The sequence below is a fragment of the Rhinolophus ferrumequinum genome, chromosome 18 (genome assembly GCF_004115265.2).
Source record: "Rhinolophus ferrumequinum isolate MPI-CBG mRhiFer1 chromosome 18, mRhiFer1_v1.p, whole genome shotgun sequence".
NCBI classification, from domain to species: domain Eukaryota; kingdom Metazoa; phylum Chordata; class Mammalia; order Chiroptera; family Rhinolophidae; genus Rhinolophus; species Rhinolophus ferrumequinum.
The window spans coordinates 23,984,182-24,056,270 of NC_046301.1; the positions used below are offsets into that span (position 1 = coordinate 23,984,182).

The 72,089-nt window shown below is 41.7% G+C and overlaps 1 protein-coding gene across 1 annotated transcript; it reads right to left on the reverse strand.

Moving 5' to 3' along the window:
• Positions 1–3,361: 3,361 nt before the first annotated feature.
• On the reverse strand, positions 3,362–43,016 carry TMEM154 (transmembrane protein 154). Its single transcript, XM_033135183.1, has 7 exons — positions 42,808–43,016; positions 25,689–25,946; positions 25,559–25,597; positions 20,217–20,244; positions 18,946–19,031; positions 17,094–17,151; positions 3,362–7,439 (listed from the first exon to the last, which is right to left on the reverse strand). The coding sequence occupies exons 1-7, from the start codon at positions 42,875–42,877 to the stop codon at positions 7,424–7,426; spliced, it is 555 nt and encodes a 184-aa protein (XP_032991074.1). The 5' UTR covers positions 42,878–43,016; the 3' UTR covers positions 3,362–7,423.
• Positions 43,017–72,089: the final 29,073 nt, after the last annotated feature.

Sequence of the window (72,089 nt, forward strand, 5' to 3'; positions counted from 1 at the left end):
GATGGAAAATGAACAATTCTCTTGGGTTCTGCTCTCACTGATGATAAAGACTGATTAGGTACTTGAATAAGGGTGGTGCAGTGACTCTTAGCTCCACAGGTGATTGGTTTTTTCCTGATTACTGGGCATCTACTTGTGCCAAACCCGGCTCAGGATACAGAAGTGCTAAGACTTTTTAATCCCTATCCTCAAGGTGCTCACACTCTGTCTGGTCCATTATAACCTTATGGAATGAGTAGCCATAAATTTCTATGTGTCTGACCCACCCACAACCTGCTCTGTGCCACGGCTCATGCCTCACGTAGTGAGTGACACCAATTCTACCACCTACCAAAAATGGCTGGACCAGGGATGTATGTCCAAGCCAAGAAAGCCACACAGGCACTGGACTCAAGGGATGGCAAATGTGTCTAAGGACACTTGATGTGAGATTGCCTAATGTAACTCCTCCATATTGCATGGGGCTACTCCAATTTTGGCAGGTCGTATTTTCCAAAGATGCTTACAACATATCTCCTATCCCACTTGCTCTTCTTACCATGGGAACTTGCACCCCTCTCATTGAATGGTGTTCATGTCTTCTCCCCCATGAACTTTGTGAGTGTCTCAAACAACAGAGTATGCAGAAGGGATGGCATGTGACTTCTGAGTCTCCCTTATAAAAGTGCCACTTCTACTTTGTTCTCTTGGGATGCTTGTTCTTGGAACCCAGCTACCATGCTGTGTGGGAGCCCAAGAAGTCCATAGAGAGGTCCGTGTAACAGGAACCAAGGCCCCTGGTGCACAGACCTGCTGGGCTCCAAACCAACAGCCAACACCAACTTGTCAGCCGTGTGAGCGTGCCATCTGGAAGTGGATTACCCCAGCCCCGTCTGAGGGACCCAGCTAATAGCTTGTGAAACAGAGAGGCGCCATTTCCAACTAAACCCTACCCACCTTGCAGAGTCTTGAGCAAAATCAATGTTTGTTCCTGTATTAAGCTACTAAGTTTTGAGGAGGTTGGTTGGGCAGCAGAAGATGACCAGACACCAATCCACTCAGATTTTCTTTCTTAGGAGTATGAATGCATCCAGAGGTGTGCCTCTTGACCTCAGCCTGAACCCCAAACCACCTTTTTTCCTCTCCTACACAAGGCCAATTTCATTCTAGGCTTGGCTATTATGAAAGGCAGAATGACTATGGCTGTGAAAGAGGGGATATTTCAGACTCCTTTAAATTCTTTCCAAGGCTAGCCGTAAACGCTTGTCCCTTTGAATATCTGGGCATACTTCTCCATTGCAACCTCAGAGTACAAGTACTATCCTGTTAACTTCAGCTCCAGTAAATGGGAATTTTATATTTTCACTTGGTGACCAAACCCTTACCAGCACGTAGGTCCAGAGACTAGGTTTTCTTTATGCCCTGGCTTTTGTTTCAGCATGATATGCCATTTCTGCTGGCCCTGGGGTCCTGCCTTTACTGCCATCCTGCACCTTCTGTTACGTCTTATCTCAGGCTGTGCCCACCCTCAGGCCTCCTTGACGGTGATGGACACCTTCTTAAACATTTTCCTATTGCCTATTCCTAGGGAGGCAGTATAGCATAGTGATTTAAAATACGTGCTTTGGAGTTGAGGAGACAGGGGACAGGTTGGTAAGTTCCCTAAACCTACCTTCAAAGTATGTTCTGAGGATTAAAATGAAATGATCTGTGTTAAGTGCTTAGCACCTTCTGGCCAGGATTGCTACCTCTTTCCGTACCCAGTATTCTTTCACCACTTTGAGAAACAGAGTCCTTATTGTTGGGTGTCATGATGTACCAACTGCAGAAACCACAGTTCCCTGCTACCTTGCAAATAGGTTGGCCAAAGAGATGCAGGCTGAGTTGTCTCATTGGGTGGGTGGGCAATCTCTTTCAACTGGCTGACCTAGTTGGGAGGCTCACCCTCACCCCACGCTGATCCCTTTCTACTTCTAGTGAATATCATACTGGAGCGAGAGTAAGCATCTTGGATCATGGATCATAAGGATGGAAGCCCTGCACTCGTGGAAGAGGGGGACAGGTAGGAGTCCAGGTCCCAGACGACCATGGAGTGACCGTACAGCTTACCTCTGTACTCTCATATGTGAGAAAAAACCAGTCTTGTGGAAAACAATGTTATTTGGTGTCTCTAGTGTTAGAGGCTGAAATTAATTCCTAACTGATACAGATAACAAATGCTCATCTAGATTATTGTTCTCTCTTTACATCATTTCCCTAACTCTGCCTGCTCTTTGGGTGCAAGCGATCTCCAGGCTGACCTATCCCATCACGTTAGTCACTTAGTTTTTCCAGTTAAATTGGAAGGGAAAACACACACTGCAGCAGACTCGAGGGGTATATTGATGCCATTTTGACCAAGTTTTATTTTAGTTGGGACCACGAGGAGGAATCTTTCTGTTTGTCAACGTGCTGATTAGTTTTTGTGACCGGTAAGAACGTATCTTAGTCAAGAAAGTCTTCATATTATCTACATGTTGGGAACCTGCCAGTCAGCCTGGCTCTAACTGTTATGATATCAAGGTGTGAAAAATGAGATTAGACTTAAAGGCATGAAGAAAAATGAGTAATCAGAAAAAAAAAAAAGAGAAGGTTTTTATCTCAAAGATTTTTCTATTTTTACTAAAAATATTTTCTAAAATTACATTCCCATCGACAATTTCATTCCTCAATTTAAAAACATTTTATAAGGAAGAAAAAAGACAACAATGTGCAATGCATATTATCTTTTAGATATGCAGAAAATCCAATTAATTTTTAGTCTGGACAATTTTGTATAAAGCAGGTCCAGTTCTATAAGAACGTTTTGAATTGGTATCACTTCATTTATTTAAAGAGGTATATGGATCAAAAGAATGCAATTATGAAGGTATCAATCCTTTTTTTCATAGTCGTAGAAGTTAAAAGAATTTTCCTTTAGAAAGATGCATAATTCGGCCCTGTCTTAGTCATCAGCATTTTTTAGTAAACAAATATCTTACCTTCAAATAAACATTTATTCTAATATTGATATACATTAATTACATAGAAACTAATGTAGAAGACAGTCTTTCCTCTTACCTTATAGTGCTTTATTTTTTAATGAAATTTAGAAATGCTTTTCAGTCTATCAATGCTGAATGAGTAATTTAGCATATAAACAAGTAGATACTTATTTTTATTTAAAAAACTCCATGCAGCTGACAATAGAATAATTTACACATATATAGACTTGTATACCTGACATTTATAAAGCCCTTAGTGGTAAAGGAAAAATATTATTTTACATATATATATATGTATATGTATGTGTGTATATATATATATATGTGTGTGTGTGTGTGTGTGTGTATATATATTCTCAGCATGCAAGTTGGAAGAAAAAACCTAAAGCCTTCAATCAGTGTTAAAACTCTGATACTTTTTCAAATCAGTTCTAATCAGCAGCAATGGGACTGTTTCTTATATGAAGTTACAAAGTAGAATTTATATGTTGCCGGGACAAAAGCCTAGTGATAAATACGACATCTGATAATCTTACTGATCTCCTGAGGAAAACGTTTACTTTGCTTGTAAAAGGAGAGTCTAATACAGTGGGGATTTTTGTTGTTGTTGTTGTTTTTTTACATTATTCTCACAACTTTAAATGCAAGATACACACATATTAAATTATTATTGATCTACCAGATTATTTTTTTAACTTATTGAATAACTTCAATCCTTGCCCTTTCTGAAAGCTGGAATTTATTAAACAGGCAGAGTTTTCACATGTTCCTGGTGTGATTTATAATTTTAGGGGTTTCACCTAAGTCAGAGTCATACGGTGATTACTCTGATCTCTACATGTTGCTTACTATTTGTAGTATCCACATATCATTCATTCAGTCCTTTCCATGCTGACCAAAGAAGTGAAAAATGTGAAGAGTATGCTTTTTTGTAAAAAGTCCAATTACTTATTGATAAAGTACCAAACACCAATGAAGATAATGTGGTGTGAATTTAGGAGTATGGTAACAGAGACCTCTGCACCTGAAGTCTAATTGTAAAACAAACAAACAAACAAAAAACCTAGCTATCTTTGGTTGTTTTAAACAGTTCAACATTATATTTCTAATCTTTTATGGAACTGAAATTAAAGTCTTTATGTTATTGTAAGCACTTTAGTAATTTAATTTCTTAAAATATCATTTCAAAAAGAGCTTAAAGCATCTATAGAGTTTATAAAAAAGTTTTATTTTTTATAATTGTATGGATTGTTGTCTCATAAACATGACATATTATTTAGAAAAGGTAATAGGGCAAAAAACAAAACAAACCCCACCAGGTATCTACAAATAACCAACCCCAAGAGGACTAAAAGGAAAAAATTGGGGGACCAGACAAGACAGTATCAAGGCAAGGTCAAAGACCTGCTCAAATAATAGTAATAATAATAATAACAATAATAATAATAATAATAATTCAGGCTATTGGTTGTTTGGGTTATGCAATTATTAATAACCAATTCTATAATTTCACTCCACACTAATATACAGTGACTCTTCTGGTTATTGTTAAGATTGAAGAAATATAGTCTGTGAGTGAAGGTACTCTGTCTGTTGTAGATAGTAAATAAAAACCCCAGCATTCATCCTGAGTGTCTTCTGAGTGTGAAAAAGTACCATGTGTAAATTTGTTCAGTAGAAAATTTCAATGTTTTCCCCACAATGAGAATTTCAGCAGGGTCCCCCCAGTGTGAAACCATGTCTTATCACTCCACTACATTCAGAATCTGTACTCATTAAGACAGAAGTTGAAACTAAAGTCTGCATTTTATGTTTACTCAACATAAGGGCCTTCTTCCAGAGCTGGTGCAAACTGAGGGTTTCAACAACCAAAATAAAAGAATAGACAAAAGTTTTGTTTTTTTTAAGAACCCATTTGCATTGCTAGAGCTAAAAGGGTGATCAGCAGAAGCCTCTGTCACCCCATGGATATCAAGGTTTATTTATGTTGTGTGCTTGTATTTGGATGACAATGACCGTCTGATCATTGAGTTAAGATAGATATTTTTACATATTTATTAAAAAAAATTTCCTGAGAAGTTCAACTAGGCAATACACTTAAAATATACAAAAATGTCATAAAACATATATCTTTAAAATATTCTAAAGTCAGATTTTACTCTGACTGGCAATCCAATTAGGACTAATTAATGAGATTTTTACTAATGATCATCTGAAATATAAAACTAAGTTTTGACTTAAAAAAGTTTTGAAATTATCATAAATCTATGTTGTCTATTGACTGGATGATAATTGAAAAACATACACAGTGCTAGAATCGACCCTTGACTGTTTGGATCCATACTAATTTCATATATCTTTTTAAAAAGTGCCTTGTACTCTGTTCAATGATAGAGGTTAGTATATTTCTCAGATATAAACTCCATGTTAGGTTACTGAAGTTTGCTTCTTCTGGAATTTGAAGTTATTTTAAATATTGAATGAGAGTACTTTTATCATATAAAATATTGCTTTATCAAAGTGAGATTCCAAGACCTCTTATACCACTCAGAACTCCTCAAGTCCATTGTTTGATAAAGTTGGGTGAAGTTTACAGGCTTAAGTGTTTAGCAAAAATCTTAGCTATCTAGAGAGAGGAAAAAAAGCTGAGACTCTTCTGAGAGTCAAATGTTGATGGAAAATAAACTTAAAGTAACCAAATAGGCAGAAATGATGATTCAGAAAGTGGCAATTTTGGCATACATATCTGAGAGTCACTGTGGACCACAAGATGCATATGAACATGCAAACAGCAGTGAAAACAAAAATTCCGTATTAGGACATCCTAATGAGGCTATGACAGATAAATCTGTTGAAGTTTGATAGCATAAAGGCTGTCTTTTGCTAAAGCTTTGTGCAGTGCCAGGATAGCGTAATAGCAGTGGTTCAACACAACCAGACAGTTTTATCTTTCACTGTGTGGAAAGACCTCCCTGATTTGAAACTCTGCCTTTAAAATTACAGGCATAGTTCAGAAAGCGAGTACTGGTTAAAGGGATTCTGAAAGGAAGGTGGGGGCAGCTTTTGCTATGCATTAAGGCAGCCTTTCAAACACAACACCTAAAATCGACCAGCAAATGTCTGGTGAACCTCATCTCCCCTCAGTTTATACGTGAAGGAGTAAAATAAATGAAGTTTTCATTCTCTGTTTCTATACTGGAATAAAATATCAGGTATCGTAGAAGACCTGAGGACTCCCCATATCCTAGATTGCTTTAAAGATCAGAATTAGAACATTAAGGATAAAAGGGAGACCGAGCGTACGTGAGTGGGAGTGATAAACAGGAACTTCTGCCTTTTGCGCCATTGCTTCTAGCACGAGGATGTCAAAAAATATCATGTAGAAATCAAGCATAATATCATCTCTGATGGGCCAGTAGTGACCCAAAGAGCTGTGTTGAGGAGAGCATGAGGCTTGTCCCAGCTTGGCAGGAAAGAGTACTGAGTTCTTTAAGTGACATCTGCGACAGGCACAGATATTTCCTATTCCTATGGTTTGTTTCAAATGACCTTAAAGGTCTCAGAGACATACAAGGGTGACAGATAACCCCCCACTTGTGCCCTACCCACATACCACATGCAAGGGAGCTATGGTGAGAACAAGAAGGAGCTTTGGGGAAATGTGAACAAGTAGGTGATTTTAGATGAGAAGGAAAATGTTTGCTCTTTCTCTGAAGATTCCTATTCCTCTGAGAAGTGCCCACGGCGGGGGGACTGGATCTGGCCAATCCGAGTCCACGAGGCACCAAACATCTCCTCAGGACTGTGGACTCTCACTGTGGCTTCTTGGCACCCTGGTAGAAACGAGCTTATCCACCTCCTGGAATGGTGTACATAGTCAAACACTTGCTTTGTTTGCTGTCTTTTCCATGACATACTGGCCTTGAGAAAATTTCCTGCTGAAGGCAGCTGACCTATCAAAGGACCTGACTAATCAGAGGAAATTGTCCACAGCTAATTAGGTAACAAGGTGACCTAGAAGCAAACCATAGATAAAACGGCTTCCTGATGGAAACCCCGAGGAACGGAGCGGAAAGGGAATAAGGATGTAGAGAGCATGGCTGGAGTGAGAGTGGTCAGCTAGAGGCTGGCTGAGAGGAAGAAACACCCACTGACGAAAGGTGAATGGATCCTACGGCTCCTCCACCCTCAGCGATGCACGGCGGCCAGGCTTTGTCCTCCTGCTTCTCAATCGCACATTCTTCCAAGAACAGGTGACGACATCGGTAGGAACAGTGGGTGTTGGAAGCAGCCGCCAAAGGTTCTTGTGTCTACATTGATTTGAAATTAATTAAATTTGTATCCTCTTCATCCTCTGTTGGCACGCCCAGTGGTCTCCCTCCTGGGCGGCTTCTCTTGGAAAACATTAGCACCATTCATTTTTAGGATTCATTGTCACTGTAAAAAACAGAACAATAGTGTATTTCCAAGAAGCTACCAAGAGCTGGTCACTCCACTACGGAGGTGACTCAAGAGAGCGTAACAGTCAGGAAGCCAAGAGTGTCTAGTTCACAATTGCTGAAACAAAAGGTCAGTTTGGGTTTTATATTTGATCCCTAAGAAGAAAATCCATGAAAGCCAAGAAATAACCCCTAACTCTTGCTCTAATATCCTTCCTCACTGCCAGTGTGGAAAGAACCAGATGGAGTCGGGGGTTCTCCCCTTTAATTAAATCTAATCCCATTCTCTACAAGTAGATGCCAAATTGCTTTTTTTTTTCCCTTTTTTAAAAAAATTTGCTTGTGTTGTTTTCCCTCAGGGGTCTGCGGTCCTGGCATGTTTTCAAAATCCCATTTTGTTCATATCCATGGGATCTGGAGGTGCATTCTCAGTGTCATTTAGAATCCAATCATCAGGCATCTTGGGGTGTGAGTAGACAGAAATTATGGACATGGTATTCGGACGTGACCATGCTGGCTGGCTAATTTGTGCTTTTGTTTCCAACTTGGCTAGCTTCGCCACATATCTGGCTCTACGGCTTTTTCCCAGTAAAGACCATGCTGCCACCCAAGTCTCCTAGAAAGCAGGCCACTCTGCCTCTCTTCCGAATCTCTTTTTAGTTTGGTGTCCCTCCACCCAAATCCTACCGTATCGCTCCTTGAAGTGAACTCTGTCTCCAAGGAAGTGCCTGAATGATAATTATCAACACGACCTGATATCTCCTTAGCTCATAGGCGTGTACAGTCTAGAATAGACTCTGCTCTTTGGACTCCTACTCCAGTGCTCTCCTGCTCAGTGAAACACCATGAAGCAGCTGGATAGACATAGATAGATAGATCCATGGAAAAGGTGGGGAAACATTTTGTGCATGTTTGTGTGTTTGTGTTTGTGTTGTGAAGATGGGGAAGAAGCTGTGATAAGCAAGGACCATCAGTGGGAAAGGATGGGCAAGGCAGACATGGTCAAAAGGACAACTTCTGTAGCAAAACTTATTTGAAAGGGCAACCTAATTGAAAACAAAGACATTTTTTTATCTGAAGAGTAGATGTAACAGCCCCCTTAACTTAAATGACCCTAAACAACTCAAACTGGGCAAGGAGGCGTCATTTCTTGGAAATTGGGTGGTAGCAAGACAATATTTCTAAGATCCAGGGTTCATCTCTACAGAGCATAATAAATCTCTGAATTGCATGTTTTCCTTTTGTGGTCTTACCTTAAAATTTCCGCTACTCTACGCAGTCTAATAATACAAAGCTGAATAACAATGGGTACAATCTCTCTTTTGTCCACAATACTGATCTATGTCCAACAGTTATAATAGAAGTGATTTTTTCAATTATTATAAAACCAATCCATACTCATTGTTGAAAAAAATGGAAAATACAAATAAGCAAAATAAAAATACTAACAATTTCACTATAGTTAACATTTTGGTATTTATTTTCGCAAACTTTTTCTGTGATAATGATATGTATTCTTTTTGGTACAAAAATGGGATCCTACTATGCATAATGAGTGGTAATCTGCTGTTCTCACTCTATAGACATCTTTCCTTGCTAATAAATATACAATATCTTTTTAGTGACTACAAAGCATACCATTGTCTCGCTAGAAAAAAAAAACAAAACAACTTTTTTTTAGCCATATCCTTATTATTAAACATTTAGGCTATTTCCAATTTTTAGTTTTTCTTTATTATAACATTGTGCACACTTCCAATTATTAACCTTTGCATAAATATCTAGAAGAGGAATTGCTCAGTTAAAATGTATACAGTTTTAACACTTGACTAGCCCATTGTCAAATTACCACCCTCCCCAGAAATTCTGTACAATTTATCTTCTCCCAACTCCTTCCTTTAGGAAAATATTTCACATCCTCTCCAATACGGGGTATAATTATTTTCATTCTTTTGTAAATCACATAGGTAAAAATAATATTTACCTTTACCTTTTTCTTGATTTTTTTTTATTACTGGAAAGAATAAACATTATCTTCAAAGCTCTATTGGTGATTTTAATTTTTTCTTTTGCTGAATTGCTTATTGATATTCTTTGCTCAGATTTAAAATGGAACGATTATCTTTTTTATTGGTTTGTGTATTAATAATAATTTTTTGTTCATCATATGTATATTGCAAACACTTTTCTCCAGTATGTCATTTTCCTTCTAACTTTATTTATTGTGGTTTTTGAAGTACAGAAAATTAACGTTTTTACTGTAATTAAGTCTATTGTTTTTTGATACGGTTTCTGTGTGTCATGCTTTCAAATTAGTCCCTACCTTAAAGCTATAATAATATTTACCTATATTTTTATGGATGTTTAATGTTTAAGTTTATCTGGGGTCTATTTTAATCTAAAGTGTGAGGTAGAGTTCTGAATTTCTCCCCCAAATGTTAGTCAGTTGTCCCAAGACTACTTATTTAATAATGCACTTGCTATGAAATGCTACTTTTATAATATGTTAAAGGTTTACATATACTTGAGGCTGTTTTTGAATATCCAATTCTTTTCCATGAATAATTCTTGTTTGGTTCTGGGTGTACAGAGTTTTAATTATTAGAGCATGTCCCCTGCAAATCTTGGCCCCTGTTCTCTATCTTTTTCCTTCTTTTAGAATTGTCCTGGCTATTGAGGCACAGTGATTCTTCCAGATGAAATGTTCACTGGGATCTTTAAGAGATTGGGTTGAATTTAAAATGATAATTTTTACATTGTTGAGCCTTTCATTCAGGAACACAATACGTCTCTCTCCATTTGTTTACATCTTTTTATGTCCCTCTATTTAAATTTGAACAATTTCTTTTCATATTACCCCATGCATTTTTTGGTTAACTTTATGCCTGGGTATCTCACATCTTGTGCTGTTTTTATGATAGCAGTAATGCTAGTATGTGTTAACAGTGGCTTTTTTAGCACAGTAGATAAGAGCACAGAGTCAGATGGCCAGAGCTGGAATCAGGGCTCAGCCACTTCCTTGCTGTGTCACCTTGGGCAAGTTAACCTTTGTTAGCGTCAGTTTTCTGTTCTCATCTCATCTGCAAAACATTCATAATAATACCTTGTACCTTATAGGGCTGTAAACAATAAGTGAGAAAATGTGGGTAAAGCACTGTGCTATAGGCCTGACATACAGAAACATGAATGCATGTTCTTATTTTGAAGATTCCACACTAGCAACTATTTGTTAGTTAAACAGGGGCTAGAACACTGCTTCAAATACCCAAAGCCTTTAAGAAACCATCTTCCAAAACAAACTTTCAGTTTCTGAAGAGAATGTACTTAAATGTGGTTTGTTTAGAACATTCTAGAAGCATTTTGAAGGCTTAACGTGTAACATTGTCCACCTACCAGAACTCATTTACTTAAAGCACCAAAGAGCACAGGAGCTCACGTATGGCGCATACTGCTACAGCTCTGTAGACAATAAGCAACCTGACAGGCCGTGCCACATAAGGGACAGTCCCAACGTGGGTACAAGTTGCTATAGCTGTGAGACATCAGGTCATTCCTAGTGTTGTAACTCTGACATGCACATTTTCACCAGGGGTTCACTGGCCATCAGGCCTGTAAATAAGTCAGCAACCTGGCCTACCACCTAAGCCTCGAGGCATTCTCTCTCTCATGCTCATTCCTTTATTTAGTTAGAAGTGTTTCCTGCTGTCTTTGTGGCTATTTATCATTTCTGTGAAATAATCAAATAAGCCCAGACATTTTAACTCTGGCAAATTCTACAGTTCCCTGTGAAAAATATCTTGGCAAACCGCCACAGAACTGCAACAGATAAAATAAGTGATCTTGCTTCAAACTTCTATTGCTTGCCTTGATGTTAATTCATACAGTCTTAGTAATTTATCTGTGAGAGCAGCATTAGTGAGTAATGTTTCTCGGAGTCTTATATAGATATTTTAAGAATGTGGGGCAGCTTTCCCAAAAGCCTGTATAGTAACAGGCCTACAAACTGGAAAAACAAATTGATTAAAAAGCATAATTCTATTATTTTTAAGAAAGCATTTCATTGGAACGCTACCAGTTAAACGAGGACAGATGCAACTCTAACACCTTGTTTCATAACTGCCCCTTTGTTGCCGTCAGGATCAGATAAAACATCTTTGTTCTTCTGACCAGTTTATCTTGTAACAATCCCTCTTTATGACCACAGCTAATGTTCCCTCTCTCTAAAGATGGCAATAAATCTACCCTCAACCTTTCTTGTGTTATGATGCTCTCTAACTTGGTGTTTGGGGAGTGCAGAGTTCAGTTTAGCACAAAGTCACGTAACAATTAGATCATGCTCCCTTTCTCTGCATCGATATAACATCCCTTCTTCTTGAAAGAGGCCTGGCTCGAGTGAAATGATAGAAGTCACACATCTGGCTAACATCAGAGTCAGGCCTAGAATTAGTCCAAGACACATAGATCATGCCCATCGTGTAGACATAGTCCGGGCCACTATTCAACAAATGCTGTTTATTACATTTAGTATATCTTCCTACCCGCCCCCCACAACACACACACACACACACACACACACACACACACACACACACACACACACACACACCCCTGCATTTTAACAATGTTCCTGGAGGTTATCCCTGCAGGATTATAAACTGGTACTTTGTATCCCTTATGATACTTAACTCAGATTTGAGGGAAACCAGTTGGCACTTAATACACTTAATGTTTGATACTTTTCGACTTATAAATGACTTTTGAGGGACTAGAGAGGAAAAGAGGAAAGAAACTTATAAATTAAAATGCACAGTTCACACAAAACTACTGTCTTCCTGCAATTAATGGTTCAGTCTTGTCAGTGATTGCACTGGATGATGAATGTATTAGCCTCATGGTGGCTGGCTTTCTTGCTGCCAACTGTTCTTTTTTTTCAAAATTTCTAATTTGTCTGTTAATTTAGAGAATATCTCTTTTATTTTAACTAATTAATAAAAGAAAATTTTAAAATGCAGTTTTAAAAGAAACTCTTCTCTAGATTGACCTTTATCATAAACTTGTTGTGTGAACTTGGACAAATCACTTAACCTTTCTGAATTCCAGGCTCACTCCGACGGATTATTTCATTTTTAACTGGTTGTCTTGACATGATGTAGACAGTGCCAGGCACATATTAGGTGCTCAATAAATACATTCTGAAAAACTACATCAATAATTGTACTTTCTCCAAAATAAGACAAAGAGAAGGGAGCAAATAAGAAGAAATTCACAAAATGCTCTATGAAACAAACCTGGATTTTCCTGAAAAAATATTGAGGTGATTCATTTTTATCATGTCACTGAGCTCAGAGATGAGTCAATAGAATAAACAATACAATTATTATAAAACCAGAACGGGTATACTGTTATTCTCTCTGCCTTAATTTCCTAGGTAATAGTGCCTAGGCATTGGACATATAGAAAATGCTATATAAATGTCTTGTATTGTGATTATTGCACTTTTAAAATTATAAATCCACATGGATGGAACACAATCTAATTTTTTCCCTAATCTTTCCCAATGCTGCTATTCAACATAAAATCATCACTGTGGCCAACAGGCATAAAGGGAAAGAAGATTAGTACTCAGCTAATATTTGCAATTACATTTCTGTGGTTGTTCACCCAAGCTTCCAGAGACATAAACACCATGCTTTCAGAAAATTGTCCAACTATAAAGACCTCAGGAAGAAGGAAGACCCTGGCTAGCCTCTACGTGCCATGATAAAAAGGACTCTATCTTTCTTGTTTTTGCCACAATCTAGTGGCATTTGGTAAGGTGTTGTAAGGGATAGACAATAAGGGAGTGCATTCTTTACAGAGAATTTAAACAAAAACAAAACCAACTCAGTGGGTTCCTTTTTTGCTATCACTATACACTGGCAATGCTTAGCAATGTCAGTGATGACATTCTCTTCAGCTCTAGGGCAGACCTCTCCCACTGCCCTGCCCCACCACTTGGACACTTACTATTCCACTGACACTGTTCCCAGTACCTGGTACAATGCCTGACACATACCAGGTAAGAATCACAGGGGCAAATGCTAATGTGAGAAATAAGAGTCTAGAACTCCCCTTTCCCCACAATTCCTTTGTCTTTCCCCATTGTTTTCCTAAAAACAGGAAAACCATAACATAAACTTCCCATAGTACTTTGTACATCTCTGGCCCTTATTTAAATCCGATGCAAAATTTTAGATTCCATAGCTCAAGAAAAATGTCCCTCCAATGAGGACAGGGCAAAGTAACAAACAGCAGCTGGCCAATGGGACATGTGGGGACATGTGGAGATTATGGACCCTAACAAGAGAAAGTTGACGTTTTTGCACACTATGTGGTACATTAAATGCAGGATGAGGACCAGATCCGCTCCTTTTTCCCAGAAGCACAGCAGACTTTCTGTATAACAGAGCTTCTATGTCAGGGTAACTTTTTAGCATTAAGAAGGGCTGCACCCTGTAAATGTATTCCAGAAGTCTTAATTTAGAAGGAGGATGGGGAAATGTGTTTGCCACTAAATTCAATCCTCAGTGACTGTTCCATACTTTCTGAAGCATTAGCGTCAACTGCATACTGCTTAAATGGCAGAGGACGTAAAAGCCAATGGGGAACTTTGGGGTAACGCCGTATCAACGTAGATTAAATGATTGAAACAAATGTACCGCTCCGGTGGAGGATGTCACCAGTGGGGTGGGCTGTGCACATGTGGGGGCCACGGGTATGTGGGAAATCTCTGTACTTTCCGCTTCATTTTGCTCTGAACCTAAAAGTGCTCTAAAATACAGTCTTTAAAAAAACAAAAAAGCCAACTAGAGAAGTGGGGAGAACTGTTGCCAGAGCATAAAAGAATGAGTTTCCTTTGCGTGGTGCTTTACACTGACAAAGTGTTTTTTCTCTCTCTGATGAACCTGTGAAACTAGAAGAACAAGTGTCATTATTTCCATTTTTCATGATGAGGACTTGAAGCTCAGAGAGTTCAAGGGACTTGTCTTAGTGTAAGGAACAAAGGACAACTCAAGGCAGGTCTTAAAACTAGTCTTCTGACTCCGAGTCCAAGGACGAATGCACTTTCCACTTGTATCTCTAACGATTCACAAACTTTTGGAGAAAAAAACAAATCTTATTGCTGTCTTGGATTAGATACTCAAAATTCAGAGAAACCTGAGATTATGGACTTTCATGAGAGAAGGTTGAACTCTTTGCACACAATGTGGTACATTAAGTGTAGGACGGTGACTAGATCGAGAAAAGTAATAGTTTCACCAATACTCAATGCAATTCAAACAGCAGGAGGAGGAAATATAAATGAAATCATGACAGAAAAGAACACGTATCCAAACTGCAAAAGAATGCAAACTATACATATATCCTTTTAAAAACTCCAGACTGCTAAGAGGACTGCTCTGAAATCACCAACCGTCATGGCCCTATGCTGGTAACAGAGAGGAATCGAACGTCTCCACGTCATTCCTAGAAGATCAAACAAATTCCTGACTTCTCAGGATTGGCGAGGTCCATAAAGAAGTCACCAGGGAAACCATGGGCAAAATTAATGCCACACCCAGAAATATACATATGTCTGGGCCTTAGGACATAGCTGTATTACATCAAAAGGCAGTGAGTTTATGTACATCAATATTAGCTTTTTAAATAATAATAATACCCAATACTTATTGAGAGTTTTTTTCTGCCAGGTACTTTGTATGTTTCTGAGCTTTTATGAATAAGCATTAAATTTGCTTTGCAATAGCGTAATACCCTTTAAAGGAACCAGAAAGTACACCATGGCATCCGTCCTGGGACTTGCCTCTCTTGGATCTATAACGCTGGTGCTGGTTTCATAAGGAAGGAATGAGGTAAAGGTCTGACAGTTGTCCTGTGAATTAAAGCCGGACAGTTCAAGACCAACGGAGGAATGTGGACATTCTCTTTAAAAAAACAATAACTTAGCATAAAGCAGCTCTCTGAATAGGTTAAGCCTTTTTGCCTTATAGGCAGAAATGAGCTAGAACTTATTTTTAAGACAAACCTCTCAATATTGAAAAAATATGATTTCTAAGAAGCTTTCACCATTATACAATTCTCTAACGTTAAGCTTCTTCTATGTTGCCAATAATGTCAAAGAACAAGAGGCAGGTATTTAAAAACCACTGATGTTTCACCTCATTTGCCAGTGTCCATCAGAGATACAGTGAGAAGATATTTATAGGGTTTTGATGGTGACCTGAGACCTATACTAGACATACTTAGTGGCTCATTTTTAGGTAAGGTGAAAACGTGGGGAAAATATTCCTTTGTAATGTCCTTTGTGATACTACCTCTAGTATTTGTTGTCTTTCCTCTGTTTTTTAATATCTGGTATTTCATTTAAATAAGATAGAATGTTTTCTGAACGAGCAATAAGTGTCCACATGCAAATACCTGGAGAGGCACCAAGGACTGAAACCTGCAGTAAGATGTAGACTAGCGCATCAGAGCTGAGGTTTGCCTCTGTAAGACGGTGGTGGTGTGATGTGGCGACACGTAGGCTGGTGACTTTTTAGGTGAGGTTTAGGGGAAGATGCAGAGCAAGGATCCAGAAGACGAACATCTGACTGCCCCAATCACTGTCTAATAATCAGTCAGTCTTTTACTGTAATCCTCTGGCTTTAAGAATGCCCAGTGACAAGTGACTGCACTTGGGAAGCGTTTAAGACGGTTAGCACAGGACCCCTGGTTACCATGGACGGAGAGAAGGTGGGTGGTGTTTATCCTGCTCTGAAAGTTTATTCTATTTTTCCAACAGAAGTGTAATATCTGAGTCATGGGCTCAGTCAAGCTCTCTGCTCACCGGTTATCTCAAGGTGCCCCTGTCAACAATTTGGGGCCCCCCCACATCACAGTGGTGCTCTGGGAAGCAAGACCCCGACTTGTTGAATGGTCGATCCTATTTCCTGCGAGCACTTCCCACGTCCTGACCAAACAATTTTCTGATGAAAAACACCCCAAACATGCTAATTTCTATCCTCACAAAAGATAATATAATTTAAATGAGATTGTGGGATGGTAAAACACTCAAGCTCCGCGCACGAAAATTTTCTATCAAGCAGAGCCACCTAGTGGTAGAATGAAACATGTTTTTTTTTTTGTTTTTTTTAATTCTCATTTAATTTCTCTCACATAACAATCCCATCCAGATAGAGGTCTCTGTCTTTTCTTTTCTTTTTCAGATGTTCATCTTACCTACTCTTGTTTACAGCTACCCCTTTGAGATGGTTGAGACTGTTACCTCCATCTATTTTCCTTAACTCACTCAAGATAAACAAACCTACGGTTTGTTATAATTAGAAAGTTTTATAACTAAAACAGAAACCAACTTAACAGTGTCTCTTTAAAAGGGCAAGAAAATGTCAACACTAATTTATTTCTAAAAATAAATAGTCACTACGCTATTTACTTTGTAGCTTTCCACTTTCCATAACTCACACTTCCTTTTCTCCACGCTACACATGGATACACCCATGTAAATTGCCGTGTAAAGTTTACAGGCACAGGGAAGATGAGCAAAAGTGCTCTACTGTGGTCTCCAAGTCCCTCCCCTCATATACATATAATTTACGGTAGAAATTAGAAGTACCTTGGGTTGTGGTTTGATTCTTTTTCTTCTTTTAAAGTAGGTAAACATTCACTGTCGGCTAGGACAGAATACAAGCAAACTCATTGTTAGTCACGGAAATCCTATTTTCTGTCCACAAAAGTCACACAGTTGAGCATCACATTTCCCTGGTCTGTACAGTCATTTGTGCAGACATGGCCTCGCCAGGGCGTTCCAGAGGTTAAAAGATTAATGGTGGCCAGGCTCTTAAAATGGAAAAGGCACTAATAGCACCCATACAAGGCTTCAATGTGCTTCTGGCCCTGTGGGAAAGGGCGCGATTCATCACTGCTTGGTTCTTCAGTCCCCGAAGAACCCTCCTGAGGCTCCAAAAGCTAGAATCTGCATGTTTCAGGCTAGACACTGGAATAAAATGGCTTCACCAGAGGTCCTGATGACTGCAGAGTGACTTCAGTCAGGATGCATGATCAAAAGGAAGCAGGTAAAGGGGGGGAGCCACTAACCTTCTTAAGGTCATCAGGGTGGTCTCCTATGACACCACGACTATTTTTAAGGGGGAAAAAAACTATTGGGTCTGTCACCTGTGTATCAAAATAACTTTCTGCTTTCGTTGTCAAACAGAAATGCCTTTTTCCAGTTTTATGGTTTGAGGGAGTGTAATAGGATCATGATTTTGTATTAAAATGGTCTTAGGAATGAAAGGAATTACACCAAAATATTGGGAGGTTGTCTTTGGGTGGTGGAATTGCTTTTCTTTCCACTTTATTTTGAAATTTCCAAATTCTACTGTGTATGTATATTACTTTTACAAACTAAAAACAACAAAATGAACCTACTTTAAGGATTGTCTTAATGACCCACTCCTACCCTCAAATGCTTCCCAGAGCCATTCTTCTTCCCTCAATATTGGACTATGAAAAAATGTTCGAAATGGTACAGGCTAGATGCATGGCTCTACTCTTTTCGAAAACTCATCTTATAAGCCTCTGGTACAATAATTCTAATAACAAAAATTTTTGTATTTGAGAACTCCATCATAGATTGTTGCATCTGACAGACCCCAGGGTATTTTTTTAAAGATAAATGTTAAAAATACAAAGGATATGATAATATAAATAGTGAATTTTATTAGCTTAATCTGAGCATTAAAATAATGTATTGATTTTTAAAGGAATTTTAAAAAGAAAAAACAGTTGTCCTCATTTTTAAGTACAAATATTGATTTAATGAAAATTTAAGAGCATATACTACAATTACTGCCAGTTATCAATTGGAAATTAAGTTCTATGGGGATATTTATATTACTATCTGTATTAGTGCTGTCCAATAGATAGTTCTACAGCAATGGAAATGTGCTACATAATTTAGCCACAGTGGCTGCTGAACACTCAAAATATAGCTAGAGTAACTGAGGAACAAAATTTTCAACTTTTTATTTCTTTAAGTTTTAATTTAAATAGCCACATATGGCTAGTATCTATTGTACTAGAGAGCACCAATCTGTGTCAACTATATTTGGTAAAGTTTTATAAACACATACAGATTAAAATCATAGATCTCTAAATATAAGGTAATGCCAGATGATTTTTCCAGATAATTTGGACTCAGAGATTTCCTTACTTGAAAAAAAGACCATTTTCTTCTTGACAAAGACCATTGGAAAAACTTGCACAAAAATAAAAACAAATGGCAACAACGCAATAATTAAACCGAATATTTAAGGATGCTCAGACCCAACTGTATTATTCCGCATGTACCAGATTTAATGTGGATTGGGCTCACACTGTCACACTCCAAGAATTATGGGATATTTATAAAGCTGGTGCATCCGTCTCTTACTAGAGAGGACAGAAAAAACAAGGTTACCACATACCATTTCTATTCATGTTGTTCATCCATTTATCAAGCTCTTCCATTTCTATTTCCATGACAGAGGGTGTGTCTTCCTCAAAAATAGGGCTAGAAAGAGAGCAAAAATCTTGTTGAAAGAAAAAGGAAAAATGGTGTGCTGCACGTCGTATGGTGAGAGCCTAGAATGCTACCTGTGAGGATGAGGCACGCTATTCCGTGTCTTCCATACTGGGGTCGACTGAGTGTGTGCCCTATTCAAGTGAACCAAACTCGAAGAGGAAGACAGGCTAAAACTAAAACAAACCTTCGTCATCAATCACTGATTCAAACATGGGGGCAAGGGCACCCAGCCCAGCACAGGGCCTGAAAGGAAACCCAGGAGGTTCAGTCCCCTTGGACGTTCAAAGTCAAGGCTGCAAGCCTTCCCCCCCACCACCCCCGTGAGGTTCCCCCAGGGAGTTGCCACATTTAGCATTGTCGCCTTGCTTAATTTCACTTCCCTTTCTTTGGGGTTTTTGATCATTGCCCCAGGCCAAGAGTCCACAGCTAACAGCCTACTTGCATGACCTCTGCATTCAATTCCTAGGCATTTCTGTCTTGGAGAAATGGAGCCATTGCTTTTGAATGAAACCCACTGCCATTCACTTGCCAGGGCTTAGAGCACACAGTTAGGGGAAAGAAGCCCCTGGTTAAAATGGCAGGCCAGGTGAGTAGGTGTTACACCCTGTAGAGGAAGTGAGCTAAGTAAGGAGGAAGGCTGCTGCAGGGGAGTGGGGAACAGGAGGAGGTGGGCATTGCCCTAGAACATTCTACTGGGGTGACTCTTTTGTTTCTCTCCCTCCCATCCTTTCTCTCTGCCCCCTCCCGCCAAACTCCCTTTCTCTCTCCTCCATTCCTCTTCTACCAGGGCTCCCCTCTCTTAATAGCAGCGAAAGAGTCTTCTCTGGTGATAAAATTTTTAACCCAAATAAATGGACTGATGTCCTTGAAAGACGCCCAGGGGCAGAATATTTAACTACTATGCATTTGAAATTGGTAGCAGTCAGAAAAAGATTCTTTTCTAAACAGAGGACCCTGTCCTCATCCCAGACCCCCCTAGAATGAGGTTTGGGGACTGGGTCCTCCTTCTGTAGGCCTCTAGGGGCTGTGTCCCGGGGCCAAGGAAGCAAGAAGTCCCCCACAAGGGATGTCAGAACAAACACGCTTAAAAAGGCAGATGGCCCTCTAATCTGCTTCTCTCCCAAAGGTCCTATTCCACACTGAGTTGCATTGGAGGGTGTGGAGAAGACTTACACTTTCAAGTTGTCGCTTCCCAGCTCATCTGAAAGAGAATAAACATAAAGGTCACGTTAGCTTTGTTTGTCCGTAACAATTTTTTACTTCGACAACAGCTGAAATCTGTTCTACAAAGAGAACCAAATGGCTTTAAGTAAATGGCTTGTTTAAAGGAGCAATAATTAACCTCTAAGTCCAGCAAGCAACTGATTGCCATATTGAAATGAGGTCCCAATCCATGTATGGCTGTTTCATTTTAGATACGGCGGTGCTCTGAGAGCATTCATTTCAGATGAGATGTTCATCCCTCGTTGTTTTCTCCACACAAAGAGAAGAGCAGCAGTAAAGGGAGGAGAAAAAGGGTCCTACAAGAGGACTCGCTCCTTGGCCCCTGCCCCAGAATGTCCCAGTTCAAAGCATTCCTGTTTCATCTCCTTCTGACACAATACAAACACTGTGACTGTCCCTTTGTCCCAGAGTAGGACATGGGATACTCCATCCAGGGCTCCCCCTAGAACTCTCCTTGCACCTACTCTTTGCATGGCTGGATCCCTCACTCGATCTCTTCTCAGCTTACACTCTTTTCTCAGGGAGGGCTCCCCCCCTCCTCTATCTGAAGTGGGGACCTTCTTTCCTATTGTTCTCCAGCTCCACAGCTTGCTTGCTTCCTTCATAGCATTCACCACAATTTGTTATTAATCAATTCATCTGTTTAATTCTTTTTTGTCTGTTTCTCCCAGTAGACCATAGCTGCAAAACGGCAAAGGATCATGTCTGTCTTGTTTGTCCTGGCACCTCTTACCTCCCATCTATCTAGTACAGTACCTGGTAAACACACAGTAAATATTTACAGAATAAATAAATAAATCTTAATATGGATTGTCCAGCACTGGGGTTGAAGTCATTGCCAGTATTTTGGACTCAGTGTTAGCATCATAACAGTGAAACGTCCAACATGCCTACTTATTGCTACCATTGGTTAAGATGAGAGTCAGGTAACAGTTAGCAAAATGGCTCCACTGCAGCTCAGACCCTAAATGAACATGTGGCAAGAATTAGAGCTCCATACCCCAGCTCAAGTTCTGTTTTGTTTGGCAGGGGGCTCAATGCACCCAGAGAAATGAGGCAATGACGGCAAGCAAGTGCGTGGCATAGGCCCGCTGCACCGTTTATGACGTGAAAACCATGAAGAAACAAACCACTTTGTAGAGGTCCACTAAACAGCTTGATGTTTCTGAACCTTGGCAATCAGAGGCCTCCTTTTCTCCGGCCTGCTGGTCCCCAGCGAGGGAACCTAACCAGCAGGCACCTGGAAATGAGCTCCTGGCAGCCGCCAGAAGCCACTGTAATTGCCTGTGGGTTGGCAAGCTTGAATGGCATTGCTAATCCAGGAAAGCTGGGCACAGATGGAAGTTTCATGCCATCATCACTGCTTACCTTCGAGAGGCTGTAAGTTATGTCTTCCTGCCCACCCCCATAGGAATCCGAAGCTTCCTGAAGATGCCTGACTCCTCAGAAACTTTGGGGAAAGGGGAGTATGTGCCATATACACACATTTTTTCATCTAAAATTTACATGCTATTTCCTTAAGCCCCTACACAATTGAACTTCCCTTACAGGTGACCCATAAAAATCCCCATTTTGTCACTCCCTCTTCCTCTGCTCCCTCTTTCCTGCTTAATGACACCAGCTTTACCCTCCTCCCCACCTCCACACACACACACACACACACACACACACACTCCACATCATCTCCACTATTTTCTCTGGGAGCAAGTGGCCCCGCAGCCCCACTGTTCAGGACATGGATTTATCTTTATAATCTGAGCGCCTGCAGACTTCACATTCAGCAAAAGCTACCCCTGCATGCAGATGATGGAAAAGTTTAAAACCCCATTACAAAAGTGGTCCAGATGCACCAAATGTGAAGCTCCTATAATCAGTATTCAAACAGAGCAAAAAGCCTTCTGTGGCCTCATCTCCCCTGCTCCAGGACCATTACCCCTGCCCCAGCCGCCATGGCAACAGAAAAAACATCTGGGAGAGCGCGCCAGAACAGAGCATTAAACCAGGAGGGAGACCAATTACCCGTCCTCAGCAATCAGGCGCTGCCCGCTCCACTCCACCTGGCCTATATCTCTTTATTAATAGCCACCTACTCCTCTGCAACCAGGAGGCAAATGCAGCTCTCAACACAGCCCCCCACCCGCACTTGCTTCCATTTTCCCTCCCACAGTCTTTCCATTTCATATCCTCCTCCCCACTTTGTCCTCCTCTTTCCGTTCCTACATTATACCCACTTAGCGTGACAATGCCCTGCTCCCAGCTACTCTGTGCACTTGACAGTGGGACTGCTGGGGTGGAAGGATGGGGTGGGGGCAGGAGCCCAGGGGGAGGCTGGCTTGTTTATCTTGTTTCCAAGCCGAACAGTGAGCAAGCGAGAGAGTCTCTTTCTGGAGATTTACTGAGCAGAGCCAGGTGTCATGAAGCCCCAGCCTGTTTATAAAGTGATGGCTTACTGCCAGCTGTTTCCCCTGCAGCTCCTTCAGAGAGACACAGCACATCAAGACACTTAATAAACATTAAATAATAACAACTGCAAATTTAATGCCTGGAGGTATAGGAAGAATGACAATAGAACGAGTTACTCCACAGCCCTTCCCTTTTCCTGGACTTGAAAAGGACAGACCCAAAGAAAAAAGGTAATTTCCAATCGGATGAAGTGTTCTTCCTAAAAATGTTGGCCAAGTCCTCTCCACTTGTCAAATTAAAAAATCTATTTCCTGATGTAGAAGAATATAGCAGGCTCTGTTCATTTGGGAAAAGAAACAACGTGTCTATTCCTAACTCTAAGGGGACATCATCCATGTCCTCCCACAAAACAGTCCTTTGGGAATTTTCCAAGCAAAATGCTGACCCAGTATGACAGTTTTATTTTTCCTGGGAGGAAAAAAAACATGTTTAAATCAAATTTTGTTAATTTAAATATTCTCCTTTTATTGATTTGCAATATAATGTTAAATATGAATGGGTAGACTTCAGTGAAAAGTAATTGTTAACCTTTTAGCAGTCGGTTTGTCTGAAGACATATTCAAGTGTTAAACTTAACCACCTGTATCTATATTAGAGGAGCAGCTAGTAAAACAAAATACTCAAATAAAGCTCTCTTTATCAAAAACTTGTGTGATAAGCAATTGCTTTGAAATTCCTAGTGTTCTATGTTGTGGTTTCTTAAAGTTAGATGTATTTAAACTAACAGAATATGCCAATATATATTAAGGACAACGTGCAAATTTGTTTTTAATCCACGAGAATAGGTGCTCTTTAAAAAAGGTTCTAATACTGTTTCATTAACTCATTCATTCAACAAACATTTTTAAGCAACTAACCTGTGTTGGGTTAGGCAATATGTTAGGTAAAAGGGATAATAATAAACTAATACCGTACAATACACGAGGTCCTGTTTTTTTCTAAGTAGTTTTCATACATGAAGCCATTTAATTCTCACAACTCTATGAGTAGGTTTTGAATTTGCCCATTTTACAGATGAAGAAACTGACAGAGAGTTCGCAGAACTAGGAAATGCAAAAGCCACCTAGGCAATATGGTTCCAGAGTCTGTACTCTCAACCTCCATGCCAACACTGTTAAATAAGATAAACAAGACAAGTTCTTGGTTCTCTTGGACCTTAAAGAGAATATAACCTAGCAAGAAAGAGAGACCACAAAAAGGCAATTCACCAACGTATGCCAATGTAAATACCGTGCACAGTCTATGAGAGCACAGAAGACGTGATTAATTCTGCCTGGGGAGTGACTACTCGAGGCTTCATAACAACTTTCAAACGGAGCATGGAAGAGTGGGGTTGCAGATTACCAAGCAGACAAGAAGGAAATCCCTGACAGAAGAGAGAGCGTCCACCAGGCATGGAGGCACCATGAATGTGCAAGTCATGCTCCGGGAACAGCAAATACTTCAAGTATGGCTACAGGGTAGCATGTATGGATGGTCACGTCTGAGAGCGAGGCTGGTTCTCACTTGTGTATGGCTCTTGAACTTGGAAATTCTCACAATAACGTTCAATGAAAAAATCCCTTTCTGGATTTAGAGCCTGAGAGCATGACCATATGATTGGATACCCCCAAACTCTCCCCAATCTCATGACCCCGTTAGGTAATACCACCTGTGGGGCAATGGTTTGGACAGGAAATTCTCACTTTCCCTACTTTAAAAATAACTGGGGTCCAGGTAGCTGTGTTTGCCTTTTCTTTTTCTTTAGCTTACAAAGGAGCTCCCGAGTGATCACTGTTATTAGGTCACCCTGAAATTTCAAGCAATGGAGAAACATGTGTATTTCCTACATGCTTGGAATCTAATAGCTCAACTGCTATCATGAAAGGTAATGCACTTCAGTGCATCTTCCCCAGCTCCCATTTGCGGTACCTGAGGACATAATGGAAAATGACCATTTATAGTTCCTGCTGAGAGCTTTAAGGCTCTCCTAGTGCAAGGACAATGAGCAAAGCCAAGGCCATGATCTCAGGGGTGCCCTGTTAAGGGGTGTAAGGAACATAAGAGTGAGTTTTGTATGCACATATGAATATTTTCCTTATTAGAGAAATTCTCATCCCTTGGTGATTTTTGGAATTACTCAAGGCTTCAACTTAAAAATCTAATTGGAGTCCCTTTTACCAGCACAAGCCCAAAATACCCAAGTCTGTTTGGGACCTAGCACTACCATAAAATCTAGTATTTGATGTTCCTAGAATTGGAACTGAATACTCTCAAAGCGAATCTCTGACCTAGGGAATTTTCCACGAGATGGGTTTCGGATTGACGACAGTAATCTTTAGCCAATTTGGAATTTTCTTATAAAAGTTAGAATAGCTTTAATGGGAATAAAAACAATGCTTCACCCAGGCCTTTTCAAGATCACATTGGGATGTGGCATAGGGGAGAAAACAATATCTATGACAGAAAGACAGATGGAAGAATCCACTTCTTGTGGAACGACCCCAAGGCTTCCAGCCATCCCAATACTAAACCGTCTGCCCCACTGCTTCCCCAGCCTTACCCTTTCCTCCAACAGTGAGGACATGTTACGTTGCCCTATTGGCCAAGATTACACAGGGCGCTCATCTGGTTCAGGTCCAGAGCTGGCAGCCTACATTTCAATTTAGACTGAAACATCACCTTCTTAAAAAGAAAGGAATATAGCATTTTTAAACTCTGGAAGACTTCATTGAAATGTGTGATTCCTGACTTACTATTTTATGGAGTCCTTTGCTTAACTTTAAAACCTCTCAGTTCCTTCTCTTACCCCATCCCCACGTCCAGGCCGGTGTTAGGGTAATACTCACATGTCTGTAAAGCACTCTGAGATCCTTGGCTAGAAGGCACTGTGTAGAAGCAAAAAAGTATTTTCTTTTATTGATTGTTCATTAACACATGAAGCAATTGTCTGGAATTGGGAACACGCAAAATATTTACCTTGTTTAGTTTTTTTTCTTTTATAGTTTATTATAAGGAGTACCACTGATAAGAGTAGGAGGGCCAATAAAATCAACGGGATCAATACCATTAATATAAACTCCAGCTGCTTATCCTCTTCCTCAAAGAGGGTAGAATTCGTATTTTCAATTAATGTTTCTGTGATCGGTGCAGCAATTGTACTTGTAATAATAGTATCTTCATCTATACTTCCCACTTCCTGGGGTAGATCTGCTGATTCTTCTGTTTCAGAATTATCTGTGGGAACAAACACAAAATTGAGATTGCCATGGAGACAAAACTAGTGTGTTACGCTTTCAATTATTTTGAAACCTCTTCTACATGTATCCAGTGATAAACTTTATCCACTGTATTTGGTCTTCCAGTTCACTGTGACACAGAGTATTGATTTAACATAAATGGAGCTCCTCATAAGACTGTCAGCTGATTTTTCAACAGAAACTTTGCAGGCCAGAGGTGTTGACATAAAATATTCAAAGTAAATGAAAAGCAAGGACCTACAAACAAGGCTACTCTACCCAGCAAAGCTATCATTTAGAATTGAAGGACAGACAACAAGCTTCCCAGGCAAGCAAAAGCTAAAGGAGTTCATCATCATCAAACCACTATTACAAGAAATGTTAAAGGGATTTCTTCAAGAAAAAGAAGAAAAAAAAAAGATTAAAAATATGAATAATAAAATGGCAATAACTACATATCTATCAACAATTGTTTTAAGTGTAAATGGATTAAATGCTCCAATCAAACGATAGGGTGTCTGAATGGATAAGAAAACAAAACCCTTATATATGCTGCTTACAAGAGACTCACCTCAGATCGAAAGACACACACAGACAGAAAACAAAGGGATGAAAAAAGATATTTATTGACAATGGAAACAAAAATAAAAAGCTGGGGTATCAATACTTATACCAGTCAAAGTAGACTTTAAAACAAAGGCTATTAACTAGAGACAAAAAAAGGACCCTATAATCCCACTCCTGGGTACTTCTCCAAAGAAACCCAAAACACTACTTTGAAGGGACATGTGCATCCATATGTTCATTGCAGTATTATTTACAATCACCAAGATATGGAGGCAACCTGGGTGTCCATAAATGGATGAATGGATAAAGAAGAGGTAGTACATATATATCATGGAATATTACTTAGTCACAAAAAAGAATGAAATCTTGCCATCTGCAAAAATATGGAAGGACCTGGAGGGTGTTGTGCTGAGTGGAGTAGGTCAGACAGAGAAAGACAAATGCCATGTGATTTCACTTATATATGGAATCTAAAGAACAAAATAAAGGAACAAACAAAACAGAAACAAACTCATAGATGTAGGGAACATTTTGATGGTTGCCCGATGGGAGAGGGTTTGAGGAGATGGGTGAAAAAAGAGAAAAGATTAAGAAGTACAAATTGGTAGTTACAAAATAGTCATGGGGATGTAAAGTATAGCATAAGGGATATAGTCAATAATATTGTAATAATTATGTATGGTGTCAGACAGTTACTAGATTTATTGGGGTGATCACTTCGTAAGCTATATAAATGTCTAATCACTATGTTGTACACCTGAAACTAATATAATATTGTATGTCAACTGTAATTGAAAAATAAAAAATTATTTTAAAAAAGAAAGAAGGAAAGAAGGAAGGGAGAGAGGGAGGGAGGGAAGAAGGGAGGAAAGAAAGAAAAAAAAATGGAGCTCAAGCTGTGAGTATACTGAACACGGAGTCAGAGCCCCAACATAAAACTCCCACAGATGCAGGGGGTTTAGCTTTGACCAGACAGTTTAGACATGTTTAAGCAAAAGCATTGAGAAACTTTGCCCTGTCCTGTGTGATATTCCAGGACATCTCCTATAGGGTACAATGAAATTTTAATAACATTGCTGAATAAATCTAAGTTCACATTTGCTGAAAGATAAGTACTTGCCACATAACACTTTTAGGTCCAAAGGTATGCACTGTACCCTAAGTTTTAACAAAAGGTTACTTATCGATGGACAAGCACTCTTTGAAACTGGGGTGACTGCCTAGATTTCAGTGTCAGTCTCATGTTCTGTGGAGAACTGCCTCTGAGATAATCTGACAGAAATCCTCCTGGACTCTAAATAAAAATGCATTGCGGGGGGCGGCCAGTTAGCTCAGTTGGTTAGAGTGTGGTGCTCTTAACAACAAGGTTGCCAGTTCGATCCCCACATGGGCCACTGTGAGCTGCGCCCTCCACAACTAGATTGAGACAACTACTTGACTTGGAGCTGGTGGGTCCTGGTAAAACACACTTAAAATAAATTTTAAAAAGTTTAAAAAAAATGCATTGTTTATTTCATTTGTAAAGTGAAATTCTCAAGGGGAATTTAGAGACCAAGGAAACTGTACTAATATTTGAATGTATTTAGTAAAACGCATCTTTAGAGCTTTATTTATAAGCTATAAGAAAGTTTATTCTGTTTTAACTTCAGATTGTGTTGGGAAACCATCCTGCGGCTCATCACAGGACAGGAAAGGACTATTATTTGAAAACTCTTTCCTCACTGGTCTATCTAGTGATCCTGGTAAGGTAGGCTGAAGGTTTTCATCCTATCATGGGATACTGTTGCCTAGCATTCAGGTGGGGCCCACTGAGAAAAACAGCATATGCATTTAAGCTATAGAAAACTTATCAAATGAGATTATTTATGTGAAAGTTCTTTTTAAGGTGAAAGGTGCTATGTAAACAGAGGAGTCAACTGCTTTGAACCATGCCCTGTTACTACAGGTTAGGTCACCGCTCCATACAATGGCCAATTCAATACCTCATCTACCGTGTTTCCCCGAAAATAAGACCTAGCCAGACAATCAGCTCTAATGCGTCTTTTGGAGAAAAAATTAATCTAAGACTCAGTTTTATTTTGCTATAAGACCAGGTCTTATAATATAATATAATATGATATAATATAATATAATATAATATAATACAATACAATACCAGGTCTTATATTAATTTTTGCTTCAAAAGACGCATTAGAGCTGATTGTATGACTAGGTCTTATTTTCGGAGAAACAGGGTATATGCATGACTGTATGACAATGGAGTCGTCTGATTTGATTTATAAAAATGTTTGTTTGATCACAGTCTAATTACTTTGGTTATATGCGTATAATCATTTTAGTTTTCCCCCAGACCGGGGAATCCACTTGATAATCACATTGGAAAATGCCACCCAAAACAATCAAAATGAATTACAGACTGCAGAGCATAACTAACTGGTATTCCTCACATGTATATACCAAAAGTAAGATGAAAAAAAAAAATCTACCATTTATTGACCTCTGCCTTCTGGGTTAAGTGACTTTGTCCTATATTTATGTCTTTGAAATAAGGTAAGTCAATTATGTATTCGCCTCTATGTTAAAAGCTTTGATATATCACGTAGCATCTTGGTTCGGGAAAAGATATTTGCCCATAAGAACCAAGTCCTCATTAAAGCCACCCTGCTTGCAGAACTGCTGGCCCCATACGACATTCTTTACTGAAAACCCAGGCCCGTGAAGACTGGACATAGGAAGGTGATGAGGGGAGGCACACACACAAGTGCCGTGGGTGGTAGTGACCCTTTTCCTCGAGGTCAGTGCTTATGGACTTTCCTCAAACACCCAGACCTCCCTTTTATTTCTTTTGCTGACTTCTAGTGCTGTAGCTGCTGTTACCATTTCAGGCTAACCTTTATAAGCATTTACTAAGAGCCAAGTCCTGTGCTCTCTGTCTTCTACTCAAAGTAACTCATTTTTGTCCCAACCATTTTATCAGAGAGAAACCGGGACAAAGAAGTTACGCAACTGGCCCATGGTCCCAGAGCTATGGTGGAGGAGTGAGGGTTTGGACCTCGGAGGGCTGATGGCAGAACCTGGCTGGAATGGAATTACAAATCATGAGGCGGTGAACAGGAGAGGGGACCTCTTATTCTTACCCCTCCGCCTATAAGGAGGTGGATTTTCGGCCCAAAGGGGAAGGGAGGGGAACAGTTCTCTGAAACCTCAGCTTGGCCCAGGCTCTTGCTAAGCATCGCAGCCCAGAAGCGCTGTGAGCAACGCTGCCCAGGACGCAGGATCCTTTCACTGCCTCTCCAAGGAGTCGAACAGGCTCCCAGTAGGACACTCAGTACTCTGAGTCACCACTTGACCTGTGGCCCCAGAAGAAAAGAAAAAAGGAAAGGAAATAAGCCAGCAAGAATAATGAGAGCTTTTCGGCAATCAGGAATGAAAGAGAAATGGAAAGAAGGGCCCCAGATGGTCCTGGCTTGTGTACATTTATTTTTCAGCCTGAGAGACAATGCTGGTCGCAGGTGGCCCTTAGTAACCTTCCAGAGTAAAAGGGGCGGGAAATTCTCTCCACAATGTCCCCCTCACACACACCCTAACATACGTTTGCCACGTTAAACATCAATGAGATTCTCTTGTGACGATTTAAATAAATGAGAATCAAGTGCGCTGTCTGTCTCTTTCTCTCTGTTTCATTTTTCTTTACTCTGTAAGCCTTCCTTGCCAGACACTCCGATGGCAACCTTCCTCACAGCATTCCCTGCCCCAGCCAAGTCCATCAAAGCCTCAAAATAATAAACAACAGTGACTGGCATTTATCGAATGCTTAGTACGGGCTAGGTACTGGGCTAAACACATACCACCTAATTTAATCTGCACAGCTTGTTTACATTTTACAGATGAAGAAACTGAGTCTCGAATGTCTCACCGTGGGGTGTAACCCTATCATTTATGTTGTAAGTTCCACTGAGTAGGGTTTTGAAGCTGCACTCCCTCAAGCATAGCTGCCAAATGACAGAGTCATAGCTCTGTCACTTATTAATTGTGGAAATTTGGACAAATTATTTACCCCTTGATGGCTTAATGTTCTAATTTGTACAACAAGGAGTGATCTCCCAGGTTCCATCTATTTCCACATCTCTATGTTGATTCTAAAGCCTTGATCTTGTTTTTCGTTAGTCTTTTTGAATAGGTACGATAGCTTGGAAAGGAAGTTTCACTACCACGCTTTCCCCCACCCATCCGTTACTTGGTTACCCTCCCCAGAGGTTTCTGCTGCCTTCCAGAGAAACTCTGTGAATATACAAGTATTAATATAAGTATCATTTCCTGTTTTCTTTTATTAACACAAATGGTAACAAAACTTAACTATTGTTCTGTCTCTTGCTTTTTTCACTTAAAATTTGACTCGAAGTCCCTGTCTGCATACAGACAGTTGTCTTTCCCTCCCATTATTTGGAAGGAATTCCTATTCTTGATGGAGATTTAGGCCATCTTTTGTTATTTCCAACACTGCTGCAACAAACACCATGTACATCATCCCTCAGAGTGCACACGTACAAGTATATTCTGCAGTGTGTCTCGAGAGTTGGGGGAGCAGGGGCAGGGGTTCTGGGTGCAGTGGGAAGGGAGGATAGCACCAAGCTGCTATTGGTGGTCTGCCCTCACAGCGTCTCCAAGACAAGTCTTGCCCAGTCCTCACATAATGAGAAATGGTGGCGAGAAAGTCAGAGAAGGGCTGGGTATGCAGGGAGTCTATGCTGGGAAAGTTGAAAACATTGGGATTCAGCCTCAACAGTTTGTGCCAGGAACATCAAATGTCGTCCAAAGAGGAGCTGGAAAACTGGGAGAGGACATCGAATCAAATCAGTAACCAGGAGTGAGTTACCAAGGCAACAGAGGTGAGAGTTAGGAGGAAACCAGAGGTAGACAAAAGCAAGGTAGAAACTAAAGAGGAGTCGGAGTCACAAGAGCAGCGATGGGAGTGGAGCCGGCAGAGGGCAGCTGGGGACTTTTCCTGAAGCATTACAGGTTCCTCCCACGGCCTGTGTGCTAACAGTAACTCTTAACCCAATGGACATGGGACACCCTAACACTGTGCGGTCTCAGATACCAGGTGGGCCCGAGAAACACTTGCTAAGGCCCGTAACAGTCACTGGTGATTTCCTATAGGAGCCATCCTATGCTTCTTAGGTAAAAATGACATTTACAACCTTAGGAGTTCAGCACCACCATGGGGGAACCCAGCACTCTCTCAGGAAATGAGTTGGAGTATGCACCCTGCAGAGCATACAGAGCAATTCTGATGTCACATGAGGACTTCATGAGCATCTCCATGGCACCGTGGAGAGAAGGATTTGGATTCAGAAAGAGTGGGGTTCAAAGACTGGTGCTGCCCTCTCTAGCCATGGGGTCTGGGAAGAGCCCCTCATCCCCTCCAGCCTAAAGGCCAAGAAAGGAGGCCTGCTGCTCTGCCTATCCCGAGGTATTTGAATGAAGAGCCAAGGAAATCACAATTGTGCAAATGCTGTACAACCCACAAAGTCCCATGCATATGCCAGGTGTTGATACGTACATTCGCTATTTCCTCTGTCCTCCACCCAGTCTCTTTCCCCCATCTCTAGACTTATCTGCTTCTCTGCTCTTCCAGGAGACTCATCTGCCTGATGTAACTTCTTCATCTTATTATTGTATCTTCTTATCTAAATGTGGACATATTTCTGGGTAAAATGGGTGGAGGCTGTGGGTAAAAACAGAAAAGGCTGCAGAAGATAAAGATGGAGAGGACTACATGTGAGAGTGAAGAGAGAGGCATCCGCAAGCAAAGCACAGAAGAAAAGAAGAAGAAAAAACAAGGACAAAATGTTAAGAGCAAAAGGGCTGTGTGAAGGTCGGCCCGGTGAGGATTTGTATCCTGCGTGACCGGCCTGTGGAACCACTGGCTGTGAGGGTGCCAGGCAGCGGGCTCACCCAAGCTCTCTCTTCCTTTCGAGTGGTCCAGTCACGGTTATCTCGAGTGACCCCAGTGCAACACTACCAGGAATTCTCCCTCCCACCATTTTTCTTTCTCTCCTCAGATAATGGAACATTATTAAGACCTAATGGGAGTGGTCATGTGAATGATGCCACTAAGCTGCAATACTTCACTTTTAGCCCGAAAATCCTCAAAGTAGCAGATAATAAGTCACGCCGTGTACAGAACCACTTACAAATGATTATTGACAATATCCATGCAAACACATCTGGGACTCATATTTCACACATCTGGCAAGGACCCTGAGGGAATCCTTGTAAGTGGGAAAATGGGGGAAAGGCAAGAAGAGATCCTGGCAGCTCCGTCAGCAGAGTGGGCATGCTGTCATCTTTATCACCGCTCTAAGCATCGTCACTACATGGAAGTGACTCTGCTTTTTGGTGAAGCAAACTAGCTAGCTTCTCCTTTTGTTCTTTTGAAAACAGAACAAATGTGCAATGACGCTCTAATTTTTAAAGTTAAAAAAAGTGAAAAATCGCTACACTGGTATCACAGTGTAAAAGAAAACAATGATGAGAGGATGTTTTTACACTCAGGATATCAATCAGATGCTCCATCCTTTCATTTATGCAGTCTCCACACACAGATTATGTAAATGGTTTTATAATTCAGATAGTGAAATGAAAGAAAACACAAGTCAGGTGTCAGATGTTTGAACTCTGTCCTGCTCTGCGGAGTAACTGGAGTATATGACGCTCAAGATGCTCAGGACGCTCAAGAAACCAAACTGAAGAAATCTGCCTACTTTTCCTACCCTCTTGCCACTTCTATGTACAGCAAAGAGCCAGAGTATTAGCAGGGTGACATAAAACCAAAGCAAGATGTCCTCTAGTGGTTCTCATCCTTGGCTGCTCGTTAGAACGATCGGGGACCGTTTAACATTCCCGATGCCCAGACCACACCCCAAACCATTAGATCAAAATATCTGGGGGGTGAACCCAGACCGTAGTATTTTTACAGCTCTCCAGGCGACTCCAGTCTGTAGACAAGGTTGCCAACCACTACTGTAGACTCTACCCACCCTGGCCTTCCCTTGGGACACCCCAAGGCACTCTCCCCTCTGGTTGTCTATGCTCCTCTTGGGTGAACTGGAGGAGTCAGAGGTCAGGGAGTTAGATGCCAATGGCTTGCCTAGCAGCTGCCAACTGTGTCACCAGAATGCAATAGCCTAAAAATCATCACTGAAGCCTGGAACACCTGAGAGAACTCTGGCCGGGATGGATTGAGAGAGAACTGGGACGGACGTACTTTCCCAAGTAAGTCTGGATAAGACAGGGACGTGCTGGAGTTTAAAAGCCAGCTCTCCAGTAATGGTCACTGCTGACAGAACAGCTTGGAAGCTGAAACCAGTGGTCTTTAAACCTTAGCGTGCATCAGAACCACCTGGAGGGCTTCTTCAACACAGATTGCTGGGCACTGCTCCCAGAGTTTCTGATTTACTAGGTCTGGATGGGGCCCAAGAATATTCATTTCTAACAAAATACTGCTGCGCATGATCTGGGAGCCATACTTTGGGAATCATGGGTTTAAATTGCCCAAACAATCTCATGTGGTTGCATTTCATTATTAGTCCCCCGTTGTTGCTCTCAGCACCAACATCACGTGATTTTTTAAGCTCCGCCCAAATCAATTTACTTGAGGATATCTGAGGCTGTAGCCTGGGCAACAGCATATTTTAAAAGCTCCCCAAATGATTTCAGTTAGTATGTATGCTGGGTTGAGAATTACTGAGTTAAATCATAACTCAACTGACTTTATTTTAATTTGCTGTTATTCATGAAGACAGTCCTCATTACCTTCAAAAATGAGTGGAGAAGCCTACACAGCAACCCCCTTCTAAAAAAGGCACACTCCGGTAATCTTAGTCACAGAGAAATGGGAATCTAAGATGGTTTTCTCTCAAAAAACTACCTGAAGTTTTAAAAAATCCTGGGGAATAAGAGGACTTGTTTGACCTAAAGTTATGAATCCCTAATGATGAAACTTCATGTTTCCAGTTTTCTTGTTTGTATTTATTTGTTTTTTGACAGGGTGTTTCCCATGGTGTCCACGTGTGAAGCCCAAGTGACTTAATTCTCCCTGGGGGCAGGATGAGGAATGTGGAGAAAATGTTGTTTTCATTGTAAGCTCTGTTGTACTACAGATTTGACCGTTTTTACTAAGTGAAAATGTTCACTTAATATGTTTTCTCTGACATATTCGTTTGAAGAAGATAGGGCCAGAATAAATAGCAGATGAAACAGATGTAAGGCAAAAACATGGAAGGTTAACGGCAGATGTTATGTATTGAAGTGGAGTTTAGGGAAAGCAGGGCCTGTATCCCCTTTCATTTCAGCTATCAGATGGTGATAGGGTCTTACATCGAAAGGATGTTTAAAAATGTTTCTTCGCTGATTTTGAGAAGGGTCATCTGGTGAAACACTTTCTTGCAGGCATCTGATCTGGCTTATGAAGCCAGGTTGTATTTTTATTTTTACCTCATAGCCTCAAGACATGCACACCTGCAAATGCAATTTACTATCAGATTAAAACACGCCCCACAGTGGGGGCCCAGGATGCTCTGATGTTTGTTTGTGTTTTATTTTGACATCTTTTTTAGAGAAAGATTTCTCATATCTAATCACGCTTGCCCAGACCCTAAGGTTGTCTCTGATTTGGCAGTTAATCACCCGGGGAAGCTGCATTTTTCACCATCCGACTATCTATTCGTACACTGGAATCTTATTCTGCCCCTAGTACCTGGAAGTTTAAAGAAATGTATTTTTATGGGACTATATATATATATATATATATATATACACACTTTAACCTTTAAAATTTCTTCCTAACATCATTGGAATAATAGACACAAAATTGCTTTAAAATGAAGAAAAAAGGATTATTATTAAATGACGTTATCATTACTAACCTGAATACTTTTCTATTTCTATTATATTTCTCTCTCTTTTGAATAGCCAATTTCAAAATCACAATTAAAAAGAGTAACTTGAAAACACACGTTCCTCGCCAAGGCCTGCCCTCTCCTTGGCCTGCTACGTCAGCCTCCCTCTGAGTAGGATTGGGACACACTGCGCATTGGATAAAGAGGGTGGGCTCTTGTGCAGGTCACGCAGCCCTCCATATAGGCATGGTACCCCTTGCTCAGATCAGCACCAGCTCAGCAAGACAGAGACAAACCGACAAATAAGTGGTAGATGTATGTTTGTCATCAACAAGAGTATAGGAAGTAGGGAAAAGAGATGTGGGATACTGTCTCAGTGGCTAATGTAACCAAAAGTTCCCCATCGTTGGCCTACGGTAGAGCTGAGAGCAAGAAAGTGTTTACTGGTTGAAGGTTTCTTACAGGAGGCTCAAGAAGGAAGCAAGTGCCTGAGGTATCTGAGGGGAGCAAAATGGTGGGTGAGATTTTCTAGGGTCAGCAATTCCCTTTAACAGGTCTCCAAAGTTGGCTCTTTTTACCTTAAAAGAAAATCAATCCTGCCCTTCCATCCTGGACAGTCTAACTGTCTCAAGAACTCAGATTTTTAGTATTGCGCTTGAGCAACTGATGCTGTGCTATTCTCACTCTCTTGTTAACCTCTTTTCTGCATTTATTAACATAATCCTCTGATTTTTTCTCATTTAGTTTTTAACGAGATGAATTACATTAATAGGTTCTCTAAACTTGATCCACTCTTGGATCCCTGGTTTTATTCTACTTAATCATTATTTTTCTTTTTTAACAATCATTTCTTGTTATTTGAATGATTGACCTAAGACTCAACCTAAATATTCTTCTAATATTTGTTAGATGGCTACATAGCCAGTATGTCTCTGGTCTTAGTGATGAACCAATAGAGGAATGGTCTTTGCTTGACAGAAGATAATCATCATGATTAATAGAATTACTAGATAAAATACAGGACACCCAGTTAAATTTAAGTATAAGACTAACAATAAATACTTTTTTAGTATAAATATATCCCATGGAATATTTGTGTCCCCTATACTTATATTAAATGGAAGGGGATGCATTTACACTAAAAACATTTTTGTTTATTTGAAGTTTATATTTAACTAGTATCTTATATTTTTACTTGCTAAATCTGGCAATCTTAAACAAATAAACAAGCACAATGTTTAGAAAAGAATAAATAAATTTTTAAATTAATAAACAGTGTTACCAGTGGGGGAAAAAATGTCAGCAAACCCTAGTAATCACTGAGCTCCTGTTTCTGAATATGACAATGGGGTGGGGAAGTGAAAAATAATAAAGATGGTTTTAATTAATATGAAACCAAGAAACATAGGAAAAAAACGTCAAATTTCAAAAACAAACTAGACTGGTTTTGTTTTAAGGAAAAGAAACCAAATTACCACCACCAACAGACCTTGCCCTAGGAGATAACTCTTTTCTAACCACCTTCTGTCATCTCTAAGTAAGTACTTCTGTGCTATCTTCACCACCTGAGGCAGATATGTTTCAGTAGTTTTATGTTACATAATTTTTGCTTCTTTTTTAAGTTTTCAAATAAGCTTTTACTGGTTTGAAATTTAATGTCTATGGAACTTGTATTCCTTTGGCTTTTTGTGTATTTTTTTTCCCCAAAGGTCTCCCCAAAATGTTTGTAACTACCTGGTCTTTCTGCAAATTGTCGTGCTGCTCAACACACACTGGCTGGGTCTGAACTTCCACCCATAGTTTTAGAGGAAGACGGGTAAGAGCGTTTTCTTAGTATTACCCACAGATGCATCTACGCAGTGTTTCTTGCAGGAAGGAGGAGCCGTCATTGTTGCCTTGAGCAATGATTGTTTTGGTTTGAGGAGTCAGAAGTGAAGTATTCATATATAAAACAATTTGGGTTAGTTAACATTTGGGTTAATTTATATATATATATATATACACACACACACATATATATATACACATACATATATATATACGTATACATACATACATATATATATATATATATATATATATATATATTCTGGAGGCATATTTTATAATATGTATAGAATGCTTTCATGGGGCTCCTTTCCACATATTGGGTCAAAAGTCGAAGCTAAAACACCAGACCACAGTTAGAAAAAAATAAAAAAGGGGTGGGGCGGCGAGGAGGCAGAGAAGCAGCTGCAATGATTTTGTCAAAAATCAAAGTCAGGTGGTTCATTAACCGAGGCTGATCTCACCATCATCCTGACACTGTGGATCCTGCTCCCTCCTCTGAGTTTGAATTTGGTTTTGTCTACTTTCCCTTTGGCAATCACATTGCTCTCTTTGATTACCTGCTTGTGGTTACCAACATGGCTTCACTGATAACTCTGCTTAGCTGGCTTGCACTTTTAATAAGGCTCTGGCACCTCCTCAGGTGACTCGTGGAGGTCACCCTGGAGGCCTGCCTCCTCACCATCTCAAAGCTGGGGTTTAAGCCGGGGGTCCAAGCACCGGCTCCCCTCAAACCCAGCACCTGCCTGTCTGAGTTTCTTCTAAACACTGTTTTGTGATGACAGGATGAGAGTTGTATTGGTTAAGCATTTACAGTAGGTTGGTGGTGGGATCATGAAATTTGGGGTTCTATTAAATAAGGTGAGTCATCCTTTGTGTGCCAGGTTCAGCCCTCAGAGCCCCCACGATTTCCATCACAAATGGGAGTTGACAGTTATAAGAAGCAACGAGATTAGGTTTACAAAAACTTCAGATAAAAGTTATCAAATAGATAATAATATGTTTAAAATAAAGATATAAAAGAACAGATAGCACAAGAAAATAATGAAACCAAGACACTATATACATAATATATATATATGACATATATGTCATATATATATATAACATAAATATGAAGGATTTTCTAGAAACAAAAGATTTTCTAGAAATGAGGAGTATGATAACTGAAATTAGAAGCCTAAGAGATGAGTTAAGCAGCAGACTGGCTGGTGGCACTCCCCTCCCCTCCCACCAGTGGTGCACAGTTCCTGTTTCTCCACATCTTTGCCAACATTTGAGGGTGGTGCAAACTATACACAGGTAGGCAGATTGCAGGTTGCATTGTTTCTTTACAGAACTGAGCCCATCCCAGCCAACATCCTGCCCTCTTCTGGTTTCCTGGGTCAGCCTTTTAAACACAGGGACTTTAAACCTCAATAAATCCCCCTTTGCTTACGGGTTTTTTCTGTTGTTGTTGTTTTTATGTTTGGTCCTTGGGTCAGTTCTCAGCAAGGCTCTCCCACAGAAAGGCTATGCTTTCTCTCCCTGGTTCCCACACCCCTAAGCCTCATACCCAGCACCTTCAACATTCTGTTTTCCTGCTTCTGGTTTTAACTATGCTAATCCCCAGATTCTGTTTTACTCACACTGCACCTTTCAGTGCCCTTCTTCCTCCTCTGCAGGCCAAAGTTTAACCCAACCCTCGCCATTCTTTTTTCTGTCAGCCAGTCTCTGACCATACCAAACAAATGCAGCTCCTCTGTTAACATGTGGTGAATAAGCTTAGAACCCAGCCAGGTGTTTACAGGTGTATGTACACTTGGGAAAGCACTGGAGATGTACTTTTCAAAACCTGAAATTAGACACATAGCCTGGAAACCCAGAGGTAATACAGTATATGGTTAGACAATGGACTCCTAAAGCTGAATCTTCCTTAGATCTACTCCTTAGCTGTATGACTTTGGGCAAATCACTTAACCTCTCTTTGCCTCAGTTTTTTCATTTGTAAAACAGAGATAATAGCACCCACTGTATAAGGTTATGAGAATTCCACGAGTTAGTATATGGAAAGTGTTTAGACAAGTGTCTGGCATATAATGAGTACTGTATATGTTCCCTTCATCATTATTACTATTAGGTTGGTGCAAAAGTAATTGCGGTTGAAAATGTTAAAAATAATTGCAAAAACCGCAATTACTTTTACACCTACTGTTAAGGTCCGGAATTGTCCCCCCTCAGACAGACAGAGAATACGCATACACCTACCTAATATTTAATTGGGGCTGTCCCAGGAAATGGCAGGTGACAGTCACAGATACTGAGACCAGAACAGGATCAGGAAGTACCACTGCATTTGTGCACCTAGCGTTTTCTTCTTTTCTCTATCAACTTCTCAAGATATTCTTTATCTTCTTATCGATTACTGGATAACTGTCCAATAATTATATGGTTCTTACTCTTCTGAAACAGCCCAGAAAATCTCCCAGTCCTCTCTGTCAAACCCAGTGTTTGACTCTGGCCACCAAAACAGTTACAGTTGCTTTGTTTCTTGCTATGCCCTTTAGCACTCCTTTCTACAAACCATTCTGCTTGGAGCAGCTAATAAATCCCACGCTTTTAGAATCTGGGACGTTGCTTTTAGCTTTCTGATGGTGTGAAGCTGACACTGACAGGGCCCAGGGGAAGGAATGAGGTGGGAATATCTCCCTTCACTCCAGGGGCAGAAGGTCACCTTGAGTCTGAACTTTGTTACCATCCTACACTGGCCGAGATACCTAGACCTGGAGCTTTTCTTTAGCTATGCTCATCTGTTTGGTGAAAATCCCAGAGAAACTGTTTTCTCATTTCTTTCCTGGTGACTTGTAAGTGGATTATTCCTTGAGATAGTAATCAATCAGGCTCTCAATCTATATAAAGAGGAAGATGCTGACTCACCGGTAATGATGCTGGTCGCAGGTAACTGCAGCTATTAGATAATGTTGCCTGTTTGGGGTTAATAAAGTCTCGATTCGAGATATACCCCGGAATATACTTGCAAGGGAGAGAGTTGAGCTGTTCAGTAGATTAGATTCTTCTACCACATATCTCCAAGATATTTTTTGAAGAATTCATGGACATACAAGTGTGATACCTATACACTATTAGTAACTCATATCCTGAAGTCTCAGGTATCATCAGCTCAGATATATATTACTTAAATTAAGTATATATATTCAGTCTTTAATTTAGAATAGCCTTTCCCCTAATGTCAAAGTAATAAGCTTTGATTATACAGCTTTTTGCAAGCAGACATTTTTGCATTTTCAGAAATTGGGAATCCTGGGAGGGCCCAATAATTGTGTTGAATTATCTAGATAATCCCTGTGCTGTCCTGAAATGCAGCTTTTCATCTTTGACTTCTGACATTCTTACACTACCTGTTTTCAGAAGCTCATCCGAGTTTACTGATCAACTTCATATCCATCCTAGGATGATTTTAGTACTTATTAACAATTACTGAGTCCTAATTTATACTGACCCCTTACAGGGTTTTGGGAAGTCAAAGATGAACAAAAGAGGATTTTCTCCGGAGGTGCTCACAGCCTGGTGGAAGACATGGGTATAGATAGAATTAGGATTCCAAGTGCTGAGCTGAGTTTAGGTCTGTGGGGGCACAGCAGGGGATAAAGGCAGAGCTGCAGGGAAGGGGCAGTGAAGGGAGACATCAGGGAGAAGTTGACCTTCAGTCTGAGCTTTTTATGTTATGTAGGATTGTACGAAGTAGGAAAAAAGAGACCATGTCATTCACTTGTGGCAAGAGTCCCCGGGGCCTGGAGCCCATGTTGCACGTAGTGGGACTAGAGGGGGCGGTTGCGGGGGTGCGGGAGGGCACAGGGAAGAAGGTGCCACTGGAAAGGAGGTTGAAATGAGAGTCCAAGGGGCATAAGAGAGGAGCAACTGAAGGTCTTTAAGTGGCAGAGTCACGTGATCAGATTTGGGCATCAGAAAGAGAACCTTTACTGACTGAGTCTCTTCAGATTTTCCTTCTGCATCTCCTGAACTGCAAACACTTCAATACAATGGTTTTTTTCAGAAGCTCAAGAAAATACTCAGGCAAGGTTAATATAATTCCCAGGGGTGTGTTTGAGGGCCATGTTTGTGGTAGTGGTGAGAGTTACAAGAGGTGGAAGTGTGATGGCTCGGCTCCACTTCCTTGGGTGCTAAGGGATGCCCTGAGGGAAAAGGAATCTAGTCCATTGATCTTGGGCAGGGTGTGTCGTTGATCCCCTGGGGGAGAGAAGAGAACCCTAGAGTCCAAGTCAGAAGAGCTGACTAGCAGTGAGATTCAAACATCTCACCTTCCTCTGCCTCAGTTTCTTCACCTGTACCCCCCCAGTATAGCTTGAGCTGCATCGTCTTTAGGCTTCCTTCCAGCTTCAAAACTTTGTGCATAGAATAACACATTGTCCCCCAAACTCATTTTGAACACTAATCTCAATTTTAACTGAACATCTTTCCAGTTGGAATGGTTTGCATTTCACCTTCCATTTCCCACCTCAGAGGCCTGGAGAGACCATGTAGAGAGCACCTAGGGAAGGAGAAACTGACAGGGCGGCGGTGGTTGGGTGCTGACTGCTAATGTCCAGGAACTTGTGACATCTGTTAGGTGGTCAGGGTCTGATGCCCCCATTCTATTTAAAGAGCTGTATCTTGACAATTTCCTTTCCCTTGAAGCACTGCTCTACACTAGAAACAAGTAGTATCCATTGACAGAAACCAGGGGCGGCAAGTGTATTTACCCAAGGGCAAATGAACAAAGCTGTAAGAGGCAACTGAGGGTGACTATGTTTGCTGTAGCAACTGTCAAGGGTATAAACAAATTGCCGCTCTCAGCCCAAAATAATGAGATTTCATATATCGCCTTTTCCAATACCTTTGATTTGCTATAATCACATTGCTTTTTTTAAACAAAGCTTCATCAGCAACAATCAATGCACAGGAAATATCCCCCAAAGTAACAAGATTAAAGAAAAACAGATGAAAGACCTTGAAAAGTTAGAGTAGATGCCTGGGAACTCCTCAGATAATTTCCTGTTTACGGTTGTTTTTTTCTTTAACTTCTGTTTTTCTTTAGTACACTTTCCAGTAGTAAATTTCCATACTCCAGTTTTTCCAGGAGTTTTTGGAACCAGCAGACTTCTCAGTCCACGTTATTAAAAGCAAATTTATTATTTCTCTGTTGCAGTTGAATGAAGCATTCTTTTGCATGAACTGCCAACGAGTTTATGGTTTTCTTAATATGCCCATTAAAGTTGGTAAATTACAGGGGCCCCACATATCTTAGAAGACAAAAATTGCAGGACGGTTACATTCAGTGAGTGCAGTGGAGCCCGATTCTCCAGCTGCTTGGAAAGCCAAGTCCATTCTCCCACCTCACACCCACCCACACACAAAAAGACAGTTCTAATTTTCTCCACTTGTTTCACAAAAAGGATTACATTTTCTGGGTGTCACCCTCCCCGGCAGAGTTCTGTAGCCTTGGGCACCAAACAAGCCTTCATTATCCTCCTCCCTGGAGTGGAAAGTCTGGAGGTAGCTTACCCTGAGCCCGGCCAGTGGGAAGAAACACGATTACCAGGGCAGAGATGAGGGCAGCCCAGGGAGACTTCATGTCAGCTCTCTTGCCTCGGCTCTCCCTCCTGCACGATGCTTTGCTGGCTTCAGCCTCCCTGAAACGTGAACATTTCCTGTTTCCTGCTTGTTTGGGTTGGTGCTAACTTGAAGGAGAAGTGTTTGCCTGTTTTTTAGGAAGTGATGTAATTCTGCAGGAGCCTGTCAGACCAGCAAGGATTGCAAAAGAGAAGTTGCTCTTCAAGCACTGATTCAGTGAGCACGCCTCTCCAGCCCTCTTCAGCCCCGGCCCTACCAGGGACCTCCTCTCTGCCTTCTGAAACTGTCCCTGTGAAAAGTGTCTGTTGCTCAGATGTCATTTGGAATCTGGGACTGGTGGTCCTGGACCACGTGCATTCTTGATTTGTGATTTTACTCCACCCCCTAGGTGAGTCTAGAGAAGTGCTAGCCAGCAGAACTTTCTTAGAGGGTGGAAATGCTTCCCACCTACGCTGTCCAATACGTAACTATTAGCCACGTAGGCTATTGGGCACTTGAAATGAGGCGAGGGCGAACGGAATTTTTAGTTTTTATTTTCATTAATTTAAATGTAAAGAACTCCATGTGGCTAGTCCTGCCGTGTCGGTGAGTGCAGGCTCAGCCAGCAGGGACACCTGCACCATCAGAAAATGTCCAGGCCACTTGTCTCCTTCCCGGGCCCTGAATGTCCCCTCCCTCAAGGCTCATCGAGAGGAAAAGGACAGTGTTACATCCATGCTTGAAGGATGCGAACTCCTACCCCAGAGAGAAATTATCCTTTTACGTTTATTTTTGTTTTGTTTTTTTAATTTATAAAGACTTTATTTTTTAAAGCAGTTTTAGATTCACAGCAAAATTAAGGTACAGAGATTTCACATGTATCCCCTGCCCCGCACCCCCCCATGCCCAGCCTCCTCCATTATCAACATCCCCACCAGAGTGGTCCATGTGTTACAATGAATGAACCTACATTGACACATAATCACCCAAAGTCCACAGCGTACACTAGGACTCACTCTTGGTGTTGTATATTCTGTGGGTGTGAGCAAATGTATAATAATGACTTGCGTTCTCATTATAGTATCATACAACTAGATTCACTGCCCTAAAATTCTTCAGTGCTTCCCGTTTTTATCCCTCCCTCATGACCCCAACCTCTGCCAATACCTGACAACCACTGATTGTTTTACTGTCTCCATAGTCTTGCCTTTTCCAGAATGTCACATAGTTGGAATCATACAGTGTTTAGCCTTTTCAGATTGGCTTCTTTCACTTAGTAACACGCATGCAAGTTTCCTCCTTGTCTTTTCTTGGCTTGACAGCTCATTTCTTTTTAGCACTGAATAATATTCCATTGTCTGGATGTACCACAGTTCACTGACTGTGAACTGGATATCTTGGTTGCTTCCAAATTTTGGCAATTATGAATAAAGCTGCTATAAACGTCCCTGTGCAGGTATTTGTGTGGACGTAAGTTTTCAACTTCTTTGGGAAAATAGCAAGGGGCCTGATTGCTAGTTCGGATGGTAAGAGAGAAATGATCTTTTAAAGGGCCTATTTCCAAAGCAGAGTATATTTTCAGGGGGAAAATCTGCATTTCACCTTTCTTCCTTCTTGCATGACAATAAATTTCTCAGAAGTTGTTGACAACAAATAGGACTGAGTTGGATTAGAATGGAGGTGGAAATCCTGCCTCCATGAAAGAATGCAAGAAGGTGTCTGTTTAGACCAGTATGCAGGGAAGATTACAATGCTAGGTTTTTGTCTTCTAACTGAAGTCCTTTCTTTGGTTTAGGTTTAGGACCTAAGCACTGTAGAATGCAATTTCATAATTATGTTTGTTGTGGTGATAAGAGAGACTGGCAGATAGAGAGGCATGAGACACTCATCTCATCTCTAAGCCCTTCCTGCAGGTTACCCTGAGTCATCACCATTTTCCGGTAGGTTTCATCTTCAGTGACCTGGTTGATATAAACACTTGAGATGACTCGGATTCTTCTGCCCCTGACACAGCCATTCATTTTTTGCTCAGTGCATTGCTACTTTTCAAAGTCATTAGCCACTGTTTATCTCAGTTCTCATGCACAAGAAATAGTTTGGTGATTCATGTAATGCTCAGTTTGTTCATGGATTTACAGTATGGATTTTAATGTTTTAAACTGGCAAGTAAGTCAACTCGTGATAAAAAAAATATGCCTTTTGCATTTTAGGTGACAATACAGAACAAATGGTGGGAGAAAATAGACAAGTTCACAATCAGGTGATTGACTGGAAAACCACAGGGAAAGAACTATTAATCAAACTCTTGCTGAGCAAGTGAATAGACCCCTGGCTCCGAGACCCTCTAGTACTGAGTTTGGTTGGCAATTATTCCTGTACTAGCATTGTATTTTTCCAGCTGCAACACATGTGCAAGAGAGAAAGCCCAGGGCTTGGGAGTTCTCTTCATTTTGCCATTTACACCCTAGTAAAACCATTGTTGGATCCCAGGCTTGAGGCAAGGGCAAGGAGTTAGCTTTGGTTTCTTTGATTTTAAAACTACGTCTTGCAGGAGGCCATGCAGAGTCAGGTATCTGTGGCTGGACCACAGACTGTCTTCCCGGAGGCCCACGGCATGGCCAGACAGTTCCTCATAGTTTCTACAAGTGTGCTGTGCATTGCACAACACTACATCGGTGAGAATGATGTTCAAAATAAACCGAGGCCATGGAGACACGCTGCACTACTGTGTAATTTTCTTTTGACCCCTGTGCTCTCTAAGACCCTTGGCGTGATTAAGCTGATCTTAGGGGGAAGAAAATTACCATCATTGATCAGAAAATTGTAGTACCTCAGTGATCTCTTTGCTGCAGTTAAAATCACATGGAGACTGTGTGGTAGGTAATGGGCGATTTACCTCTGTTTGTTCTAATTTTACCAACCATTAATTTTGGCAAGTAGCCACCCTGCCTCAGATTAAATCCTGATACACTCGTGGCGGGAAGTCACGGCCCCAGTCATAACCACGAGGCACTGGGAGCCTCTGGAGAGAATGGCAGGCACCCAGGCAGGGGTTAGCATCAGCTTGGTGCCTGCCACTGCCTTTCAACAGTGAAGGGAGGAAGGGCGGGAATGAAGTATGGTGCCTAGGAAATACCTCAGGACCTCATAATGCTCAGGCGGACAGGAAAAGAAAACATTTGCTGGTTCTAGGGACTCTTTATTCTTTACCCCCCAAAATCTGGCTGTCACTTCTCTGTATTATGGAAATGCCTGTGTCGTGCGGGGTATCAGGCAGGGTCTCTGCTCCCGCTCCCCACACAAGAACTCAGGATGTGGCTAGGCCAAAAAGGAACACCCACGGAGCCATAGGTAAGGAAGTCATACCACTATGGTCTCACTGGAGGCTGGGTTTACATGATGTGCGACCTGCTGTCCGCTTTGCTGCCAACCGACCGACTCTCCTCAACTCTCCTTCCCTCTCCTCTACTCTCCTCCCGTAGCCGTAACAGTTATATTAGTGGTCAAGGGCTCAATGGTTACAGCTGACGGCCAACCAGCCACAGCTGACGGCCATCTACTACCCGAGTCAGCACCCTTCCACATGAGGCCAAGAGCCTGGAAACTGCTTTCTGGGGCTCTGTCCCCACAGCCTGTCATCCAATTCTTCCTCTCTTCCCTCCTGCCTCCTCCTCGCACTCCCCTCCCTGCCTTCAGCACTAAAAGAGAAGGGATACCAGGGAACAAGCTCAGAAGTGATAAGATCTTGTAGTGAGTGCAAGCTCTTTCTACGTCCCCCCCTCACCCCCAGTCTTGTCATCCCCCCACACACAGATGGTCACACACACTCATTCATATATACACTCAGACACACGCACATGCTCACACACTGTGGAAATATGTGAAGACCAACCAGATGGGAACAAGTGAACGCTGTTTATTCCAGGCTTACTACAGCAAGGGAGTCAGCCACGATTACTCGCATTTTGGCTGAGACTCAAAAGCAGGCAGAACAGCAGACACGCTCTATAGTGGGAAAAGGAAAGGCTTCAGGTGTCCCCTGATGGGATGCTGTTGGCATGGGGAACTAGAAGCAAGTCCTAGTTATTGGTTCTAGTGATTGTTTAGCAGGACATATGTGCTTCTCCTAAATTGAAAGCAGGAGGAAAAGATTAAAGCTGATTGTTATAGGTATTGTGGCTTGGCTTTCTAGACCAGTTACTAGCGATAGGGTCTGACTTCCTACAAGTCTGATTTATAGCAGGCTGGCTTCCTGGGTTGTTTGCTGCAGATTGTGGGTCAGAGTCTGTTTTATAAGGTCTGGCTGTTTTCCGATTGTATTCAGTCTCTCAATATATACCCACATCAGTGCTCACATACGCATAAATATACACACAAGCTCACACACACAAAACTTCATACCCACACCGACATACTTGCATATACTTTCTGAGGCTTCTTGCTCTGTTTAAATCCTAACTGGTGGTAGTTGATGGCTCTGCAGTGTTTGCTTAACAAGGTGGCCAGGACTCAGACTTGTAGTACCCTGCTTCCCTGAAAATAAGACCTACCCTGAAAATAAGCCCCAGTTAAGATCATCAGCCAGACGGACGCATTTAGTACATTATGACAATGTTCCAGAAGATGACGACATGACTGCATTTGAATAAATGTAGATTGTTGTGCATGAAAAAAATAAAATATCCCCTGAAAACATACCCTAATGCATCTTTTGGAGCAAAAATTAGTATAAGACCCGGTCTTATTTTCGGGGTAACACGGTAGTAATATCAGGTGGGCCTGTAGATCACTCTGAAGCCAATTAGGAGGACACAGGGAGCAGGTTAAGGTCCCAGGTTCTGAAGGAGTGCCCAGAGAGATAAGTGGGCAGGGCAGGAGCTGGGGCAGACAAAGTAAACTGAACCCCAGAGTAAGCAGCAAAGCTGCAGCCAGGAAGAAGCTGATAGCAATTCTACTGCATCTTAGCTTGGGCTGCCATACAAATTACCATGGACTGGATGGCTTAAACAACAGACATTTATTTTCTCGTAGATCTGGAGGCTGCAAGTTAGAGACTGAGGTGCCAGCATGGTCAGGTTCTGGTGAGAGCGCTCTTCCTGGGTGATTACCTTCTTACTGTGTCCTCACAGGGGAGGGAGGGTGGAAGAGGGAGAGGGAGGGGGGTAGGGAGAGAGGGAGGGAGAGGGGGAGGGAGAGAGGGAGGGAGTGGGGGAGGGAGACACAGGAAGAGGGGGGAGGGGGAGGGGGAGGAGAGGGAGGGAGGGAGAGAGAGAGAAAGAGAGAGAGAGAGAGAGAGAGAGAGAGAGAGAGAGCGCGCGCTCTGCTGTCTCTTCCTACAAGGGTACTAATTTCATCATGAGGGCCTCACCTTAGTGACTCAATCTAATGCAATTACTTCCCCAAGGCCGCATTTCCAAATACCTCCATATTGGCAGTTATGACTTCCACCTCTGAATTTATTTTTGGGGTGGACGCACAATTCAGTCCATAGCACGCTGGCTTTGAAGCCGGGAGCCTATACACGCAGGTTCACCCTGACCAGCCCCTCTGCACTTGTCAGAACCCTCAGTGGTGTCTGTCCTTGCATTCTGGCTGCCAGCCCTGGTCACACACTCTTCCCCTCGTCACTCAGAGCAGCAGCTGCTGGGTTTGGAGAATTCTAGGGGCTTCCACCACAGGCCTCAGCCAGAACCTCCTCCGTGACAGTGTCTCCAGGGCCGAGGCAAATAGCCTGGTGACAAAAATGACACTGAGAAAGATTATGGTTAGGAGCTGAAGTGGCAATTGGCCTGTGGGACAAGGTGCAGAGCTCTGGTCCGAAGGCCTCTTTGGGGAGCCCCTGAGGAGCAGAGGTAGAACCTCAGATTCATGGTCCTCCCCTAATTGACCATCTCTGTGGAGGCAGAGGGCTTTTTCGTCTTGTTCTCCAGTCTATCCCCAACATTTAGGACAGTGTTAATTTTTTTTTTTAAATGGACAAGTGAATTTAAAAATTCCTTTTGCAGAAGTATATTTTTGAAGTAGGCTGGATGGGGGCACCTACATCAGAATTATTTGGGGAGCTTGTTAAAATTCAGAGCTTGGATCCCATTCTAGACCTATTGACTCAGAGTCTCTAGAGCTGAGGTCCAGAACTCTGCATTTTTAATGATGTTTTGGGAAATTTTTATATGCACACACACAAAAAACTTGAGAATCATTATTCTAGAGTTGCCTTTTTAGCTCCCTGAAAGGTATGTCCCTCTTCTCAAATAGTAAGAGAAAAACAGACATAATATTTTCCTTTTTTGCCTTGTTTGTCAGGAAGCCCAGGTTTCCTTACCACTTCTAAGAATATTTCTTTCCCTGGCAAACTCTAACTCATCCTCAGGACTTAGTTCAGGAGACATCTCCACTAGGGAGCCTTCCCAGAAGTCTCTCCCTATCCGCAGGCTAGGCTAAGTGCCCTTCCTCCATCCCCACCCCCAAATGACCATCACAATATACCAAGAAGATCTGGTCTCATCCCGCTGAAACTGACTGCCCCAGAATTACTCATCTGTGACCTCCCACACCTGTTAAAAGGAACCAAACTTCCTACTACTGCTGTTTCATTTGATCAAATCCTATCTTGATAAATTTTTTTCTAAGTCTCTTTAAGTATTTTTGAAGTAGGACTTAACGTCATTTATAAATATATAGTATCTGTACCAAAGTCCATTTCAGAATGATAAGTGCGGACTAAGTGGTGTCAATGACTTTTCTTTTATTTGTTGTTCTGTTTAGTTTGACTTTCCAGATTCACAGTTGATGGTATCCTGACCAACTAAATCCTCAATATCAACAAAACTAGAAAATACATTTTTCTAAAGAGGACATACAGGTGGCCAACAGGCATATGAAAAGATGCTTAATGTCACTAATCATTAGAGAAATGTAAATAAAAACCACAATGAGATATCACCTCACTTTTGTCAGAATGACTATCATTAATAAATCAACAAATAACAAGTGTTGGTGAGGATGTGGAGAAAAGGGAACCCTTGTGCACTGTTGGTGGGATTGCAGATTGGTGCAGCCACGATGGAAAACAGTGAGGAGGTACCTCGAAACATTGAAAATAGAACTACCTTATGACCCAACAGTTCCACTCTTGGGTATTTATTCAAAGAAATCTAAAACACTAATTTGAAAAAATATATGCACCCCTATGTTTATTTCAGTGCTATTCACAATAGCCAAGATATGGAAACAACCGAAATGCCCATCGATGGACGATTGGGTAAAGACACTGTGGTATATTTATACAATGGAGTATTACTCGGCCATAAAAAAGAATGAAATCTTACCATTTGCAACAACATGGATGGACCTAGAGGGTATTATGCTAAGTGAAATAAGTCAGACTAAGAAAAATATCATATGATCTCACTTATATGTGGCATCTAAAGAACAGAATAAACACACAGACACACAAAACAGAAATACTCAGAGATATAGGAGAAAAAAATTGATGGTTGCTAGATGGGAGGGGTGGGGCTGTAGGAGAAGGTAAAGAGATTAGAAAGCACAAATTAGTAGTCACGATATAGTCACAGGGATATGAAATACAGTTTGGAGAATATGATCAATAATGTAAAGATTATGTAGGGTGCCAGATGGGCACTGGGCTTATTAGGGAGACCACTTCATAGACTATGTAGATGCCTGATCACTGCAGTGTACACCTGAAACTGATGTTGAATAATATTGAATGTCAACTACCATTTTATATATATATACACACACACACAGTCACGGGATGTAAAGTACAGCATAGGGAATATAGTTAATGGTATTGTAACAGCTGTATACGATGTCAGAGAAGTAGTAGATTGGTGGGGGTTATCACTCTGTGGGGGGTATATATGTCTATTACATTGCTTTGTACACCTGAAAATAATTTTTAAAAAATCATAAAACAAAATCTGAATAAATTGATAAGAAAATCCAAAAAAAGAGAAGAAAAAAAGAAAGAAAATACAAAGACACAAAGGTTTGGGGGAATTAGCAAGTTGTAATAAAATTAGGAAAGATGCTACGAGGAGCAACTCCAGTGCCCGAGTATATGGCTAGTGCCAAAAATCAGTGAAAGTTGAGAGGATTTGTATCAGGTAAAAAAGAGTAGTGGAGGATAGGAGGTAGGAGATGATTGTTTTAAAATTAAAAGAATATATTTTTCTTATTACAAAAAGAGTGCGTGTTTATTACAGAAAAATTAAAAATGCATATAACCCAAACAAAATTACTGCATTTTTAAATCCTTTCCGATCTTGTCTCTACCTATTAGCTAGCAGTGTTATACCTACTTTCATTTCCAGTACTAGCAGTTGGTATTACTATCCTGTCAGCACACTACAGGTACAAAATTCACAGGTCACAAACTCAGGTAGGGGTAAATGGTAACTTTATTTTTCTATGATAACATCAATTTTGAATTTAAATTCTGGTAGTGGTAAACTGAATACAGTCAGTCACAAATACCACTGGTCAGTGTAGCGATTTCCCAGCTATTCGGGATTAACTTCAGTTATTTCAAGATCCCTCCTTCCCATTCTCTCTTCTCCCCAGTTTTCTCTGAGATTGCCTTGGGAATGCCAGGCTGTCTCTAAAATGCAACTCTGGTCTTTGGGCCCTTAGCCGATCAAGAGCTAAGAATTAACTCTTAGTGGATGGAGGGTGGGGGGGTTGACACAGTGTGAGGGATACGAATGATAAATGTCTAATTATTACATTGTTTTGTGCACCAGAAACTAATAATAATAAAAAAAGAATTAACTCTTTATATTTGTCTTTGCATTTTAACTGAGACCTCCTTTTCCTAGACCAAATCACCTAATTTGCTGGTTTTAAGGGCCTTAGATGGATATGCAAACAGAGAGAGTCCAGGCCCCCTAAATGCATATGTTCATAGAATTTCATCTAGTATCCTGTCACAATGCCCATGATAACTTCAATAACAATACAACTCCCTTCCCAACCCCTCCCAGGAAGAGGGCTGGATGTGGTGAGACACTGTGTGTCCACTGAATTAAGAATCGGAAGTCCAAGGCTATGTACAGTCTTAGGTCATTAACTAACTAGATTCTTTAAACCTCCTCTGCTTTATGTTACACAAGGGGCTCCCGAGATGATCTCTAAAGACCCCACCACTCATGTTCTATGAGTTTATGAGATTCTTTTGGGGGCAGGCTCATATAAAGATTTTCAGAGGAGTGATAGACCTCAACTGCTAAAGACAGTATCCTCTACGAACAACCTAGCTAGTCTCTTGAGCTTTTCCTTCATCACCAAGATCTAGAAATATAGGCATGTATGATGTCAGACAATTAAGTTCACGAAGTCATCCTATAAAAAGTGCTACATACCTCATTGCTGAATGACCCCTGTCACCTTAGAAGTACTTCCCTTGGGAAGCTATGCACCAATGCCAGTCCACCCTTCAAAGCAATTTTGGAACTCTTTTTCTGGAATGGCCATCAGAGTTGTTGTCTTATTACCCTTGGTATCCTGAATGTCATCAAAATGTCTTCCTTTCAATATTTCTTTTATCTTTGGGTAAAGAAAGAAGTCATTGGGGGCCAGATCAGGTGAGTAGGGAGGGTGTTCCAATACAGTGATTTGTTTACTGCCTAAAAGCTCCCTCACAGACAGTGCCCTGTGAGCTGGTGCATTGTGGTGACGCAAGAGCCATGAATTGTTGGCGAAAAGTTCAGGTCGTCTAACTTTTTCACGCAGCCTATCAGCACCTCCAAATGGTAAACTTGGTTAACTGTTTGTCCAGTTGGTACAAATTCATAATGAATAATCCCTCTGATATCACAAAAGGTTAGCAACATTGTTACAACAAGTTGGCAAACTTAATTGTCAGACCTCATATGTGTAGCAATGTAGCAGCCCTGGGCTGGATGGGAGTGGAAGGCAGGGGACTTGCACAGCTGTCAGTCAGCTGAGTATTACTGAGTTGAAATGGAGCTGCCATATCCATGGTGGGTTGGAGGAGCATGACAGTTATGGAATTGGGGCCAGAGCAAGGAACTAAGCAGGCAAGGACACTGAAAAGAAAGATGAAGTGGTTCCTTCAGTGTGAAACAGCAGGCGCAAAGCTTATCTACAGCCAGAAACAAAAGTCTTCAAGTCTACAGTGATGATCATTTCAGCTGTAACCACACAGGGCACTGGTTACCAGCTGACACTGGTGTCAGTTACCATGTTTCAGTAGCCACAGGTCAGCAACAACTCCACTGCATGGGAAGAGGTTTCTTAGATAGCTCATTGGTAGGTTATCTCTTCGTGAAAAATTGCAATCCCTTATAGTAGATGAGATCATTGCTCCCAGTTCTTTGTGCTTTCTCTGAATTACATGAGTTATACCCATGCCATTGTGACATGAAATGTCCTCCACTTAAGTAGGCAAACTTTATTTCCCTGCTTATTGATAATGGGCCAGGCCACATATGACCTGCTCTGACCAAAGACATAGGAGTGGAAGAGACAGTATGGGCAAAGTTGTTTGAGTCATCAAATAATGGGGCTTGGCTTCTTGTGTTCCTGTGATCTGACATTTCTGTGATCTGAGATCATAAGCTCCGCAATATGAAGCGGACCTCAACAAGATCAGAAACCTAGAATCCAGCGTAGCTCAGCCTAGACCAAGCAAACCTGCGCTGACTTCCAGTCCCATGAGCGTGAAGATGAATGTTTATGAGTGTAAGCTTTGGAGAGATTTAGGATTATTTGTTACATAGCATTAGTGCAGCAATAGCTGACTAATATATCTCTTAAGATTCTTCATTCACAAGTTGTAAACCTGAAAGTCAGAGAAGAAAAGTTAGAGGAAAAAGTAAGAACTGCTTTTGGCAAAGCCAGGAAGCATGGAGAAATGCGGCTGTCACCTCTTCCTACAGACAGTAAAGATAGAGCTTGTAATGATGCCATGTTTCCCGGAAAATAAGCCCTACCCGGAAAATAAGCCCTACCAGGCTTTTCAGGATGACATCCCCTGAACATAAGCCCTAATGCGTCTTTTGGAGCAAAAATTAATATAAGACCAGGGTAAAACATGGTAGAGCTGTTCGTGCTTAAGACAGCACTGTAATCTTCTTCTCTGCCCCTGCAGGGAACACTGTTTAGTCCAGAGCCAGTGAACATGTAAGGCTCAGTCATGCTGTCTTATCACCCCTGCATTCCTGGATTTCTGAGCCCCTGAACAGGTGTGCTAGGACCCACATTCACAGCAGTGTTTATCGGAGAGAAAATATTAGGTAACACCTGCATTGGGTAACACAGCATTTTAGCTGTTCTCATGACCTATATCATGTTATATTTAGAGCATATCATTTATACAATCTCTTTCTGCCCTAATCGACCATGTGCTTCTGAGTTAACTTTCTGACTTCCTCCTACTCAAAGCTCTGCCCCACAAGAGATCCTAACACCCATTCATACATGCCGACTGAACAAAACAATGAACGAATCTAAAAATGGCCCTTATTTGAATGGGACTTTTTAAAAAAAAAAAAAATCTGTTCTTTGCATTTGGGCACCTGTTTTTGCAAGTTACCAGATCAGACATGAAATAATTCTCACCATCTCCCTGCTAGGAGTCTAATTCATAAAACTTTTCAAGGGAGAATCTTTGCTGGAATGAGCCTCAGTGCACTCACTGCCTAAATTCTCCTCCGGTTTAGAGTCCTTTTTTTCCATTGCGTAAACCTGTCTGTCCTCTCTCCTCAGTCCTTTGCTAAACACATTACCTCTTAAAAAAAAAAAAATCACGCAACAGAATGGAGGTTTTACTATTTGGGTTTTTGTGAGTGAATACCTGATGGGTTTGCTTGGTAATGCTTGGAGGCCTGTTTAGACTGTCGGCAATTCCAGTGCTCGGGGCGCCCCTCTGGGGCTTTGGCAGGAGGGGGAGTCTATTTTGATACTGGCAGAGAACTAGTAAAACCTCCTCTTTGACCATCTGTAAGGACTGAGAATTATTCTGGCCAGGGACAGAATAAGAGGAAAATCATTGTCTTCACATACAAACATCAGTATGTTGAAAAAACAGTGAGAAAAAAATATCTGCTTGCCCATGGCTAGAAGGTTGGGAGGATTGGATCCACAAGGAATGAACGCTGCAGTCCTGGAGAGGGACAGTGAAAGCTGGGTGGGAGGAGGGCAAGGAGGGGGCGGAGGGAAAGTTAAGGGGACAGAGTTTCTTTAACACACGCTGGTACTATTGAAAAGAAAAGAGTAATAACATGTATTACCTTCTTACCATTAAAAACAAACCGAAAATATGTGTAAGGAGCCAAGGAGACCTACAATTCTGGAAGGACTTTTAGTTTCGCAGGTAGGTTGGTGAGGCCAGTGGGAAGAGACGACTTGAGGAAAAATCTTGGATTTTTAAGAGAAATTGCATGGCAAAAGTAGGATTGTCTAGTAAACAAAGACGGAAGAAATGAGTTAGAAAAAAAGCAAGCTTTTTTTTTTTTTTTTTTATCTCAATGTCCAGGAAGTGAAGTTGAAGTTTTGTTTCAGGAGGTTCTGTGATCAGAATCCAGAGAAGCTACTAAGTCTGCACATGGATAACTGCAAAAACATCTTTGTAAAAAGTTGTCAGAGAGAGCGGGGAGGCCTCCCAACATGGAATTTTTAAACGCCTTGTTTATGTGCAGACCAGAACAGACTGGATGCGGCTAGGGGAACCAGGTGGAGGGAAGAGATGGAAGGGTGGCCAGAATGCAGCTCTAAAAGCTCATGCTAAGCCAGTGGTTCTCACCAGAGACAATTTTCTCCGCAGGGGACATTGGCAATGTCTTGGAGACATTTTTCATTGTCACAGCTTGGTGCTACTGGCCTCGAGTGGGTAGATATCCAGTAAGACACAGGCCAGCAGCCTCACCTGACAGAATTATCCCGCCTAAAATGTCAATAGCTCCGAGGATGAGCAACCCCCCAGTTACCTAAAGGGAATAATGAATTCGTTGAGACGTTAATGCCTCACACTGTGCCTGCTTTACAGTTCACAAGGGGTTTTCCTGCATCCGCTTGCTCCTCAACACAAACCCTAGGTGGGCATCTTATGGCCCTGTGGCAGCTGAGGAAGTAGAAGTCCAGGGACTGACCCAAGGTCACAGCTGGGAGTGAGGGTCTTTGGCCGTAGCTCCGTGTTCTGCCAGCTCTCTCGTGGAACCCCACGGTACACACTGAAATCATCGTTGAACTCAAGGGTTGAGTGAATATGTGTTATGCTCCAGAAGGTGACTTAGGGAAAGGGACGGCTGTGGAAGCAAAGCGTAGAAAGGTCCCAGTCCCAGGGTGTAGCGATTGGAAGAAACCGACAGAAAATTATTCAAGTGGCAGTGAAATAACTCAGAGTTTTCCCTTCGGTAGTGACTCGTGGTCACATTTTGTCTATACGCTCAGGGAGAATTTTTGATACACAGAAATATGAAAGTGCTTGGCTTGCTCAGGAAAGGGCAATTTGATGTAATTAGAAAGTGGGTGTAGAAAGAGACACGGTGGGCAATGAGTCTGGAAAGGAAGGCTGGAAATCCTTTCCAAGGTCCTGGAGTTCGAGTGAGGAAGGGAACTGGATTCCATTGGCAGTGAGGAACCCCGGACATTTTCAAGGGCAGTAGCGATAGGACTGGACCAGTATTTTAGTACACTTAATCCATAAAGAACATTCCTTTTAAATTACATTTATTCCTCCTGACCATATTACAGAATGGACTGTTTTTGAAATCATTGCTTTTGATGTTGGTGGTTTTTCATTGAGGACTGAGTGCTTTGCTCTAATTTGGATGAAACAATTTACTGAGAAATGGGAGGCAGATGAAAATAGCACTGTGCACAGCTGTCCTTTTGGGTGCCTATTTAAGTACATGGTAAGTGAAGTCATAGCACAGATACTCATATGAGAAGCTATCATCTGACACTAACCCAAATAGGTTTATTACTACAATTCTAAATTCAAGTGAATCAAAATAGGCTACAGTGTGTTCCCAGGGTATCTAGTGTCACTGACATTTGCTAACTCTGGAATGGAGATCACCTTCAAAGGCGTAAGAAAGGAAAGCACGTATTTACGTACGACACCATGCTGGGTACAGCACCGAATAAATTTCTGTCTTTTCTGCATATAACTTGTGACTCCCCAAAAACTTAGTTGTCCCTCAGTATCCTCACAGATTGGCTGGTTCCAGGACTCCCTGTGGATATCAAAATCCACAGATGCTCAAGTCTCCTGTGTAGAACAGCACAGATCAATGCATATACAGTTGGCCCTCCGTATCCACAGACTCCAAACCATGGATCGAAAAGAGTTCAGGTATTTACTGAATAAAATCCTTGCATAAGTGGTCATGCACAGTTTAAACCTACATTGTTCAAGGGTTAACTGTATATTATTTTGTGTAAGAAGTCCTTCTTGGCCCGTCCTTAAAATTCTCCCTTCTCTTTTCACACTAAGCTTTTTACATGGTTCTGGAGCTTGTTCTCCTAATTAAATATTTAGTTCCATGTTCTTCTCTATAGACCAGAAAATAAGAATTCTCTGGAAACAGAAAGAAAAAAACTCAGCCTCCCACTGATGTCCAGTGCAAGGAGAAAACAAGGCAGCTATGAAATCTGCCCTTGGACTCACATTTTGTGTGTGCAGTGAGAGCACTCTTCAAGGACATCTAAGAACAGAACGTATATAATAACGATTTCTTCAGCATTCTTGGGCTCTGCAGGGTGTGGGTAAGCATGCAATACACTAACTGGTGAGTCTAATGATTGATAACAACAGCAAATATACCATAATAAATACTTATAGAAATCAATGAACAAAGCTTACATGTTGCAGCAGTGCCTAAACAATGCTCAAGAATTAATAGCTGGTGTTTGAAGCCCTCGATAGGGTAGTAAATCCTAGCAATTTTCTGCCCACATGAGTCTGCTTGAGACTCCCGTACAGTGGGGACTCATAGCTGCGCAGGTTCAAAGGAGGAAGATTCTGCAGTGTAAAGCCAGGGCTCCTTGAAGAAAAGCCTCAGGTCCAGGCCTCTTTCTCCAGTCAAACAGAAACCACTAGGTGATGCCCTGGGCTCCGGTGAACTTGCTCAGTCACACAGATGCCCTGGGTCGAACCACCCACCTTACGAAGGGAGGAGGTGGCTATTCTGTATCCCCAAGAACAGAACCACCTTTAATGCTATTGGAGCCAGAAACGGAAGGAATATGTCTCCTTCTTGTGAGTTTATGGAAAGGATTGGTGTATCTGTGTGTGTGTGTGTGTACGCGTGCGTGTGTGTGTGTGTGTGTGATTATTCACTGGGCAAAGAGAAATGCTGGAAACTAGAACATCTCCTAGCCTGCAAATAAAAATCTATAAATCTTCAAAGTAGGATCATGAGAGTAAAAGTCATTTCTGGCTCAGGTCCCAACCTTGAAGTGCTTTACCTCGAGAACCCTTCTGAGGAAAACAAAGGAGTCACCCCTTCTCCGGGCCTGCTGGGAGGCTGGCTGCTTAAAGGAATGACTGTTTTCTAAAGAGTTCTCATGGAAAGCAAAAGTAATAAAGCCATTTCATGTTTTCTATCTGGGAGAGCCAACTTCTGGTATGCTGGACTTTTCTCCTGAGCCTTATCCAGGATCATTGGCCTTGTGGTGTGGGAGCAAGCTATACAGAAAGAATGACTCCCCACACCCTGTCCTGTAGGTGAGGAAGTGCTTGCAGGTGGGCACTGATGGCCAAGAGCAAGGCAGCACATTGCCACATTTCCACTGGGGGCTTGGTGAAGCTACTTCTTCGGAATTATATCTTGGCCTATTACTGGATTGACTGTGTCCCAGACTCACTTCCTCTTTGTGGTAATCTTTTGGAAGATACATGTGAGGAAGGCGTCTGTTCTCCGCCAGCTCTCTCGTGGAACCCCACGGTACACACTGTTCTCCACCTCAGCCTCCCTTCCTACTGTGAATGAAATCCACATTTCAGGCCCAGCCTTCAGCAATGTGGCAGGTTGTCCATGGCTTGTTCCTTCCCCACCTGTCAGCACTCAGAGGGGCTGTGCAGACTGAAGCCCCAGAAAGGCTGGCAGGGCAGCAGTGAAGTGGCCAGCCTGACAGCGCCTCACATACCAAGCCCTTGGCTCAACCAGCACTGAGAACATTTCTTCAACAATCTAAGAAGTAAACGAGCAGTTTTCGTCAGGACGCCTCTGCTTCAGCACCGAAGTAAAACCATCACCTCATACCCGCAAAGGGGATGAGGACTCTTACTTAGAAAGATTCTTTAGAAACTTTGACAAGAAGCCAAACACAGTGAAGCGCAAAGTTGTTTTCTAGCCGCAGTCTCATATTTAGTTCCACAGTTGTATTTATAACTCCTGGCCGCTCCATATCATCACTCGCCTCCTACTTCTCCTACCCAAAGGCCCAAGGGACCAGTATCTCTTCTAGACCAGCAGAGTGTTTCTCATCTCCTACGTGCCACATGTAGCGTACCTTTGCTCCTCCAGTTATAGAACCAGAGCTCCCTTCCTGGCCTCCTCTTTATAGATCCATCTGAGAAAACATTCACTCTGTCCTTCTATGCGTACGTTTCAACTAAACACCCTTTCTTTTGGCAACATTACAACATTCTGTTATCTGCTCTCCCCCTTGCCACCAATTTCTCAGGGTGCATGGTTTTACTTTGAGTTTCAAAGACAGCGTATGCAGTCAGGTACAAGAGAAACAGCCCTATTGTGTAGAAAACCTCAACTTCAGCTACTAAAAAGGAAGCTAGAGCAAAGCATTGGATGCATCACCTAAAAAGCTAAATAGACAGACAACAAGCACACGAAAAGATGCTCAATATCATTTTCATTAGAGAAATGCAAATTAATACCACAGTGAGGTACCACCACCTATTAGAATGGCTAAAAACCAACCAACAAACAAAAAACTAACAATAATGAGTGAAGTAACTGGAACTCTCATACACTGCTGGTGGGAACGTCAAAGGGTACAACCACTTTGGAAGAGAGCTCAGCAGTTTTTTATAAAGTTAAACACACACTTACCATGTGATCAACAATTCCACCCCTAATTGGAATAAAAACCTACATTCACAAAACAAACTCCAAAGGCTACATATGTACTGTCTGTATGTTTCCATTTATAGGATATTTACTTGTATGTGATATTCTTGCAAAGGCAACACTTTAGGGACAGAAAACAGAGTGGTTGACTACAAATGGGCATGGGGGAATTCTGGGAGTGAGGGAGCTCTTCTAGATTTTCATTATGGTGAGGGTTACACTCCTGTTCTTGTTTATCAAAACCCACTGAACTATACACCCAGAATAAACTTTACAATATGTAAATTATACATTAATTTTAAAAATGTGAAGCCAGACTTGGACTGTTTTCAAGCAGGCTGTGTGAATGCCCGTGATGCCTCATCTCTAGTCAGCCTTCCCTAAAGGGACATGTCACGTCTTCTCTCTTTCCCCAATATAGGAGAAAGGTCACCTAAGTGCCACTGAAAATAAAGGCAGCTTTCCCATAGGCTTCTAGCTATGGAGGACACTGCTATTGCTGCTTAACTGACAGAGGTGATACTAGTAACGAAAGACAGCTGTGTGGCTGGTGAAATCCAACGGGAAGGAGCTCTGTCGGGGCTGCCTTTTATAAACAATGTCATATAATCAGTGGTCATGTAGCAAGTGGCCGCCGCTGATGTTGAACATGGTCACTACAAGCCATTTAATATCTAAGATAACCTCTAGGGTCAAAGTCATTGGAGGCAGCCCTGCCTGCCATGTGGGCAGCACATGACAAGCTCAAGAAGCGCCCTAAATCCAGGTTACCCTCCAGCCTTCCCCTTGCCCCACACAGGCCACTGTCATGGCGAGCAACACCCCAGCCTACGTCCAGAAAGCCATCTGACTTTGGCTTAGAAAACAGAGATCCAGGCAGGGCTCAGAATGGACAGGCCCCCGTTGTCCTTTGTCTCTAAGAAGCGAGGTCTATTTCCGAGGCAGTTTGGGAGCGCGGGTTCCCTCCATTGCATAAAGCGTACGTTCCTGAGAGCCAGCCTGCCACTAGTTCTCAAATGAATCCTTTGGGCTGGAGATGAACTGGGGCCTGGCTGGCTCTCCCAGGTGAGTTCCTCTTTCGTCTGCCAAGCCCGGGGCCAGGCCCTAACAAGGCAGGCCACCTTCCCACAGTGTGAAGGCCAAATGGGGCCAGGATTCGCCTTACCTCTGGTTTCTGCCTCGCCCTGGCTCCAGGCTCCTCTGCATTGTTCTTCTCATTGTTCTTTCCTGGATCATGGTTATTCTGACCAGCAGCTTCTCCCTCTCTCAGCTTTGTTGACGTATGATGGACATACAACTAACTGCACATTTAAAAGTATACAGTTAATAAACTTTGACATGTGCATACATCCAGGAAACCATCACCAGAATCAAGGTGAGTAATACATCTATCACCCCAAAAGTTTCACTCTGCTCCCTTCATAATCCGTCCCTCCTGCCCTTGCTTGCTCCTCATTCCCTAGAACCACTGGTCTGCTGTGTGTCACTGTAAATTAGTTGGCATTTTCTAGAGTTTTACATACATGCAATTATACAATGTCGCTCTTTTTCTTTTTTTTGGGGGGGTGTCTCACTGCTTTAAAAAAATTATTTTGAGATTTATCCGTGTTGCTGCATGTATCGATAATTCATTCCTTTTTATTTCTGAGCAGTATTTCCGCATATGGCTACCGCACGATCAGTTTATCCATTCATCTCTTGGTGAACATTTCAATTGTTTCCAAGTTTAGGGCAGCTTTTCTCTTAAACTAGTCAGGTTGGCAGTTCTTTAGGAAACACCCAGAACTCCTTGCTGCCAAGGCTTCTTGCTCTGACCCTTCCTGACTTGCCACAGTGGGAGGGGCAGGAATCGTTCCTCAGAGCATGGAAATAGTTGTGGGGAGAACTGGCATGGCATCTCCACACACCACTCCGCTTCCCTCTCCTCCCCACTGCCTCCATTTCAGCAGTCTCTCAAATCACAACGGCCCCGTGATGTGAGCCAGGAAGGGAGGTGACCCTATGATGACTGGGAGAGAAGGGGCAGTTCAACGGTGACACCTTCTCCTACTGTTGGCCCTTTGAGAAGGCAAGTCTCTGCAGAGTGGTAGGTTGCTGACAGCTTTTATAATACTGGCTCTTAGGACGTGTTTTTAAGAGACCAATATAGAATATCTATGGACACAAATCATTATAGATCATGCTCAAACACAGATGCTGAGTCAGTAGGCCTGGGATGGAGGCCTCAGATTCCTGATTTCTAGAAATACCCTAGATGATTTGATGCTGCAGCTCTTTAGACCACATTCTTGGGAGGGCTCGGTCACAGGTGTTTAATCATTTAATAATTGCTTTTTAACAAGTGCTTAATCACTACCTATAAAACTCCACTAAATACAGGCTAATTCCAGTCTTCCTCCTGGAGATCCCCGCAGCTATTCCGAATTGGCCACTATCTCCTATGTCTTGGAATACCTCCTATGCTCCCTAGAAGCTAGGACTGGAGTTAGGGCTGGGTAGTGTCAGAATTTAGTGTGTGAAGAACAGCACCTCTTGTTGGCAAAATATCTATTGCTTTTTTTTTTTTTAATTTTAGTGGGGAAGGGGAACAGGACTTTATTGGGGAACAGTGTGTACTTCCAGGCCTTTTTTCCCAAGTCAAGTTGTTGTCCTTTCAGTCTTAGTTGTGTCGGGCTCAGCTCAGCTCCAGGTCCAATTGCCGTTGCAAGATGCAGGACGCGCAGCCCACCATCCCTTGTGGGAGTCGAACCGGCAACCTTGTGGTTGAGAGGACGCGCTCCAACCAACTGAGCCATCCGGGAGCTCAGTGGCAGCTCAGCTCAAGGTGCCGTGTTCAATCTTAGTTGCAGGGGGCGGAGCCCACCATCCCTTGCAGGACTCGAGGAATTGAACCGGCAACCTTGTGGTTGAGAGCCCACTGGCCCATGTGGGAATCGAACCGGCAGCCTTCGGAGTTAGGAGCATGGAGCTCTAACCGCCTGAGCCACCGGGCCGGCCCCTCTATTGCTTTTTTTGTTGTTTTCTGCCCCATGCTTTAGTTCCTGGGAAATATTAGGTTCTGGAACTAGACTTACACTTTGCAGAAATGGGTTATGAGATAGGCTGAGAGACTGTTAAAAAAAAAAAAAGAAGAAAAAGAAAAAAAAGGAAACAAGGGAATTGACAGGCAAGGGAAGAACTCCTAATTATGTGCCGAAGACTGATCCACCTTGAGGCCCAAGGACTGAAAGGTAAATCTCAGATGGGCTGTAAGTTTAAAACCTAGATTCCCAGGCAAACTGATAGTCGCAACCTGGGAGCGGGGAGGGGGGGCTGAGGGAAAAGGGGAAGGGATTAAGAAGTACAAATTTCCAGTTATAAAACAGTCACAGGGACATAAAGTACAGCATAGGGAATAGAGTCAGTAATATTATAACAACTATATATGGTGTCAGATGGGTACTAGACTTATTGGGGTGACCAGTTCCTCGGTTATATAAATGTCTAATTACTATGTTGTTCACCTGAAACTAACATATATCAACTGTAATTGAAAAATAAAAATAGAAGACCTAAAACAAACAACACCAAAAAAACCTAGGTCCCCATGGAAACCTCCCAAAAGGGCCTCACTTGGTTCACTGGTCCCATTAAATACCACTACCCTTCCTACCACTGGCTCTCAATAACTGATTCAGGAACAGCTAATGTATTTGGCTCATTCTCCAGCTGCATACACTTTGCCTAGAACCTAACTCCAATAGAGTCTTTGTTTCCATAGGGACTAACTATCACAGACCTAGGTATACAGGGTGGAAATGAGCTGGTAAAGGTAACTGGAAATCACAGATGCATGGGTGCAAAGTTTTGATGAAGTGATTCATTCAATCATGCAAATGAATGTTTACCTCCTGTCATGTGCAAATCACTGTGGATAAAGAACCTTCCCTCAAAGGAGGACAGGACATAAACTGATATATCGACACTCATTCCCATTGGTAGGTACAACCTAAGTATTTTAGGAGATCAGAGCAGGTAAAGGTGCTTCCAATGATGGTAATCAGGAAGGCAGCCTGGAGCAGGTGGCCCCAGGAGCTGGTGAGGCGGGAAGTTAGGGAGAGGGTACTCCAAGTGAAAGGCGCAAAGGTGGGCATGCCCACTGTCTTTGGGGAAAGGAAGTCACTCACTCTTTGTGTGGGGAGAAACGGAACAAGAAAGTGTGGCTTCTGGCTTCCCTTCACCCTCTCACTACCTGAACTATATTTGGTGGCTAATTGAGGATACAGATATAACAGAACCAAAATAGTGCTATTAAGTTGATCTGGCGCCCAAGTGCTTTGACGGATCAGAGTGGGGAGGTAAGGAGAACAATAAGGAGGCTACTATATCAGTCTAGGCAGGAGGGCTTCAGCCAGCTTGGGGTTCTGGGAAGAGAAAAGGTGGGTTGGATGAGGGAGTGGGGAAAGAAGACACCCCAGAATTGGGTGGCTGTATGTCAGGGGTGTTGGAGGGAAGGCAGTCATCATGCTGTGGTTTTGATTTTTTCTGAGAGAATAACAGTTCCAAACCATGAGTTTTGTTTTACTAAAACTGAGACAAATATGTGAAAATGTCCAGCAGGCAGTTAGAAACAGAAATCTGTAGCTTTGATAGCAAGCGCCTCCTGGAGACAGACATTTAGGTTACTCACACTGAGTCCTTCGACAAGCAAGCAAACAAAACGTGACAATCTCTAGTATTCCAGAGTGCTATTTACTATGGCTACAAAAGTGAGAAAGAGAGTCCTTCCGTCGTGCAGTTCTCAGATTAATGGAGGAAACAGGCCCTCCTGCAGTAACAGATTCCAGTGCCTATGGCACGTCTGCAGTAGAGGTATATGCAGGGTGCTATGGGAACACTGCTGATGGTGGGGGAACCTTTGGAACAGATGGAAGGACTGAGGAGACAGGGGCAGGAAGGGAGCAGGCACTTTTCTCTTAGGCGTACACTTTTTGAGTGCTTAGCATGGGCCACACGCTGTTCTATGCACTGCAAAGTGCAGAACTGTGATCACTATGCATGCTGTCCCACTATGTAATGTCTGCATTCTGCAAGGAGAGAAGAGAAACTAGTCAGAGAAGGAAATGGATGGGGGAAAATCTTCCAAGGGTAGGAAATCAAGATACTGAGATGCCTCTGAAATCAAAAAGAAAACGATGTCAAATGATAGCAGTGGCCAACGATGTCAAATGCTACCAAAAAGTCAAGAAGGATAATAACTGAGTGAAGATGACTGATTTGGGGAACTTACAAGTCATAGTGACCTTTTGTAGCAATTTCAGTTAAGAAGCATCAGAGAAAGTCATCTTCTAAGGCATTAAGAAATGAGTGAATAGAAGGAAGCGGAGGAACATTGAGGAGAGATGTCTTTTTTGAGAATTTTGGTAGTACAAGGAAAAATGATGGGGGTAGTTCAAGGTAAGAGCAATTTAGGGGTTTTTTGTTTGTTTGCTTGCTTTGTTTTAAGATAAGAGAGCCTGGAGCATGTTGGTATTCAGAGAAGAAGGAACTAATGAAGTGGGAATGTCCAGAAATTGAGGAGCTAATTAAGAAACTAGATTGCAGCAGGGGAGTGTAAAGTTCTCCCTGCCTACTCACCTGGGTGGCTGCCCTCAGTGGGGAAATTGGGGCCCCCAGTCAGCAGTCCTCTGGTTGGACCCTGAGTTTTCCTGGAGCCGCCATGCCCTGCCCCGTGGTTTCTCCTTACACTTCCTTTCGCTGAGAGTGATTCAGTGGCCTGAAGCCCAGTTTCCTAGCAGCATTATTTCTGCATTCTCACCTGTAAGTAAACTCTTGACCAGACTCAAAGATCTCAAGAAACTGGTTTTCCTGGTCCTGACAACCAGAATCCCCGGATACTCAATGACAGCTCTGTTAAGTACTAACCGTTTGTCCACCTAGATTTCTACTGAACCCCAGCTTTTTCACATTGACACCCAGGACTTGGGACTTGGTTTGGAAAGACTGCTAGTTGTCCTCCCAAGAACTTTACATGGAAAACACCTTTTAAACCCACAGCTATAAAATAAATTGCCTTATTTGCACTAGAACTAGCATTGAGCTTTCTCCAGTTTAGCTTAGCTGGCTGTTGAGAGCAGGAAAAATTGTGATTAAAAAGTATAGGTGCGTGGGGGATGCATCCTTCCAGGAAGTTTAAAGAAGAGGAAAAATTACGGAGTTCCAGCAGGTCAGCCTCGAGCTCCATTCTTCAGCCAGTCAGCCATCCACCTACCTATTCATTTATGTCTCCTCTCAATCACTCATTTATCTGTTTACCAGTCTACAAAATTTGTGAAGCACCCATAATATGCCAGGTTCCAGAAACAGACAAAAAACACCGAGAAAGCCTCAGGAAAGACTGCAACTGGCTCATCAGTGACTCAGAGACATAGACACACCCAAATTCTCTCCAGGGAGAAAGGGGAAAACCTGTTTTATTCTTATTCGCACATCTCAGTGCTGGAGCTTCCCTTAACCAGTTAGGATCTCACACCTCTCTCACTCCTAGTTCTCCCCCAGGACGTGTGAGCAAAGCCATTATTTGGCAATTCTGGGCAACAAGACAAGCCCAGGATAGGATGCCAACTCATTTAAAGATCTTGACTGGATTGCCAAATCTAGAGCCGGGATGAATGCTACCTGCGTAATCATTCCTCCTATTCATCATGGTAACAGGAAAAAGAGTATTTTGTAACATTTGAAACCCAAATCTATCACCATGCCCTGCTCCTGCAGAAGCCCCATTACCAGACGCTTCTTAACTGTCCACAGCTTACAGTGTTTCCCCAAAAATAAGACCTAGCCGGATAATCAGCTGTAATGTATCTTTTGGAGCAAAAATTAATATAAGATCCCATCTTATTTTACTCTATATATAAGTCTTATATAATCTAATCTAATCTAATATCGGTCTTATTTTACTATAAGACTGGGTCTTATATATTATATATTATATATTATATTATATAAGACCCAGTCTTATATTAATTTTTGCTCCAAAAGACGCGTTAGAGCTGATTGTCTGGCTAGGTCTTATTTTCGGGGAAACAGGGTAGCAGTCAGAGACCAGCCGTAGTCCCCACTCATCCAAGCCCCTCCCTGGAGATGCCTGTTCCTGGTTCCTACCTTCCCAAATGGGATTCCCAGGACTCAATCCCTCCCACTTTATCTGCTCTTCCAGGACCAGAGAGCAGCCCAGCCTTGGGCAGGGGATAGCAAGAGGCAGAAATATCAACCACAAGGTGGAAAGAAATGAAAGACTTCAACAAATGAGCAGGGAGGTTGTTCCACCTCACTCTGCCACTGTCAGACAGGGGGATTGTGCCACAGACTGGCATGCAAGTAACACTTGTTTAGTAATAGATTCGTATTTTTAAAATTTCTGATCAAAAGCAAAAAATTGTTATGATGGAAATTTTGTAACATATTGAAAAGGATAAAGAAGAAATAAAAGTTGCCCAGAAATAAACACTGTTGACATTTGGTCTGTTGCCAGCCTTTTTTTTTTTCTTTGCCTCTCTCTATATTATGTATTTATTAAATTGTTATCAGTATCATGGATACTCTTTTATAGTCTGGGTTTTTTTCCCCACTTCACATATCACGTCTATTTCCTCATGGTTTTAGATGTTCTTCTACAATATATTTAATGGCCATGTTGCATCCACAGAAGGAATAATAACAGCAGCTAACTCTTAGAATATAGTAGGCACTTTACATAGAGTAACTCATTTAATTCTCACAATAACTTAATGAGGCAGATGCTATAAAATTATCCTCATTTTACAATCGAGGAAACTAAAGCACAGAGAAGACACACAGCTAGTAAGTAGAGAGTCAGAACTTGAATCCAAGCAATCTCAGTGTGCAGTCTCTTAACTGCTTGCTCATATTGCAATGTAATTTACTGAATCTACTCCCTGTTGATGGATATCATTCCAACTCAGGGGCTTTTTTTGCTATCATTAATAACACTAACTTGAACATCCTTGAATACACACTTTTGTACACATGCTTAATTATTTCTGGCAAAATTAATTCCAAGGCCAAAGGAAAACTTCCTTTAAAACTTTTGATACATATTGCCAAATTTCAGAAACATATCAAATTATATTCTGCATATATGGAAGTACTGCTTTTTATGAACAATTACCAGTGCTGGACTTTTTTTCTTTGCAATTCATTTTTTGAAAATGGTTCCTCGTGATTGTTTTAATGTGCATTTCCTTGTTTACTAGTTTTATAGATTTTTTTCATAAACTTATTGACTATTTGCATTTTTCTTCTCTAAATAGCCACTTTGTGTACATATTTTTTCTATTAGGGTATATACTCTTTTATTTATAAGAGTGCCTTATATATTAAGATTTTAAATCTTATGTCTGCTGTGTAGTTTGGAAACGTTATTCAAAGTTGTCATTTGCCTTTTAATGTTCTTTATAGTGGTTTCAAAGAACACACAGTGTGTCAAATTCAGTGACCTTTTTCCCTTATGTTCTATCTTTAATGCCATGTTTGGAAAGGATTTCCCTATCTCAAGAGAAGATGAATATTCACTTATGTTGTCTTGCAGTTCTTTCCAAACAATGTCATTTTTAATGACTTTATGATCCAGTGAGAAAAACTAGAAAATCAGAACAACTTATCCATTGACTTAATTGATTGCCCAGCTCAATATCAACTTTGCTGCCATTTAAAAAATGTCCCTCTTGGGGAAAGACAGAACTCAGTGTCATTTTGTGGGCCTCCTGGGAGCCACCTGTCATTCTGATCAGGGACTTTCCTTCCCCACGTTTCCCCTGAGGCTTCATTTCCTGTCTCAGAAGTTGCCTGCTTGAGTCAAGATGATTTCTTTGCTGCTGTTGATGGGAGCTGTGGGTTTACCATCTGTGTACCCTTACACCACTTTTCTTTCCTCACCAGGCTTCTCCAAAGAATATGTTTAGAAAAAATAAACATCTAAAGCTTCCAAAGACATTGAAAAATTGGTCCAAGAACTCCAAGATTTCCTTTCTTAAAAAAAAAAAAAGAAAAAGAAAAAAATAATTGCCATTGCCGACGCTCGTTAAACCTGTCCCTGCAGGAACAGCCGTACCCAGGGGACAACCCTCTATCTGGCTGTGAGCCTTGCAGTAAGGTGGTTTTCCAAGCCCCACTGGGCTTTCTTGCTGAGTGACAGAAGACTCGGGGTATTGAGCTGTATTCTCTCAGCAGCCACTGGAAGTGAGAAGATGATAACTCAAGTGCAAAGAGTCACACACTGCTGGTATGGAATGTCTTTATAGACAAACTTTCGCAAGTGGAGAGTGAACGAGATGCATCCTAAATGACTGAGCAAGAAGCTGCCAGTCAAGCAAATGGAGCCATTTGTAAGTTAAGAGCCTATGAATTCACTTCTTGGAATATTTCTCCCTCTCCATTTTGAGTAAAAGTAAAGAAAAATGTTTTCTCTGCATAATTTGTCTTCGTTCCCTAACTTTACCATCCATTTTCCCCCGGTATTATAATCAATACCAAGGTTTTACAAGAGAGTTCTCCAAGAGAAGTGTTTTCTCCGTACCGTGACCGAGGAAGAAACGAGAGGAGCTTCTGCTGAGACAGGGGAGGGAGGCACCAGGCCGAATCGGCTTGAATTCTTAGAAAACAACATTATTGTGTTAATCACACAGTTTTCTCCCCATCCTTTTCCCTCCCCACCCCCAGAAGAGGCAGGCCTGCCAATGAATCTGCAACCCTGGTGGAAACTAGTAGGCCCAAAGGTAAGAGGAACGTGTTCCTCTTCCTGAGACAAAGGAGCTTCAAACTGAGAAGGAGAGGGATGCCATGAAATACCAACTTTCAGTCACTTTCAATTTTTTTTCTCCCAAACATACTTGATGCGCACCAGCCAGCTGTGAAAATGGCACCCTGCTAACTTGGCAGGACGCTCTAACAACAGAATCTCCACAGAATTCAGGCTCAAAGTAGTCTGCGTAGATCTTAGTCTCCTGTTTCTTTTAACTTTTAAATATTTTTGACGTTCTTTATAAACAGCTGCTTATAAAAAAAATAATAACTCCAAGTTTCTTACCCATTAAAATTCTCTGTGCCCTGTGATCAGAACCAGCTACATAATAGGTATGAAGCCCTAGGTGTGAAGTTGTGGGGTCCCTTGTTCAAAATTATTAGCAATTTCAAGACGGCAACAGCAGAGCTTCAAATCAAGCACTGGGCCCCTGTGTGAGCGCAGGGTCGTGCAGGTGTCCCGCCTGTGATACTCCTTAGTGTGAAATGGGGAAATAGTTACTGTCTCCACACCTGCAGGCCGGAGGACAGGCGTCTCCACAGAAAAGAGCACTTCCAACCCCAGAACTCACTGGTTCTTTGTGGAACACCATGAGACACTGACATGTTAAAACTGCCTCCTCACGAGTCATGGAGACCTAGAGGCAAGGTTGCAAAGACCTGAGCTCTGTATCCAGGCCTCTCTGGAACTATTTCATGTCGGGTTACACTACATGACAGCTGGGGAGTTCAGGTTCCAAGAGCCCTATCTCCAGTATGGTGGTTATAAGGAAATTTTTCTTGTTCTTAAGAGAGACGTGTTTATTTTGGGGTAGAGCATCAAAATGCTTACAACTCCTTTTCAGATGGTTCGCTATATATATAAAGCATATATATGTAGTGGTAAGGGAAGGCCTCTCTGAGAGTGTTCATGTGGAAATCTGGGGAAAGAGCCTTCCAGAACAGGGAACCACAGGACCAACGCCTTGAACCAAGCTGCCTTAGGCAGGCAGCAAGCATGGCAGAGCTAAAAACCTAAATTTTGGGTTCCAAAACCAAACAGGTATCCCTTACAGATCTCACTTTATTCCATCATCGTGTTTCTCACTATACTAACTTAACCTGCTCCCTGTAATTTGTTTGTTTCTCTTCCCACTAGAATGTGAGCTCATTGGAGAAGAAACCTTGTTTTTCTTATTCACCCTGTACCACTGTAACCCAGCACCTAGACCAGGGCTGCAACAGTAGGCACTTAATAAGTATTTGCTGACTGAGTGACCATGTAAGAATAAGTGGTCAAAATGATCGGTTAACTCAAGACCGCGTCCAGGGCCCATTTCTCCCTTGTTCTCCTGCACACTGCTGGCCTGAGGGGAGGGAAGGAATCAGTGATATCAATCATGCAGTCTCTTCAGATCTCCCACTGCAAAGAAAGCAAAGGGAGAGGATGGTGCTGTTACTACTAGAAAGGCAAAAAATGTGTGTGAGTGGAGCGTGGAGGAGGGCTGCTGGCCGTCATGTCATCTTTGCTCAGCAGCCCTCTCGTATCCGAAACAGGAATCCAAAGGTCCAAGGGTTAAAATACCACTCAGACCCCTCATCAGGCCCCAGTGGGCTTCACAACCTGCTGGAACTGAGCTCCTAAGGTTGAAGCATAACCCCTCCCCCGCACACACACCCACACACACAGATTTTATTATTGTAATTTTTTCAATCTGGAAACACACACTAACAGGCCCAATTTAAAGGGAGATTTACATTGACCTGCTGAGAATATTGATGATCTGGCCGAATACAGTGAGTTTCAGGGACACTTCTTTTTTTTTTTTTTCATTTTGAGCATACAGGCCTATTCTTGTGCCATGAAAAAAAAAGAAAACAACTGTCTGGGAGATCAAATAAAATGATAATTCCGGGCCTAAAGATCAGAGTTGGTTGGATAGGTGCCACAGGGAACATGATTTAAGAACAGCAGGTTTTTAAGTGCAGCACCGTGTGTGGTACGGGCAAACCTGTAAGTTGGCTTTCCCTCCTTGTGAAAATGTGTGCACTTATTCATCTGAAAACACCTTGAGATTATCAAATATCAAAAAGTAAAAATAGGGCTTGTCATGTCCTGTAAATAAGGATTTGTGAACCAAATATGACTTGTATGTCAGAGCAAACATTGGAGGCAGCTAAGGAGCTAGAAGCTTAAAAATCTAGAAGGGTTTTTATATCATTCCCCAAAGCCAAGGAAACAAAATAAAAATGATGCCAACTTATTTCAAGGTTTCTCTCTGCTGGTGAGTTTTAAATCTTTTTAGGGAACAGTCCATCTGTTTAGACGAAAAGAACAACAGTCGCTTGGCCTTGACACAGGTAAAACTT

Excerpts from the sequence above, each read along its gene's own strand:
- TMEM154 (XM_033135183.1), bottom strand. The coding sequence starts at position 42,877 with ATGAAGTCTCCCTGGGCTGCCCTCATCTCTGCCCTGGTAATCGTGTTT. Across the intron at positions 19,032-20,216 it reads GGAAGCGACAACTTGAAAGT|CCCTATTTTTGAGGAAGACA; the intron begins GTAAGTCTTCTC and ends CTCTCTTTCTAG. Across the intron at positions 17,152-18,945 it reads GAACAACATGAATAGAAATG|CCGACAGTGAATGTTTACCT; the intron begins GTATGTGGTAAC and ends ATTCTGTCCTAG.